This window comes from Alexandromys fortis, unplaced genomic scaffold, assembly GCF_014885135.2.
Source record: "Alexandromys fortis isolate MF-2015 unplaced genomic scaffold, M_Fortis_MF-2015_v1.1 scaffold_142, whole genome shotgun sequence".
NCBI lineage: Eukaryota > Metazoa > Chordata > Mammalia > Rodentia > Cricetidae > Alexandromys > Alexandromys fortis.
In genome coordinates this window covers 3,599,038-3,671,126 of record NW_026068057.1, presented here as the reverse complement: position 1 = coordinate 3,671,126, position 72,089 = coordinate 3,599,038, and the positions used below count along the sequence as shown (strand labels likewise).

At 34.9% G+C, this 72,089-nt stretch overlaps 1 protein-coding gene across 1 annotated transcript; it reads left to right on the top strand.

The window, feature by feature from the left end:
• The first annotated feature begins 18,853 nt into the window (after positions 1–18,853).
• Rgs21 (regulator of G protein signaling 21) lies at positions 18,854–44,112 on the top strand. Its single transcript, XM_050119995.1, has 4 exons — positions 18,854–18,864; positions 23,070–23,146; positions 26,819–26,985; positions 43,909–44,112. The coding sequence occupies exons 1-4, from the start codon at positions 18,854–18,856 to the stop codon at positions 44,110–44,112; spliced, it is 459 nt and encodes a 152-aa protein (XP_049975952.1).
• The last annotated feature ends 27,977 nt before the right edge of the window (positions 44,113–72,089 follow it).

Here is a 72,089-nt window from a genome sequence, read left to right as displayed (position 1 = left end):
GCTGATAAAGGGAAATCTGAAGGCATGTGAGCACATTAGTTGTTTGGAGGTAAAATTGTTTTGACAAAGAAAAGGTCATATTCAGCAGTAAAGTGTAAAAAATACCATAACATGGGTAAAGTGTTGTCAAAAGGAGGGCATTTTCAGTAAAGTGTAAAAAAATACCATAACATGGGTAAAGTGTTGTCAAATGCACAAGGGTGGTTGAAACATATTAAGGAATCACAATGAATTTCTTTACATTATGACATTTAAATTTGTCTAAGACTGACAGATTAATAACAAAACACATTTTGCCAAAAATATATGCAAACCCAATGCTCTGCATTACAACTGTGGCATGGGAAGCTGAGATTCAGAGTACCCCATCTTGAAAAATTTCAGACAACAAAAATTAAATGGAAATGAGTATGTAAGACCCTGAGTTGAATGTCTCCATGATTTTTGCATGAGGCAACACATATGTTCTACAGAGATGCTAAAGATGGGTTCAAGATATTTGGAATATGATCTTTATGATGTAATATATTGTTTGTTGAATTTTCTGTTTTTTATTAGCATTTCCAGAATAAAATGAAAATAACAACACAAGGGGCAAGAAATGAAAATACTCAAGATCTCTTTTTTATTTAACTGACTTTCATTATTTGTATTTTCATCATTTGCAATTTTTGGAGTCTGGAGAGCAAAAAGAACATAAATATTAATTATAACACTTAAGAATATACAAAGATTAAAAAACTGAAAAAAGAATATACAAAGATTTTAAGCTCTATGTCATTTCTAAAGCCTTCAATTAACATATTTTCAAAGAATAGACCGTCATATTAACATGAGTACCTCCAATTCATGCAATAATATCTGTTTTGAAATTGCATTCACATACTAATGAAGGAAGATCCTAATATTTAAATTCTAAAGCAAAAACTTCACATTTTAAATACATATTTTAATACTTAGTAATAAAATCAAGCCTATATTCATACTAAAACTACCTTATTCTGTTACATTCAGAATTCTGTTCAGCCCCATTTTTCCACTAACCACTTCTTTGGAAGATAAAAGAACAATATACCTTGATTTTCCAATAGAAATAAACTCTTTGAAGCTGTCCATCAACTAATAAAACCACCAATTTAATTACTCTTCCATTCTTGAGACTATAAAATGATCTAATTTATAACTGGTATTATGACAAGGACCTAATAAACTTATAATGACTTGACATTATGGCTGAATTTCTATTGGAAATAGAGGGAAGGTTTATGACTTGGGGAATTTCTAATCCCAAGGCACATTGATGAAATAAAACTCATGTAGAATCCTTCTGATCCTTGCTGTTTTCTAATTATAACTTTAGGTACTAAACACAGACACACAAAATAAAAAACCTGAAAACAAATAACTGAGAGAGTTATTAACACTTTATAAGAAGAAACAAGTGTTTATTGATTTTATTTTATGCCTTTTAAATTGCTTTTACATAAATTATTTGCATACCCGTATAATATAAGAACATGATGATAAGTAAAAGACTTATTAGTTTGATGTAGAGCAGAATAAATCAAACTACTTTCTAATGAATCGCATATAAACATGTTTTTGTATAATAACAAGAGCCCTGCTCTGAAGATAATGAGCATTTGGAATGTAGGGTTTTCATTTCTAATACTTAAGCAATTTTTTATTTCACACTATATCAAAGAGAAAGAAGTGACTTTAAAAGTAAAGCCAAAATCATAAATAGACATTCACACATACTTCAGCAAATAAATCTTACCGATATCTCATATTTTAAAGGCATTTAATGCTGTTTTTCTTATACTCATAACTACACAATATGTTCACAGGAAATTAAAAGTCGACCTGCTTATCCAATATCCTGATTGTGCCAGGTCTCCAGGGGACTCTTCCAGGGGAAAAAACAGCCACACAGATTTTTCCCCTCATGGTGCTAAGGAGATGACTTATTCAGTAGGCCCTACTAAAACTCTAAAATATCTACGTAAACATGGGTGCATAGAATTCAGGCTGTTTAGGTTGGTTACAAATTGTGTACAATGAGAAACAAAACCCAATTGCAAGGCCTTAATCAAATCTAATTGCTCCAAAACTCTGAGTACCAAAATCCATTCCCATACTAAAAGGTCATTCAAAGGCCACACAAAGAATCCCTTGGGAAGAAATTTGCAAATGTCTATTTGAGTTCTGACTCTAGTCAATGATATGTGCTTTATTATTTTCCAAATATTTTCAAAGATTAAAATCATAAGTGTATTATTCCTAAATATAATTGAAATGCTTGCAATCCTGTGCTACTCACATTTGGAATCTCAGAAGGCTAGGGCTTAAAGTATTCATAGTTTTCCAGGATTCCCATAAGAACAAACCCTTAAATCCCAGAACCCCATACTCAGCAAACACTCTCACAATTTAACTCCCAACCTTACCCTTGCTCTCTTTGCTCAACCTTCCCAAGGGTTTATCAACCTAAATTTTCAATTGCTTCAGTCAAGTTTTTCCTACTTAAGGAATAAAGTATTTAAACATTCTAAATTGAATATTGAGTACAAAAAAATCAAAAGCAAAGAAAATTAAATAAGAATAAATTTGGAGTAGAGATAACTGCAATATGCTCTGAGTCCTTTTAAGCTTTGATAAAGAAGTTATGATGAAAGAATATTACGGCATGAAAATAAATAAGGGGTCAGTGTACATTCAATACCACCTTTGTGATTTGCATGTACAACTGAAACTACTTCAGCATAATTTTGTTTAAAAACTAAAGTGCTGTGGTTTCTTCAGAGAGAATTCAACTTGTTAACGTAAAGTCTATAGGGGTGGAAATACTAGACATAATAGTGTTGCAAAGACAAAATAGTGTTGGAGAAAAAGAATCTTCTGCTTTACCTCCCAGATGCAGCTGCCTCTCTGTGCCTTTGCATAAAGGTTACCCATGAAGGAAATTGCTTTATTTTGCATGGCATCTGGTCAGGGAGTGACATAAGCTCTGATTTGTTTTTCAGAAAACAGAAACTCATTGTGTGACAAGGTGTGGCCAGCAGCAAGGGAAGAGTGAGTGCTAGATGAGAAGTTATAGATCTATTGTAGATTTGTCAGGCAGAGATTTTACCCGGGCAAAGTGAAAGACAAGGTGAAGTAAGTCATGAAATACAAAAATAAATAGAAAATGTTGAAAGGGAAGAAAGAGAAGAAAGTGACTCACAGACCTTTACTCAGAATATTGAGTAGACAGAAGAAAACAATGATTGAAAAGAGCTATGTAAAAGGAAGTCATAGTCAAAGGACACCCAACACTAAAGACATTGCCATCATGAAAATCAACTCTGTGTGCAATAGATATATGCAAATTTAAAGGGGAGAAGTTACTTAAATAGATGACAAGTTTGCTGAGTAACTAAAAGGATGGAGTGATGGTACAAAGGAAGATGATCAAGAGGAGTGTTTGAGAAACACATGAAGACAGAATAATCAGCACCCACGATTGCAGACAAATGTAGCAAAAATACTTAAGTAAGTACTGAGATAACCCACAATGAAAACATACATTCAAAAAGGAAAATAGATGAAGGTGTGAATCATAAAAGTGTATAACCCAGAGATTATTTACTATGATCTTTATTAGAAATATTATAGCACTATACTAAAGAATTTTTTCAAAAAATATGGTCCTTCAGACAAAATACTAGTCTGTAATAATCAAAAAGAGACCATCTTTTCGGGAGGGAGTGTCTGGTGGACACGGGAGAGATTGGAGGAAGGATGGGAAAATGAGGAAGTGATTATTGTGTTTATATTTTACTTCATTGTTCATCGCCATTAAAATTGTAATTGATAAAGCAAATATACAGGCAAATGCAAACAGAAACATTATACAGGTTAGTTATAAACCTTTCATATGGACATGCGTATAGGGACTGCAGACATGACTCAGTAGGTTGAGGATTAGAGTTCACATCCCCAGCACTCACATAAAATGCCAGGTATGACCGTGGAAACCTGTAGCCAAGCCTTGAAGGGCAGAGATAGATCCCAAGAGCTTGCTGACCAGCCATACTACACAAAAGAGTTCATTCTAGACCTTCCTAGATAGAATAAGGGATAGGGCCATAGAAAAAAGGAGTCAATTTCCTCCTTGACTTCAGTATGTATGTGTGTGGACCCACATGCAGGGCACAGAGATACACATATACCACACACATTCCACACCAAAAGAAAAATATTCAAAGAAAAACATCAACATGGTTTTGCTTGAATATAGATGATCAATGAATCTTGTCATGAACATTATTTGTAGTTCCATTTTTGATAAAATAAAGTTGATCAAGTATTAGAATCATGACAAGTTCTACATGATAAGAACAGAATTTTCTAATTGCATGTGTTTTTATTTGGGTTTAATTATTGCTCTACCTTTGAGCACAATTTCTCCCTTTCTGAGGACTGTCTGTGAAGGAGATTTATTTCCTAAAAGTGTTCAGCATTGCCTGCTGCATTTAACTGAGATTTTCTGTTACAATAGTTACAGAATTGAACTGAGAGTCAACAGCAAGACTCTTGCTCCCTAAAGAATAGTATTTCACCTCGATGTGAATATCTCACAGAGAAATGGAAATAACGACTGCATTTCACTTGGAAATCTACTCATAACAAAACAAATGTTCATGGAACAATATATTATGTTCAAGCATACATGCATATATACACATATTGCCAAAGTTTATACATTTAAAAATCTATATCCGTAAAAATTATACTGGTTTAATGTATTTTAAATACTGCTCAGCTTTTCTAACTTTAATAATTAAAATAGGTTAAACGGTGGCTTGCTAAAGGCAAGTACACACGATCTAGCATATGCCAGTGAACATCTTTGTTGCAGAGTCAGTCGTTCCAAAATTGGATGAGGTGTAAGAGCAGATAGGTCAGGTAAGACTTCTTCAGCTGTAGAAAACAATTCCGTGATGATAAGGGTAAACTCAGCCTCTTTGCATTTTCTTTTTCTTTTGAGGGAGTGTCTTGCTATGTAGGTCTGGCTGAACTAGACCTACCTTGGTAAAGCAGACTGACCTACAATTCACAGGTAGCTACCTGTTTCCTCTGATATTACCTCCTCTCTGCCTTTAATTTGCACTGCTACGAGAATGAACATTTCATAGACTAAGTATCTTACCATTTAAATTTTAAAATAGTCCTTTTTGCTATGACTAAATTAGACAAATGGAAAATTTTGACTCTCTTAAAGTTACCATGTAAAAAGGAGTAATTTCTATATGAGAGATTATTAAAAATTTTTGATATATTACAGAAATAAACAATGAGTATTTCATGACTAACAATTAATACCCCTAACTATGGATTCTGCAATCACTGCACTTGAATACCAAGACGATGGGATGGTTATTGACTTTATTGATTTACATTTCTGGGTACTCTTTGTGTTACTGGAATGTGAAAATGCTAGGCATGGTACTAAAATAATGAGATGTCTTTTAATATCACTTGGAGGAATGAGATTAGTTTTAAATATTTTAATAGTTACGAGGAAGACACGGAGGGGTGTTCTATTTTACTGAATGCAACAGAAAAGGAATGATTTCAAAATAGATTATATGATTGCAATGTTTTTCTTCTAATTTTAACTGCATCGCATCTAGTTTTATAATCTAAGTGACTGAAACATTTTCATACCTAAAAGAAGCTCAGTAAAGACATTTAACTCCAAGTTACTTTATGGCATGGAAGAGATAATGATAAACAATTTTACAAATCAAAAACCAGTGTTTTTATGTGCAAGACGCCCTACCATACTTTCCATTTACAGTATGTTCGGTAGTCCTCCTATGAGTCTGAGCTATGTTTTGATGTCAGGTTCCCGCTAAGCAGTTATGCTGTCCTGCTGTAATCCTGTTGCCTTGCTTCCCAGTGTCAGTATTGCATGCATCCGGGGCCCCTAAGCTTTAGAAGTAGTATAACCCCATCACATAAGTCAACAAGGACAGGGCTTGCACAAGCCATTTGCTCAGAGCAAGTGAATGCTATAAATAAATTAGTACATATATGTATTTCAGATATGATAGTGAAGTCAAAACATCCCATGAAAAAGTTCTGGCCTAGGCACAGAATTTCTTAGTTGCCTATAGTTTTCTGTGTAAGGTTGAGGCCTTGCGGGCTTTCCCCCATATATTTTGGCATGTCTTCTGGTGTCATGCTTGTTCAGATCATGCTTAGGCACTCATGCTGATGAGATTTGGGGAGTTGTGACTTTTGACATGGATAGGAGGTAAACTCTCCCAGCAAACTCCTTGATTTTCCAGTTCTTACTATCTTTCTGCCCCCTCTTCCTTCTCCAGGAAAGCGTACACCAACTGGTTCTCTATCAAATGGTCAGCCCTGGAAACATACAAAGGAGAAACATTATGCAGACTGACCAGGCTATATTTAGAGAGAGTTGTAAAAACATATACATACTTAGCAGCAATATAAACATATACGTATATAAACATATATGTACTTAGCATTATACAGACTGAGCAGGCTATATTTAGAAATAGAGTTGTATAAACATATACGTACTTAGCAGCAATGAAAGAAAAAATAAGTTATTCATTTGAAATAGAGAAAGGAAGAGAGTATAGGGGAGGAGGAATGTAAGAGAAGGGAGAAATGAAAAAATTATAGTACAGTCACAAAAAGAAAAGAAGAAACAATACAGCCTGCTCCAAATTCAGCTTATACTGATTCTGCTTCACGTTATTCCTGGAGATGAGAGTAGAACAAATTTTGTCTTCTGACAATTATCAATAATTTTCTGATATTTTCAAAGCAATAATCAATAATTTCTTCAAAAATAACAAGGGAACCTTATTATGCATAACTATTTCAGTGTCTATAAAACAATGTTATATTTGGTATCTAATACTAATTTTCAACTTGCTTAAGAAGATGTGAAGAGTGGGCTGGACAGTTCGAAGCCTTGATGAGGAGCTAGAGACAGGAGGCAACAATTGACAAAAAGAAAGAGCAAGGTCTAATGATGAAAATCCAGCATGAAATAAGTAGAGTTTGAAAAAATGACACCAGATTATTGTGAAAATCAGCACCAATAGCAAAATAGTCTTTGCATCAATTGGGCTCTGCAATGCCACAGAACATATAAACTCAAGAAAGCATGAAAGTTTAAAGAGAAAAATGCCAAGTCTAAAAACATTGTACGAAATGAAAAAATCACCACATTTTACAGAGGAAACAGAAAGCATTCTTAAGAGGACTTGCCATCTGGTAGGCAAAGGCCTATTAAATAATTAACTGAGCATTTGGTAAATATGGAAAGTCTGCTTCACCCAAGCATAAGCATAAAATGATTAGAGAAAAAAGTTATAATGGCAAAAATCTTAGGGCTCTTCTGCATTCATCATCTGTGGCAATTAATTAAGGGTGCTTAGTATTTTTACCTATTCCCACTTTCCCAATAATGTTGTCTTTAATTCCAGGGGTAAATTCCAACCAATTGGCATTGCAATTATGACCCATGTGAAAAATGTATATAATGTGTTCATTTTTTAAAACAAAAAAGCATACTTAGTGTTACAGTCTCATTGACAGTCATATTAATTTCATTTTCAAGATATGCCAACTCTATTTTTAAAACTGGAGTTGCAAGAATTAAAAGTATAAAAATTGGAGACAGGAGTTGAATACCAATAACTGCTAGTTGACTTTATTATTTGTAATTTACAAGCTTGGTGGTTGCATGATAACTTGTCTTCACAGTTTACTGCATTTTAAGTTAAATATATTTCAATTCCAGATACAAATCTCAACAAAACAGGAAATGTTTATACTATGTGATTTTTGTCAGCTAAGATGTTATAATAAAATCTAATTGCTAGAAAACTTTAGATAAATGCTCCATATAAAAATTCAAATCAGTAATGCATTGTGATCATTTTCATCAGTTTACCAACACATACCAAAGTGTAAATTGCACACAAAATTTTATCTGGCAAACTATTTCTCAATATTTATGTTGGCATAAATATATGTGTTTGGGGAGAATATCTATTACAACATTAATTACAATTTTGAGTTAGGAGAAACAATAAAATTGAATACAGAATTAATAAATTATAAAATTATTTGTGTACATTCTTATCATCATTAAAAATAAGTTTCTAATGTAAAAGTCTGGAAACCAATATTCTCAATATTTTAAACTTTAATATTATAGATATGATTGGAATAAATTAATTTACTTTGAAAAAATTTTATGCTATTGGAAATTATTTCTGACAGAACAACTCTTTTTTATTCATCTTTTTATTTTACATCCCAGCCACAGTCACCCCCATCCTCCTCTCCCAGTCCCAGTTCCCCACCCTGCTTCCTCACCCCAATCCCTTCCTCTTCTGTCCCTATCCAGGAAAGGACAGGTTTCCCATGACTATCAATAAAACATGGCATATCAAGTTGCAAAAAGACTAAGCTCCTCCCCATGTATTAAGGCTGAGCAAAGTGACCCAATATTAGGTGTAGGGTACTAAATGTCAGTAAAAGAGCCGAAGACTCTTACAGTTTCACAGGCCATTCATTTTTTTTTCTTTTTCAAACAAAGGGGAAGTTAACTTCAGTCACAGGGACATGCTCATAACAGGATCTGCTGAATCACAAGATTAAAGTTACCTGTTTAATTGGACTTGAAAACCTTACTACTGTCACATTCAACTAGAAATAAATTGACAGTGCCTTCCTAAATTCAGGGAAAGGAAACACTAGGCTCCTAAAATATACAGGACTCACCTAACTAATGTGAACATAAAATTCAAATACTTCTTCCATTTTCTCCCTTGAAGATATGTTATCTTCATTCTGAGCGTAAGAGAAACATCATTCTCTTCATTTCCCATGGCCATTACTCTGAGACCCATCAGATACCCCTATAACTTGTTGATACTACCCTTTAAATATTTCTGGTTCTCTAGTACCTATTTCTGTAAAGAATAAAGTGTGGATTTTTTTTTTAAATCATCTTATTACTAAAAGAAAAAATGCAAACTTCTGGTCCTATAAGAAAATAAAACTGTGAAAGAACTTATTATTCTGACTTAAAGGAATATCTGTTACATGAATTAAACTGTTAGGGCAATTTCCTGGATCTTATAAAGTAGAAGGATGCGTTTAAAATGAGGTGTATCATACAATTAATGTACCCAAATCGGTCTTCCAACATCAATGCCTGCAGCAAAAATACAAATGGGAGGAAAAGAGGACAGAATAGATAAGAAAGTGAAAAGTATTAAATCAGACCCACAAATTCCTGATCTACATTAAGGGACACACACATCTTTTTTCTTTTTGTACATCATGAACAGGATTAAGTATAAGAATTTATTTACTTACCTTGGACTTTCCACAGGACAGGGAACCATGACTGCTCTTTGGATAGGAGAGAGGGGGGGAGAGGAGNGGGGAGAAGAGAGGGGGGAGGGGGAGAAGAGTGGGGGAGGGGAGGAAAATGGGAGGCTGGGAGGAGGCGGAAACTTTTTTTTCTTATTCTCAATAAAAAAAAAAAGAATTTATTTACTTAAACAATAAAAAATTCTGTCTTGTAACTGTGTCTGAGGCAACAAAAGATCCCCTCTGTCTATTGAGCAAAGTAAAAGTATGAATTTTCATTGTATTCTCTTAAAATATACTTTCATAGTTCATATTATTATTAATATTATATCTCAGTTGATATTATTCTTATGTATTTTGTACTCTGTTAGATGTTGAGGAGAACTGGAGACTGAAAAACTATTTAACCAGTTCAACTGGACTAAGAAATTCAAAAGCAGCAGCTGGGGACACTGCTCCATAATTAAGTAAGGAGCCCGAACTGCTCCTACAGGGACGAGTTTAGTTCCCAACACCCCTATCAAAGGGCTCACAGTCTAGCCTATAACCTAGCCCCAAGGGAACAAAGCTCTCCTGTGGCCTCCTGGGCACCTGAATATGCACACACACACATGCAAACATGCCTATACAATTAATAATTAATTCATTTTAATCTACTTTTTATTTTTATCGATTTTTACTGAGATCTACATTTTTCTCTGCTATACTCGCTACCTCTCCCCTCCTCTTAAACCCTCTCCTAAGCTCCCCATCCTCCCAAATTACTCATGAGATCTTTTTTTTTTTTTTTTTTTTTTTTGTAGAGCAGATCTATGTATGTGTCTCTTAGGGTCCTCATTGTTGTCTATGTTCTCTGGGATTGTGATTTGTGGGCTGCTGTCCTTTGCTTTATGTTTAAAAACCACTTATGAGTGAGTACATGTGATAATTGTCTTTCTGGGTCTGGGTTTCTATTTATTTAATATTTCAACTGCAGTTTCCCCTTCTTACTTTTCTCCAAGGCACTCCTTCCCCCTCCCTCTGCCCCACCACACACATTCACCCCTCCTCCATTTCTATTTAGAAAATGGCAGACCTTCCATAAATGGACAAAACATGGTATAACAAGTTATAGTAAGACTAAGCACTTCAGCCTTGCTTTAATGATGTGCAAAGCAACCCAGTATGGAGAGTAGGTGCCTAAAAGCCAGTAAAAGAGTCAGAGACAGGCCCTGCTCCCACTGTCGGTAGGCCCACAGAAGACCAAACTATACAGCTACCATATACATGCGGAGGGCCTAGGTCAGTCCCATGCAGACTCCCTGGTTATTGGTTCAGCCTCTGTGAGCTCCTAGGAGCCAAGGTTAATTGATTCTGTGGGTTTTCCTATGATATCCTTGACCACTCTGGCCCGGACAATCCTTCCTCCCTTTCTTCAGCAGGATTCTCCACGTTTGGCCTAATGTTTGACTGCGGATCTCTGCATCCGTTTCCACCAGTTTCTGATGACTATTAAGCTAGGCACCATTCTATGAGTATGGCAAAATATTGTTAGGCACAACTACATTGAATGGATAAAGAAAGTGTGGAATACATACGCATTAGAGTACTACTGAGCGGTGAAAAACAATGACATTTTGAATTTTGCATGCAAATGGATGGAAATAGAAAACACTATCTAGAGTGAGGTAACCCAGACCCAAAAAGATGAACATGGGATGTACTCACTCATAAGTGGATTCTAGCCATAAATAAAAGACATTGAACCTATAATTCATGATCCTAGAGAAGCTAAATAAGAAGGTGAACCCAAAGAAAAACATATAGTTATCCTCCTGGATACTGGAAGGAGACAAGATTGCCAGGCAAAAATTGGAAACTTGGGGGTAGGGTGGGGGTAAGGAGAGATGGGGAGAAAAGGGTGAGAAGGGCAGGATGGGGAGAGCTTGGGGAAATGGGATGGTTAGGATGGAGGAAGGGTGGATATGGGAGCAGGGAAGTATACATCTTAATTTAGGGAGCCATTTTAGGGTTGGCAAGAGTCTTTACTCTAGAGGTGTTCCAGGTGTCCTTGGAGATGTCCCCAGCTAGATCCTTGGGCAGCTGAGAAGAGGGAGCCTGAAATGGCCCTATCCTATAGCCATACTCATGAATATTTTGCATATCACTATAGACCCTTCATCTAGCGATGGATGAAGCTAGAGACAGAGACCCACATTGGAGCATTGGACTGAGCTCCCAAGGTCCAAATGAGGAGCAGAAGGAGAGAGAACATGAGCAAGGAAGTCAGGACCAGGGAGAATAAAAGGTAGAGGTTTAAACAGCAATCATTGGAAATATGAAAATCAAACTCCCAGATGTGAACACAGAACAATCTACTAAAAAGATGTGAACAATAAATGAAAAATAAGCATAATAAGGAAATACATAAAAGTATTCCATAATAGCAACAGTAAAAATGTATAAAAAGAGGGTTTTGGGATCAGTCATCAACAACACTAGGCAGAATTACCAATAGCAGAGTTATCTAAACAAAACAGTCAGAGAACCGCAAAAACACAGACCCTACCCACACTGCAGAGGTCATAGAAAGTGATGGTCTTTCTGGAAGAAATGCTCAGTTTCTTTAATATGCAAGTGCATAAATTCAATAAATGTCAGATCAAATGTTTTAAATATATGCACATATATCACATTCATCTCCATACACAGGATTACAGCCGCATCTTTATTTTTAACAGATTAAAACTTTAAACAACCAGTGTTCTTTGAAATGGGAATATTAGGATAGTAATATAACCGTGCTAATAGAACAACGCTTTGCAAAAAGGAAAAAGAGCATTCATACAGAAAACAGTATGACTTATCTTCAAGATCGTACCAGTCCTACATTCTCATATACTCATTACCAAAAATTCTTGACATGACAAAAATAAATATGGAGAAAAATTAATAACTTGAAGTGATATAGATGTGTGTTTATAAGAGCATCACTTGAGGGAAATTTGGGGGTAATGTCTTGGTTGCTATGATGGTTAAATAAATACACATGCTAAATTTTTTTAAAAAATTAAAATACAATACACATATTAGTGTTAATTCTTGTTTTACTACTGTACATGCTTACACATAATGTGAACCACTGAGAAAGGCTTTTGGGCATGGGAGGACTTTGGATTCTATGCTTACATCTTCCCATGAATCTGTTCTCTGATAATAAACTGTTCTAAAAAGACTAGGTATTTAGCTGCTCAGTGATAAGGTGCTTGCCTAGCTTCTGTCCAGCCCAGGGTTTGACCCTTGCACCACAAAATATAAATGAACAGTTGTAAATTAAAAACAGAAATTAAAATTTTCTGTTAGGAAATAACAGAAAAATCAATGTGTATGAGAGGAACAAACAAAAAAATCTATATTTTTACAGAAATAATTTACAAAACATTTCACTAAGAATTTGGGGCACAGTAAGTAAGCGATAGGAAACTAGTGAGTTCATTGCTTCATGATTGTTCAGGAAACCATATCATTATAATAGCATCTAGGGTAACAAAGTGTACACTGTCCTTTCCTGAGGAGCATATTTCCTAAAAACCAATTGATTGAAAATTAATGCATGTATGACATTTCTGAATTTCCTGTAGCCAGTCTATAAGTCAGGCATAAGCACCACTAATCAGAAGATTAAAAGGCCCAATAGTCAGAGGATGATAGATTCAGTGGGAGACTTGCTGCTGTCTCATTCCCGGCAGTGCACTTATTTGATGACTTCCTGCCTTCTTCATAATGCTGAAAAGGGAGTTCCTTCGGCAATAATCTACAAATTAAGAGAAACCCATTTAGCCTGTCAAAAAAGTTACATGATTGAGTATCCCTAAGCAGCATGCCAGGTATTTAATCAGAACTTTACAACAGACTGAATAGTTCTTATTGCCTCTCCTACTCTAGAAAATTTAATTTTATAATTTTAAAATATAAAAATTTGAAATAAAATTATCGTATAAAGGGAAATAACTGGTTGTGAACAAAATATGTGAAAATAATCAAATGTGTTGCAGAAAAATGGTTATGGCCTGAAAAAGAATTTTTTTTGGAACATTCATTTATTACTAGGGTTAATACTAATAAAGAGGATAGGGTAAATTACCTATCTGGAATATATTTTTGAAATAAAGAAAATAAAATAAACTGTAATTTATGTCATGGCATATATATGTTGTTCTAGTATTATATAATGAAAGAATTATAGTCATTATCTTATGTAGTAGTGAAAAAGACCATATTCACTGTTTTAAGTATATTGGATATAATCTGTTTTGTGTGTGTGTGTGTGGTATGTTTCTATTTGTGTGCGTTTCAATCTGTGTCTATTCCTTTAATGTTAGGGACAGAAACCTTCAAATATAAAGAGAATCTAATCAGCTTCTTTAGCTATTATATATCATTACATATGTTATTAAGAGTTAACAGAGAGCTGCTCTTTTAAGTTTATCAAAATTTCACTGCAAAAAGTTGAACCACAAAAAAGTTAGCAAACTCATTTTGGCCAAGGATGTACACAATATAACTTCAAACTTATTTTAATATTATATTATTTAGCTCTGTGAATATTCCCCAAGACTATTACCCTGCTTTGCATATTTTTGCATTGAATAATAAGTTCCTTGCCAGAGAGCTTTAAAAAAAAAGGGGAAAGCTACCTCAAGAGAAGAGTTAAACAGATGCTGCATGTATAAAATGGCAATATAGATATTTGAAACGTAGATGAGAGGGAGTCAATTAAATGACTGTGTGTGTGTATGTGTGCACACACCCACGCTCACGCATGAGAGAGTACTCAGCAAAGGTACAAAAATTTTCAAATTTGAGTTCAATTAATAGCAGATCTTATGAGACTGTGAGATTATACTACTACTCTAAAACTAACTGGTGTTAGTTTCAGCACCACTGTGCTATTAATGTGTATGGTTAACCTTGCTTCCCTCATACTATTGTTTATACAAAACCTTTAGTTGTTACCCTTTTATACTCTTGGTTTGCTAATATATAAAGCGAACATTGAAAAGTTGCCTGGTTCATAGAATAATGATCAAGCAGAATACATCTAGGCAGTTTCTGATACACATATGCACAAAATACATTGGCTCTTAATTAGTTTAAAACTTCAACTATTTTAGCTATTTCCCGCCCCAAATCACTTATGGCATTTTCACCTGAATGCCATTCAACTAGTCTAGAAATAGTTTTAAAAATAGAAACATTTTTTTTCTATCAGATGCATCAGGTTTAAAGGGTAATTTCCCAGTCAAACAACACTACTATACAAGCCAGATTGATATTCTATTAGCTTTTTTCTCCTGAAAACAATAAGGAAAAATAGAGTGTTGTATACGTTTAATAGGAAGTTTCTTGTAGATTTAAAAATCATTTTGTTGCCTCCAAGTAGCCTGTGGAAGTGTTATATCATCTGGTAGGAAAATTAATCAAATGTTCATAAGCATTCTATACATCTCTAAAATTCCTTCCATGTATTTACTTTCCTAAGCATGTTTTTGCTTTCAACAAAGTTGTGAGTGAGAAGCCCATTTTCTCAGGCTACAGGGAGTAAAATTCCTTCCTCGGACTCACTATGTTTCCCTTCCCTTGCTGCAGACCTACCCACCCTGGCCTTTTACACTTCAGTCTTTGCACTAGACTTTTTTTTTTACTTCCATGTTTTTGTCCGAATTTCAAGAAGAAAGAACTATGCTGCTTATTTAATCAGGAAGTTAAATGGAGCTCAGTTCCACAAACCATGCAACTCTGAAGCATAAACACGGGAGGAATGAGTGTGATTAGCCCTATTATTCACTCTAATTCTGTTGATTCCTTCTGACTTCCTTAATTACTATAATCGGTAGATAAAACTCTCTACCACCAGATGATGTTCACCTCCACTTGCCTTTATTCTCTCGTTCTTCCCATTAATTCCACATATATCTTAACCATGTTAACCTCCAAAATTATCTACTTCAAACTCATCATATTAAATCTCGTACTCCAAGACTTAGAGTACTCAATGCTCTAAGAATTTGTAAAATACATTTTCTTTCTCCACACATAAGCATCAAGTAATTGCAATGTGGAAAACTATTTCCAAAATCTCCTTGGTTCCATCACCTTAACAATGGTTGCATGGAAGTTAAATTTGGGGAAAAGAAGTAAAACAATCACACATGCATAGTAAGACCCAAACACATTATCTTAGCATGACTCTTATTGCTCTCATACCAGAATCTGGTGAGATAAGTATCATTTGATTTCACCAAAAGGAAGTTCAAAGAGGTCATAATTAAAAAGGCACATTTATCTCTGAAGTCGCTGGTCTACCCTCTAAATTTATACCTACATTTATACTTATTTTATTACATGTCAATCTTCTTTTAAGGACTTTAAGGGGTGGAGTTCTCAGGACATAATAGCTGCCTGATTCTGCTATGAGGACTGGCCGCACACTGCATGGCTTAAAACAACATAAATTTGTTAGTGTCAAGACCAGGGAATCATAGTCCAAAGTTAGACCCATTGGGTTAAATCAAAGAATTAGTAGGATAGACTCCTGGATCTCTGTTCCTAATCCTTTGTTCAAGTACGGATGTCATTTGAATTTCTTCACTCTTGACTGCTTTTCATACTACTTGGTTTCATATTCCATTCACACCCACCCTCCTACTCACTCAACCATCCTATCATTCCTCTGAAATGACCCCAGATAATTACACTGGGTCCCTTTGCCATGTGAGATAACATACTCGTACTAACTAAGTAGTAGGATGCTGAGACCTTGAGGAAGTATTCAACCTTCCATACTGAGAAAAAGCTCTTATGCTGAAATGGAAACCATTGAATTAAAAAATAATGATGGCAAAGAATGGATACAGAAAATGTGATACATTTACACAATTGAGTACTAATAAGCAGTAAAGAACAACGACATCTTGAAATTTTCAGATGGATGGATAGAACTAGAAAAAAAAAAAACATCCAGAGTGAGGTAACCCAGACCTAGAAAGACAAACACAGCATGTACTCACTCAAAAGTAGATATTAGACATAAAGCAAAAGATAACCAGACTACAATCCACAACTCCAGAAAAGCTAGGTAAAAAGGAGGACCCTAACAGTGACAGACATGGAGAGCCCTAGGAAAGAGATATATCTCCTAGGAAAAAGATCTCCTAGGTAAACTGGGAAGGGGAGTAGAGAGGAATAGATCAGGGATGAATAGCCAAGTTGGGGAGGGACAGAGTGAGGGAGCAATGAAAGAGATATCTTGATAGAGGCAGCCATTATGGCTTAGGGAGAAACCAAGAAACCAGGTGCTAGGGAAATGCCCAGGAATAAACAAGGATGACCCCAGCTAACACTTCTTGCAATCGAAGAGAAGGTACATGAACTGGCCTTTTGCTATAATCAGATTAATGACTACCTGAATACTGTATCTGCTTCTATCAGTTACTGGATATTGGTTCTGTGATGAGAAGTCAAGCACTGGACTGAGCTCCTGGAGCTTGGTTGAAGAGAGCGGGCAGGAATCATATGAACAAGGGGGATTGAGAACATGACTGGGAAAACCACGGAGACAGTTGACCTAATGTGGTCAACTGTCTAGCTCACAGACTCTGGACTGATAGCTGGGGATCCTGCATGGGACCAAACAAAGCCCTCTGTATGTCAATGACAATTGTGTGGCTTGATCTATTGGTGGGAGAGGTATCTGACAGTGGGACCAGAACTTATCCTAGGTGCAAGAACAAGCTTTTTGGAGCCCATTCCTTATGGTGGGATACCTTGCTCAGCCTTGATATGGTGGAGATGGGCTTGGTCCTAGCTCAAGTTGATATCCCAGACTTCATTGACTCTCCAAGGGAGGCTTCACCTCCTCTGAGGAGTGTATGAAAGGAGGGATGGGGGAGGTAGGGGACAATGAAGAAGGAGGGTAAACTGGGGCTACTCTGCAAAATTAAAAAACAAATTGAAAAAGAAATTAGTGATGGTTAGCTGCCCAGTGTCTTCACTGGGCGATTGCTTGCCAGAATGCACTGGACACTACACAAAATCATTTATCCCTGAAAGAAAGCCTGTTGGCCCTCCTGCTCATTTCAGTATGGATCCCCATTTTGTAAATAAATCTTGCTTTAAATTATTTCCTGAATAATAGATAGAGCATTTTGAAGGGAATGGGAAGTCATAATGAAGTAAACTGTGATTGTTATTTCTAGAAGAATTTATGAGAAAATAATTTCATTGACTCAAAGCATAAATTTTAATTTTGTTTTGGATTTTCAATGAAAAGTAATTTCATTTTTGCTTCCTGTTTCTTAAATAGTTTGGCTGACTTTACCAAGAAAACTTAAATTTTAAATTTTCTTCTAATGTAGTATTTATTAAAAATAACTTCAAACACACATCATAAACTCAGTGTTGTATTATCCCCATCAGCAAAACCAAACGTCAAAATATGTTTAATGATTCAGTTTTTGCATATCATAAGATTATTACTTAATGGTGCTTGAACTAACAAAATGAAGTGAGTTAATTGATGATGTCGCTGCTTAATGATTCACTGGTTGTTTAGGTCATTGCTTCTCCTTCCATTAGTCTCAGTACTCCAGAGTGGTTCGTGGACTAGGAATTTCTGTAGAACAACCAAATAGGGATGTTCCAACTCAAAGTTAAAAGGAAGCATACATATACGGTTATCAAACATCATTTACTAAAACACCAGCATATGGATTTTATTTTGATAAATATGTTCGCATTATTATTTTAGGCATCAGTGTTGGATTAAGATATATGGGCATAAATTATGTAAGATTCATAGATTAAAATATTAGAAAAAATCGTGTCACTAAGCCATGAGCAGCTAAACAAATTGCAGGTAACTGTAATGCATTTGCTGGAATATTTTTGTATATATCAGTAAAAATTTTTAAATGGTTATTTACATGTGCTGAAAGGTAGAGCCTGCCACACAAAATCAACGATTAAAGGAAAATGAATGATCATTCAGCATAATAAAGGCATAAAGGTGATTATTAAGTGCATGTTATAATATTATAATATTAAACATCTTGAGAATAGTAGTTGTCATAGTCATGAATGCATATGAAATTTAGCATGTAAGGTAGCAGAATTATTATTCTAACGGAATAGTTATCTTTTATGCCTGATTCAGAGAAATGTCACATTTATTCAAAGGATTATTTGTTCCTTGGAAGTTAAAATGTTTTGACGAGAGAAAACTTAACAAAATGATAAAAAGCCGAGACTAGGATGACTTTAAAAATGCCAGCTTGTAACCCGGGGACAGGTATTTGCATACTAATTGTAACGTTCCTGCTGTCATGTACCTTCAGCTTGAAGATCAGTCAGAAAGAGAAACTGCATCATCTGTGACAGGCAGACAGTGGGACGCAAAATGCCAGTGAAGTGAGTTGCTGTTTAAAGCTCTTTTTATCCCAGAAGATGTATAAATGCAAGACCTGAGTCTTCAGGAGTCTGTATGACTTGCTACTTTCATTTATGATAGAAATGTTACTTGTTGCCTTTCATCCTAATTTTTTTTTGCCTTTCTTTATTGATTCTCGCTTATTCTTTCTTTCTAAAATATGCCAACAATGTCTGACTTATTTTGACTCTAAATTCTTTTATTTTTCTAGATAAAGAATATTAAAGTAGTTAGACCTCTCTTTTTTCAGGTTTTTCGAAATAGTGAGGTAGAAATACAACATACATGGTCTTTGTAAAAATTATTCATTATCTCAGTACTTATTAGGAAACTTTCGCATGGATATTAAGTGCTTGGTAAGGAAGCAGCTGTCACTTCCTCAGGCACATGAACTCCTTGCTTGAATTTTCCATTCTCCAGCACACTGCTAATTGAGTGTGAACAGCTAAGTTGTTGGATACCACATTTTATAATGCAATACAACTGGTTCTAGCTGGCACAATTAGCAAGATAACTGGTAGCTTTCACGCAGTTCCCATCTGGTCTGGCTCTTCTCTGGACATATAATATGGGTACTGCCGGCCTTGATGGCACTTGCTTAATGAAGAAAACAGACAGGAAATCAGCCAAAACCCCATGAAATGCTAAGTGCAATTTTGGCTCCAGATACACAGTGAATTTTCTGGCAAATCATATACACATGTAAAGTTACTCTTCTTGTGCACCAAATTCTATAAAGTTCTCTCTCTCTCTCTCTCTCTCTCTCTCTCTCTCTCTCTCTCTCTCTCTCTCTCTCTCTCTCTCTCTGTCACACACACACATACACACACACAAACACACAAATATATACACATACACAGAAAAGAGTAACATATAACCTTCATTTTTGTTTTAATCAAAACACACACAAACTGAAAAGCGGAAAAATAGCAATGAGAGACTAGCACATTGTCCATTTATTTCAGATAACATACAAGCAAAAATGAAATCAATGAAGCCTGTACAGTTTTAAATTAGTTGCCATTTACTTATTCTCTAATTTTTATTTAATGGATTTTACCAATATTTCTATGACTTCCTATTATAAAACATACAATTGTATTTCTCATGTACATCTAACTTAAGAAATTTTCTATATTTATTTTATAATTTACAAGTTTTAAGACTGCATTGCATAGACTTTCTAATGAGAAATAAATTATGACAATTTGGATATTTTTTAAGATCTTGGAGAAGTGTGTGACCTTCTACTGCAGGAAAACCATTTTCTTACTGCATGTGTTCCAAAATGAGCACATAAGTGTTAACTTAAGCATGTGGGGAAGAAGTTTTAGAAAGGCTAGGGTCCTCAACAAACCTCTGTGTAAATACTAATTCTGCCCACTATTTGTGTGTTACTGCTCAGGTCAGTAGCATTTATAACACCTTTTAGTCATTGGTAGGGAGAATTCAGCACACTGTTATTGTCAAGGTTATGATGGGAGGTATGTGCCTTGTTTCATACAATGCAGAGTAACGTATAAGTATTCAAAGCACACTTGCACATTCTAGTGTTCTCATACACACCAGCATTCAGTTTGTTTGTCAGTACCAAAACTTGTCCTCCCAAAGAATACAAATACAAAAGAAACCCAAATTTAAATTTTTTTAATGGTAGGAAAGATTATTCCTTAAAATCGATACATCGTAAATAATTTCTGAAAATAAAGCCCCCTACCACTTCCAGCCCTTTCAGAAAAATAAATATTCAAACCTGAATCTTCTAGGTGAGAACAGGTCAGTAACGAGAGCATCTGCAGCAACTTCGCAAGGCATACGGTACCCCTTCTGAGAACAGAAAAGCAACTCACCCCTTATGAGAAAAAAAATCAACATTTCTTGATCTGAATTTATAGTAGAACACTCTATCAACTCTAACTGTAGGGTGTCAAATATTTTATGTGTATATCTACAGAATACAGAGTACTTAAGTATATCTCTGTAATTCCAAACATCATTCTTCCACTTGTCCTTGTTCTACACTAATTCCAGATTCTTTTTCCTTTCTGTTTTTTCTATTTTTGAACACTAATGCAAATAATAGGAAAGACTCCTGCTTATCTGAACATCTCCATGTTCAGACTCATTTGCTTGCAAAAGGGTCTTTAAGGAACGTTACTTTTGCCTTTAGCTTAATCATATTCCGACTTAACCTAAAGTCTGTGTTCCCTTTGCTCTCATTTCCCTCAGGGGTGACAGTGAGGTCCTGCCAGTCTCTCCAGGCATACTGTCACACTCTGACTCTGCTTCCTATGCCCATGGCACTGTAGGATGTTCAGACTGAACAATTCGTCTACACTTTTTAACGAGTGCCTTCATTGTGTTCTCTCAGCATCCTGAAAGCCACATCTCCTTTTTATCAGGGGTCGTATGCCAGTCATTACCTGGATTTGATCATTAATTTCTAGGCCTAGCCACACTCCTCAGGGTGCTAGAAATAACAACTTTTACCTGATATTAAAGAACTTGCATATGAACAGAGAAGTAGACTTCTGTAATGGAAGGGATTCCCATTTCTCTGTGTTTTACCTGATGGTCACTTCTCATTCAGAAAAAATGCTTTTTAAGGCCCAGCTCCTCTCTGCCCTATGTAGTAACATGTACTTCACAGCTACTGAATTTTGGATCATTTAAATATTGCCTCAACCATCACATTTCAGTCTACAAATGACTGTTTATGTGCAAGTGCATTTTAAATGACCTTTATGATAATTTTAGAATTCCAACAAAACTTAGTATGAGAGTCATGTGATACAACATAATCTTAGTGAAAACAGGTTGTAAATGCTCAAAAGCACTTCAGTGTGAAATTAAATCTAGGATTAAGACTAATACTTAATTTATGAAAAATGAAAATTAAACAATGCAAATCTTTTTAAATGTCCTTTCAATTAGACACCACTATTGCAAAAGTCTCCTAGACAAACTGTGCCCTTGTCAGCAAGTTAAGGAAAACATTGAGGATTGGGGCACATAACTTCAAATGGAAATTTGGGATAGAAAATATCAGTAACAGAAGAAAGTATAACGAATACCCAGTAGCCTCTTTTTCTCACTCCTCTTATTATTATATGAAAATACAGCTAATATAAAGACAGTGGGGAAACAGTCAGTCCTTGAAAAGGCACATAAAGCTGCAGTTGATTATAAAGGACCAGAGAAGAAAAAGCACTTCAGAAACTCATGGTTACTATTATCATCCTGATATGCAGTAAATACATCATTTTATTATTTATAAGAATGGTTAGATGTGAGACCATCTCTATTTTATTGTCAATTGCTTTAATTTAAGATTTAAATTAGCTCATCCTTGCCCATTTGTACATCACAAGTGTATCATCAAACTCTTTAGCCAGAGTGCCTTCCTGTGGATAGGGGCTGGTATCATCAGGATATTTATCTGTTAAAGAGAAATATACATGATATATTTGCATCTCACAAAATTATATCCTAAAGTTGATTTATTATTTTATGTAATATCCCCCCAAAGCATATCTTCTTCAGAAAACTTCAGTCCATAAATATTTTACTGCTTTGAAAATAAACAAATAGCACTGTCATGACAGATTTATATAAATTTGTATACATTTATATAAATCAGTGGGTAACTATTCTACCAGCCTAAGAAGAGTATAATCCGGTTCAGAATAGGAGAAATACAGAAAAATACTAAAATCAAACATCTTCCATATCATCACAATAGAAATCTTTAAAGCCTTTCTTCACTTTCTAAATATTCAGAACCATTAAACATGTACATTTGTATGATATGAAAGCATCAAATTTTCATTCACTTATTTTGATTATAATAAGAAGAATTTTTCAGGACAAAATAGCACATAATTAAGAATAATCAGAAAAATGTATAATTGCTTCACTGAACCAATATGTCTCTGGTGCCATTAACTTTACTGTTTACAAATATTAACACTGTTGACTAGACTAATAAATAATTTCCTGATGTCAATTTATGTTCCACATTACGTTGCTATGACTTTACACACTGGAAAAATATGATACTATTTCTGTTGACATTTTCCTGTCTCATCACTGGCTCATTTTAATGATGTAAATCATAAATTATCTTCAGTTTAATTTTTCTATAAGTTATCAAAGAAAAAGATCACAATGCTATTGTCAAGGGTAGATGTTGTTTCTACAGGTCTCCAACTACGGAAACAATGGCATGGTCTGAAAACATGGACTCACTCTTAGCTAACCAAGGTAAGATTCAAGCAATAGTACATTTTAAAGATGATAACTAAACATAATCCATGAAACCTTGAAAATGACAAAGATTTCATGAAGTATAATGTTGATCAGTGTTTGTAGCCTAAAAATTTAAGTGCCCAGAATCTAAACAGATTTAGTTTAAACATGAAGTAATTTTGTCAAAAGTTCAGTTATAAGAACAAGGAAAATTTAATTATAAATGCTAATCAAGCAAAAAGCTTGCATTTTTCTTAGCCTATCATTTAATGTCTTTGATCACTGTTTACCATTGGTACAAAGTGAAAGAAAGATGAGAAATATCTACAACAGGAAATGTAAATTAATCACTTCTTTTCAAGTTCGTGAGCTAAAGTAGAAAGTCGTTAGTGGAGTTCAACTAAATGGTCTTCATTTTTAGTAACTAAAAAAACTTTTCATTTTTTACTAATGAAAATTTGTTTATATCTAAGAGCAGGGTTCAGTATGGCAATTGTGACCAAGCGTATAAAATATTTCAATATTGACATGAAATTTTGTACACAAAATAGCCACAAGGTTTTCCACAATTTCTGTTTGTTTTGTAAACAATCTGCTCACAGAACGTCTAGGCAATCCAGAGAGGAAAAGGTGGGACCATAAAAACAAAGATACAACATATTTATAGTATCCATTTTATTCACCAAATGACATTTCTGTTTGAAACTATTAAGGTATTGAAAAGGCTTCAAATAATAAAGCCAGTACATTCTGCAATGTTCATTCATACTTAAAGTCAAATTAAACTAAATACATTAAGATATTATGAATATATTATCTTTATTGACTAAATCCTACAGTTCAAGGACAACTAAAGACATCCATTAACAAGATTTTGTTGGAGGCCTCAGCCTCTCTGCCTCTCTTAGGAGTACATGTTGAGTTGGGTGGAGAGAAGGTGGGGGGAGTGGGAGGAAGGGAAGGAGAGGGAACTGGATTGGTATATAAAATAACATTGTTTTAATAATAAAAAAAGAGAAAAAAGGGGAAAATATGCTGTGGATATAAAACAGCTTTTTTCTAGATTAGAATGGGCAGATTCATGTGTTCTTCAGTGTTTCACCAAAGGAACTAGCCAAGTTGTCTAAGTGTCTCTTAGAGTCTCTCTGCTGGTTGTCATGTGGGGACAGCAGTGGAAATAAATTGTAAACACCTGTGGTACAAAACAGAGCTGAGAAGGGTCCTAGATGGAGACAGCTGCTCTCATAAGGACACTTTCTAGGCATTTATTTAATACTCACATAAAGATCAAAGCCATAGATTCATCTAAATAGCAATTTGATGTGACTTTTATCAAACAAGATAGTGGTATACCTTATCTGTAACCCTCAAACACCTAATAGACTAGCAAACTACTTAAACATTTTTTTGTCACCTTCACTTCTATGCAGACTTAACTTTCCTGGGAGCTTTCTATTCCTACTGTCTTCCTACTGCATTTTACATTCTCTGTGACTTCTAAATCAATGAAGTTATTTCATCCTGCACACTGTCCTCATGAGTAGATTTTATTGCATGCAGTGTGTTAGTCCAAACTCATCTGGAATGTTTTCATATTAAAATGTGTCTAAAACAGAATAGCAAGTCAGTGAAATACTGAATACAAGACAGAGTTTACTGACCCAAAAATAAATAGTTCATTTTGCACCTTGGATGCAAACTAAGGTGTGGAAGGAATGCATGGTTCACAGGAGGCCTTCGTACAAACTGAAGAGCAGCAGAAAACAAGATTATTTCTTGATTTCTAACATAAAACTCTCTAAGTTGCCCTCACATATTCCTCAAGGAGAAAAGCTTCATATGCCCTAATGACACGCATAAAATATGATCAAAAAAGTCAAAGTATTCTTTCTTTGTTAAAGAATACATTATCTAATATGTTTGGATTTCAAAAATGCATCACAGTTCGGTTTTTCAGTGAAAATTTTACTTTTTACTACGAATTTTAACTCTAAACTTATAACAGAGAAGCTTAGTACACAATTAATTTAATTTTCATTCATTAGTGACAACCCTACTCTCTGACATTTATTCAAGAAATTTTAATTAGTATCTTGTAATTTTTACAATGAGTTTCCACTTTTATATTACTTCATATAAGGAAAACATCATGCCACTTTAATTCAGTGTTTTGGAGACTTGAGATTTGGTTGTAGGAAACTGCTTTATTTTATTCTTGAATTTCACTTTTGCTTCCCACCTGCAGCAACCTATAAAACTTTGACAGTCCCATTCCTTTCATAATTTCTTTTATTTTCCAGTCAACCTTTCAATCCCCTGTATTTCCATAAGCTTACTTCTTACGGATGATGAGACATAAGGGGTAACTCTCTCAGCCTGCTGCAAGGAAACAAGAGCTCTGAGTGTCTGCAGAGAGACCCTTGTGGCAGATGGAGGAGAAAACCACCACTGTTTTGGAAGGCAAATTCTTGAGTGACTAAAGCCCTTAGGTTCCTTGTGAGACATAAAGCCTCACAAGCATATCTGCCGAGATGCAAACTGCAAAACTGAATATCATGACCTTAAGAAACAAGAACAGTCTAGTCAAAGGAGAAGACCTGAACATAACCTTTCTAACACAGCACATAGCTGGAGGCATCCTCTCAAGCATACTTAGCTCAAAACATTGAGCAAGAACCACCTTTTCCATCAACTGTGAATATTTCACACACACACACACACACACACACACACACACACAAAAAAAATTCTACAAGGCACATTTTTATAGGGACTACAGAAAAGCAGAAGTCTAAGTAGCAATTTAGGAACTTAAATATCTATCAAAGCAATGAATTATGGCATATATTTAAATGGATGTATAATAATAGGGGGATAAGACATTGAAAGATGTTACTGGGGTTATTGATTTTTTTCTATAAATATATATCCTTAGTCGAGTCAAAGGAAAGGAGCCAATAAATAAGTGGACCCCTACGCAGCACCTGCAGCAAAACTTCCAGAGAGACTCATGCACACTAGAAAATCTGACTGTGAGGTCGAATATGAGACAGTTCACATTAAGCACACTGCTTAAAGCAGCATTGGGCAGATCCCCTTTATTTGACTTTCAGAACTAAAATTGCATATCAAAAAAATAAGGTGAACATAAACATTCGCCCCTAAATACTTTGCCAGTTACTTTCTTGGCTTAAAGGTTATATTTGCCCAATATAGTCAGCACAAACTACTTAAGGTCAGCATTGCCTATTCTCCTCGGAGCCCGAACAAACAGTTTTGTTTTCTCCCTAGCTTCTTGTGTCTCAAAAACTTATAGAAAAGAAATATGCTCCTACCATGGTTATTATAGCATAATTAACTTGGCCTAAGCAGTTCAGTAGTCTGTGGTGTTTCCTGTCCAGTACTCATAAAGAGATTCTTTGAAACATAAGTCAGATCTAGAAATATAAAATATAGATTTTCTTGTTAATTAAGTTAACTTTTAAAGTATAAATGAAAATATTTCAGACCTATGATTACTTCCCAAAACTAAGTTTTCTTGTTTGGAATAGACATTATGTAAATATTACTTGATGACTAAATATTTGCCACTTAACATTCAATAAATGCTCATTTGATACAATGAAACTTATATGGGGGATTTTAGTATCTTACAGATAATGCAAAGCTTTCTTAAATATTTTGTAGCTGGTTTGGATGCTTTCAGAACATTTCTAAAATCGGAATTTAGTGAAGAGAATGTTGAGTTCTGGCTTGCTTGTGAAGACTTCAAGAAAACAGAATGTAGAGAAAAGATTGCTTCCAAAGCCAAGATGATTTATTCTGAATTCATTGTAGCTGATGCACCAAAAGAGGTGAGTAAAGTGTTTGAGAAGAGCGAAGTTGCAGCCCAGGCAGGCTGTTCACAGAAATGGACCTCTCTCTAAAGAGGAAGCTGAATTTCACTTCCCAGAGAGAAAATGTCAGTAGGCCCCAATATAAAAATATATTAAACCCTAGCATATTTTTGAAATTAATATATGTAGAAGAAAAGCATCTAACTAGTGGATTTAAGCAGTTTTCATTTATGATGTCTTTGAGTCCGCCCTATAGAATGCGGTAATATCCTTTGTTCAAAATGGGGCGGGGTTTGCCTTCCTGTGAAAATGAGCCAGGTCCCACCTGTGCAACTTAAAGATCAAGAAAATACAAAGGGTCTTGAGGCGAAATCAAGAAGTGTTTTTCCTTTTTATTCTGTTCACACATGTGTTTGTGCTCACTTGCATGCTCACAGTTGTATGTGTAGAGTCACTCAGCTGTCTGTGGAAAGGCCTGGCATTGGCTTCCGGGTATGTTGCTATCTAATCATTCACCTTAAGTTTTAATTTATATTTTGTTTTTGAGATTACAGTATAATTACTTTCCCCCTTCCCTTTTGTCGTGGGATATATGATCACACTGTGAACCCTGAGTTTGCTTTTGCATTAGTTAAATAAAATCAGCCTTTAGTCAGGAGGCAGAGCCAGCAACCAGTTGACAGACAGAAATCAGAGAGAGTCAGAGGGAGTTTCGAAAATGGATAGCAAGACTCACAGAAAGCAGGAGTGGTGCGGGAGTGGGGAGGGTTTGCTTTGAATGTGGTAGTCCTTTTTGGTTTGGTAGAGCAGAAGGATGCTCTCCTTTTGAGACGCTGGTGTAGTGGGAAGGTCAGCTGGTTGCACTTCAGCCTCTCTAAGCTAGCAGGTTTTGACCCCAGCCTCTGACTCTCGATTCTTTGATAAATAGAACGATAAGGACTTAGTTAAAAACTACATTTGGTGGCAGTAGCAGGAGGCAGATGGGACAGAAAAGTCTTTTGGGCACTGTCTGAGAAGGCGCGGGTAACTGCAGAGTCACAGTTACTGACTGTTTCAGGTTCAGCCTATATGCCAACAGAAGAGCGCCGTTCTTTCCTCAAAACCCTCCCATATACCCCTCTGTGCTCTCCCTCAAATTCGTGGCTTCTTTTATCATACATTCCAAAGTGATTGTGAAGAGTCCAAGAGGCCTCAATGTTGTGTAAAGAAACATAGACAACCAAGGAAGGTGAAAAAGAGAGAGTTTTCCCTAGGGAAGAGATACCAAGTGACTATCCACCTTATTTTTTGAGGCAGGATCTCTCACTGAAACTGAAGCTCACTGTTTTAGCTAGACTGGCTGGCTAACTAACCCAGAGGATCCATGTGGCTCCACCCCTTCAGTTTTAGGATTATAGACATGCCCAGCTTTTAATTGGGGCCTGGAAACCCAAAGTCAGATCCTCCTCCTAAAACCAGAATAAGCCCTTTGATGGTATTTCTAGTATAGAAAGTTTCATTTGTGTCTGGCTTAACTTCCAGTGCATCAATACAAAGAAAGACTTGGCACTACATAGTCTGGTATTAACTGTAACTAATATTTAAACACTTACATTTTAAAAATCAATAAAGTTGCCTTAAAATATGTAACATGAAGCAAAAAAAAAATCAATGCATAAGTTGTGGGCAAAACAGGAAGTTGCAAAAAGTAGTAATAGCACAAATTAGCTCATAGGATCAGTGATCTTCCCTACAGAGGTAAGATATTGATATCTGTATCACTAATAGTTACTGTAGCTTCTGGTCCATCATTAGGATTTGTGCTGAGAAAAAAGTGGTGGTCATTATAGGTAGAGAATAAGTTACATGGAATGCAACTATGTGGATAAAATAGAGGGCTCAAACTTATAGGAAGTTCCACTTTTAGATGGACATTAATTACTGCAGTTGTTACTAGGTTGGTATAATGCTAACAGACACAAGAATCACTGAAGTGTGGTTTGGAATTCACAGGGGGTAGAGAAGAGCTTTAACTCCTGTGGAGATATTTCAAAATTCATTTCTAAGTCACCACCTAAAAATCAATAAATAATCCTGGAAAATTGGAAATGTAGTATATGTGATTTTTCAAGTTGATTAATATGTCATTTCCTAAGAGGTTTTGAAGCAACCTTAAAAATATATATTTTACTACAATCCTCATTTGAAAGCCAGTGTTTTTCCTCCCTTACAAATCTAATTAGCAGTGACTACTTTAAGACAGCATTAGTAAACACTATTCATTAAAAAGAGCAAAGAAAAGATAGTCTTAAAGCTGTAGCTAAGGGACTGAAGAGATGGTTCAGTGGCTAAGAGCACTCAGTGCTCTTGCTGAGGACCCGGGTTCAAATTCCAGCACTCACAAGTTAGATCACAAATATAACTTCTGTTCCAGGAAATCAGATGACCTCTTCTAGAAAACAAGGGCTCAAGGTACACATGTGGTACATAATCATATGTATGGGGAAAACATTCATGCATATAAAACAAAATAAAAATTGAAAGTACTGGGTTCAGTACGGATGGACTCAGTTATAACTAACAATTTAAACAAAATGCTACATTTATTTTCCTAATTTTTCCTTCCAAACAACCATCACCAATAATAATTACACTAAATAATTCAATTACTGTTTTATTATATAAAAGTTTTAAAGCTATTAACATTTTACACATCCGATTAATTTAAATAAAATTATAGTTTCCTTCCAAGTAATGCTTAGATTGTTTCCAAATGGCTCCAAAATATGTATTTAAACATGACAAAACTTTTTTGAAATCTAAGTGTGTGTGTATGTGTGTGTGTCTATACATATATAGCCACTCTCTTTCCTATTATTTATTGTTCACTGTTTCTAGTGCAAATGTCTCAAGGCATTTGAATGATTTGCCAATAAGTTGCTAAGTACAAGTACTTATTGCCTTTCAATTACATACAAAAGGTAATACATATGCTAGTAAGTTTATTTATTAAACTGAATTTTTGAGATTTTATGTACATAATAAAATTAATAAGATAGGAGAAGATATTGACAAAACTCTACAAATATAAAGGAGATCATATGATAATAAACACACTTAGAGTTAACTACTGTCATTGTGGAGAGAGAGACTATGACCACATGGAAAGGTACATGATAGATTTGTAGAGTGAATCACCGACTAAAGAGATAGGTCAAGAAAAATCAGTCATATTTTATGAAAAGATAGAGCAAAGGTAGAATATTTAATATTGAAAACATGCTGGGTTAACATTGTGATATAAAACATAAAGGTGTATTCAAAATTGCAAATATTTTGACATTGTTAATATAAGAAGGGAATGGAGAATAGGTTTGAGATCTTTATCTTCATCGTTGGAGATGAAAATGTAATAAGAAAGAATCTAGATTTATCTGGTAGGCAAACTTGGCAAAACTATGTGACCATTTTTATAAGTAGATTAGAAGATGCAGTAATTTTCATAAGCAGAAAGTTAATTTCAGAGGAGTTCATAGGAGACTATTCTCCTTTATTCTGTATTCAGCTGAAGCCGGTAACTGACTCTAATAAAGAATGAAATTATAGCCAATTTCCTTGGTAGGAAGTCCTACACTGAAAAATGGTGTCAGAGTCACGTTGTCTAGACTCTGTCTCTCACTTAGCCCTCTTTGCTTTCAAACACGGGTCATTATTTCTTCAGCTGTAGAATTGCTACAGACTTTATTAATTTTAGTTAATTGCATCTAGATTATAATAAGCTTATTTACTGACCCTTGTCTGCAAACTGAGATCACATGGCTGTCAGAATACCCCCCTTACAAGCAGACTACTCACAAAAACTGGACTTTCAGGTTTCTGTGAGAGATGCAATAATTCCAGCTGCACTTCACGCCCTCTCTGCTGTAGTGTCACCTTCCCTCTGGTTCTTCCCTTAAACATGAGAAGTTATGGCACAAAATCTATAGTTTGCACAAATCTCAAGTTGTACTCAAGTCCTGTGCCTCTGTTTTACTGTGGATTCCTGTTGCACATCTAAAACAGGAAAATAGCATATGTACATGAAGCATGTGAAAATGGAGATAAAATAGATAGTATGATTACAACTCATATCATGTAGAAAAGTTTTACAACATTTTAATCATACTTTTCTAGAAATATGCCCCAAGGAGGACTAATAAATCTTAAAGTATTAAAAGCAATCATGCCGGGTGGTGATGGCGCACGCCTTTAATCCCAGCACTTGGGAGGCAGAGGCAGGCAGATCTCTGTGAGTTCGAGACCAGCCTGGTCTAGAAGAGCTAGTTCCAGGACAGGCTCCAAAATCACAGAGAAACCCTGTCTCGAAAAAAAACAAAAAACAAAAAACAAAAACAAAAAAAAAGCAATCACTTGTATCTATCTGTGAAGAAATGAAGCCAGGCTTTTAAAGGTTTAATAAAGTAAATATGATCATACATTGCACAAAATATGTTAACAAAACATCAGCTTCCACTTAAAGGAAAACTCACTGAAGGGCCATAATGGACAAAGGGGAAAACATTTCATAAAGAAAATTGTAGGCATGTCCCAGCTATTTCTAGTAAAGGGCTAGACTTTTAGAATCTATTAGACAACGTGTTTTCCAAGTTTAAGTACTTGAGAGTAGCAAAGATAACATAATTCTCAGTACTGCACTTATTCAAATTTTATTTTATGCCATTAATTTCATACATTTAGAGATTTTAAAATCAAATATAAATTAGTTTTTAGAAAACTATTTATACTAGAATAAAATAAAATACTATCTTTACTTCTAACCAACAGTTTTCACATATTTGAAATATTTATAAGTTTTATTTTTATAAATGTAATTTATAAGAACATAAAAAAGTTACTGAGAGACTGGGGAGATGATTCAGCTATAAGAGTCCTTGCTGCTCTTGCAGAGGACCTGAGTTTTGTTCCCAGCACCTACAACATTAGGATCACATCACCCTCTTTTACTCCAGTTGCAGGGAATTCCACCTCTTCTTATTGCTACACAGTTGATATGGTTCACATACACATATGCAGATAAAACACTCATATACATAAAATAGAGCAAATAAACCTTCAAAACTAAGAGCAATGTCAAGTCTGGAACAGTTCATTCACATTCTGTGAGATTAGAAAGGTGAGCAGGAAAGCCAGAGCATAGTGTTTATGAATTATATAAATTCAGGGGCGAGGGGGGAAGAAGCCTGCTGTCATAATGAACACAAACAAGGCCCTAAGTTCAATTGTTAGCAACTGCACTAATTGAACTAATTAAAACAAATATATCCAAGTTTACTTACGTTTTATCACCAAAAAAGAGGAATAGGTTCTTTCCCTTATTTTTATATTTTCTTATATATTTTTAATTTAGGAAGGCCATTTCAAATATGACTACTGTCTTTATATGATTTCTACCTCCTTCTTTTCTTCTCTTCAACTCCTTCCACACACTCCCACTCCCTCTGAAATCCATAAGCTGTTCTTTAAACATTACTTCTACCTGTCTACACTGCCTACTGAGCACATTTAGTATTGCTCATGTGCACGTGTATTTAAGGCTGACCACTTGGGTTTGGATGATCTCATGAGGCTCATTGCTGAAGAAAAGCGATGGATTCTCAACAGCCCTTGATTACCTGTAGTTCTTCATCTGCATGTGGGGCCCTATGAAATTTTCCCATCTGTGTTTGAATGTGAACAAGTGTTGTCATTAGGTGCAACTTTTATGTTGTGTAGAGAAGACACCGTCTTACAGCAGGCATCCTGTACTTGGCTCTTCCTCTTTGCTCCCTTGTCCCAGTGTTCCCTGAGCCATGGGTGCAGGTGTTGCATTGTAGATGCATGAGGTAGGAATGAGCATACCACAGTTACTTATTCTCTGCATTTTTACTACTCATGCATCTCATATATTACAAAAAGTCTCTCAATGAAAATTATGAGCTACATTTACCTGTGGGTATAAGGAAAAGTAAACAGAATAAGGTATTTAATTTTTTCCCAGTTTTATTAAAAATGTAACTTATATAATTAGAAAACTAGCTTAAAGACCAAAAGTAAACATAAAATCTATGAAATTGCATTTCATGTGGTCAGGACAAACATATTCGGACATGGGGCATTCATTTAATTTTTTTAAATTAAAAATTTAAAAAAAAAAGTTGGTTTGAAACTGGAATGAGGAAATACGTATGTGGCTTATTGATAGAGAGCTTCCTATGAGAATAGGTGTGCAGTGGTATTTCTCTCTGTTATTGTAACAACACTTTGTATCCTCCATCCTATATTAATTTTCATATTTCATTATAGAGTCAATTCTCCAGTGTGTTGAAGTTACTTTGAGAATATTTTTATTTACCAGTAACTGATAACTAACAGTTCACTCCCAACTATAGTTATCTAAAATATATTGATTTTGTTCATTGCCTTCCATTTTATTTATTTACTAACAATTGTGTGTATATTGTATGTTACACACGATGTTGTTTCATCAAAGAAAAGAAACAGTATTGGTTCCTCAGTAGATGAGCTACCCTCCTTACTGGGAAGGCTCAAGATTTAAAGAAGTACAGTAGGTTTCAGAAGCATTGTGATAGCAACCTGTAAAGTAAAATGAACTATGTAATGGGAAACTCTGAGTCTAGGAAACCAGGAAGAGTATATCAGAAATAAAAAAAAAATAAGTAGTAAACCTTGACCCTGATTTGAGAAGAAACAGAAATGAGTAAAACAAGAGGGGAAGAAGAAAGGACAGATGAATGAGAAAGACAACAGTCAGAGGAAGGACCATCCAAACCAAAGCAATTTACCCAAGCTGCTTGAGGCTGCGTGGCAGAGTGTAAAAGAGGCCACCCCACCTTCCAGGTCACCTTTAATTCTGCACTATCACTTAATCTATATTCAATAAAAAAATCTCTTTAAAGAATAAGAAAAGTGAAAGAGGTGATAGTTAATGACAGATAGATGATAGAAACAGAATAGAGAATATTGACTAAAGAAACTGAAATAGTTGCCAAGTGCTTCTACGTGGACGGTCTTGTTCCAAAAGTACATTCATTCACTGCCTTAAAGATATGTCACTAGCATCCATAGTGCAGGAGAAAAATCACTCAAACTTTTAAGGTATTTGAAAAAATTATGACAATGAGTCTCTGAGCTACCAGGATCAGTGAGGAAAGATATCTTTAGCCTATGCTTCTAAGTTTCCAATTCTTTCTCTAAATCTGTTACTCAGTGTTCAGTATTTATGACATAGACTGGGAACCTTGATGCTTATCCTAAAGGCAGAAGAAAGTATATTCACACAAAATCTATTTTCTCTCTTTTGAAATAGTTCATTTATTCACATATTTTCTCTAATTTGTATGACATATTATACTATGAAGTTCAGGTTTAAATATGGAATTAGAATGCAAGGGGTGACATTGCTGTTTCTTCTAATTGTAAATTTTTTGAAAGGTTTAATTTCAGATTATCTTTTTAAATTTTTATTTATTTACTTGACATCCTGATTGCAGCTTCCCCTCTGTCCTCTCCTCCCATCACCTCCCCGCACCTCTCCTCCACCCCCACGCCCACCCTCAATTCCCTCCTCCTCTGTTTCTGTTCAGAAAGAGGCAGGCCTCCCATGGGCATCAGCAAAGCATGGCATATCAAGTTGTCCTAAGACCGAGCACCGCCCCCTGTGTTTAAATTGGGGAAGGCGATCTCCTAAGAAGAATAGACTCCCAACAGTCAGTCAAAGCACCAAGGACAGCCCCTGCTCCCATTGTTAGGAGTTTCACAAATAGACCAAGCTACACAATTGTCACATATAAGTGGAAGGCTTAGATGGGTCCCATGCAAGCTCCCTGGTTGTTGGTTCAGACTCTGTGAGTTCCTATGAGTCAAGTTCGTTGTTTCTGTGGGTTTTCTTGTAATGTCCTTGACCCCTTTGGCTTGTACGGCCATTCCTTCTTCTCTTCAGCAGGATTCCCCAAGGTTGTTTGGTTGTGGGTCCCTCTATCAGTGTCCATCAGTTACCGGATGAAGACTCTCTAATGACAATTACGGTAGCCACCAATGTGATCACGAGAGTGGCCAGTTCAGGTTATGTATCCGCTATTGATAATAGTCTTAGCTGTGATTATTCTTATAGATTCGTGGTAGTTTCTCTTGCATCCCATATTTACCTGACCCGGAAAAGTCCCCACCCCACCTTTCTAGTCAGTGCTTTCAGTACTCTCCTCCTCCTCCCACCCTCCAACCTTATCTCTGGAGCTCCCAAGCCCCCCCCCCCTCAGCCCACCTCCAATCCACCCAGGAGATCTCTTCTATTTCCCCTTATCAGGGAGATCCATAAGCACGCATTTAAAATTGAAAACACAAATCCCATGTGTTCTTTATGTTTCCCTGTATTCTTGTGTCTTTTAACCCGGGTCAACCAAGTTGATGTTGGTGATAAAGCTATAACTCCAACTCTCTCCCAGCTGCACCAACAACAGCAGAACAGTCCCAGGACCTATATTTAGAAACCCGTGTGCATCATGATCTTATGTGTCAGTTCCTATTCTCACAGACGTTGAAGAGGCATCTGGTTCTTATTTAATCCCATCTTTGCTTTGACTACTTGTCTAATTAATCAAGGTGCTTTTTTATTCTACTCCCTTCCTTTCTCTTGCCCGATTCAAGGTGTTAGCATTGCCTCCCGACTTGTGTCATCTATTTCTGTCACCAAAGTCACTGATAACACACAGATACAGTCCTAAGCAGGCACAGATTGCACGCGCAGATCCTGCAAACGGCTATGTTTCCTTTAATCACAGCCCTTGAGAATGGATTTCAGGGTACTCATTTGCCTTTAATGATGCCAAAAATGAAGTAATACAAGAAGTGTTGGTGGTGATTAAATAGAATTAAGAAACCAAAAACATGAATACAGACGGCTTTGATTTAAATAGTAATTTTTAAGCGCTGCCATGAATGAGGCCTAAGACAGTACCTGCTCTGGCTTTGTAAGGCGTTTTACTTATGCATGCATACATGCTTTGCTTAATGACGGTCTCTTGCTGCACTCTACATCCTAAATGAGGAACAGCCAAATCATTTGAATGTGGGAGCAGAACTGGAAACTTTTCTTTCAAATTATGTAAAAAATATATAAAGCACAGTTTAGGGCCGAGAAAGAGAGCCAACAGGTACACGTTAAAATACATTCTTTCTGAAAAAAATAATTTGTTGAAACCTGAAAGAATTTAAAACTGCTGGTATAGAAAACAAAAAAAAAATAATTTGTCTTGTATAACTTTCAGCTAACTAATGCTCATGGACATTAAATTTTTATGGATCTTATTATAAAAATGTTTAAAACAACTATAACAAACATCACCCTGAAGGCCATCATCTCAATGCAATGAATAGCACCAAGATCTTTTCAAAAACCAGAGGAATATCAAAACCTCAAAATGACTGTGATAATTCTCAACTGTTCTTTCATAAGTATTACACTCTTGTGTCCTGTTTTCTGAGATTGGTAGTATAGTAATCTGAGTTATAGAAGATAAAATTTTGAAACATAAGCAAATAAAATAGTATTTCTCAAAACAACTGAGACCAAAGAGTTTCAGGCAAAAACAAAATACTCACTTATATTGTCATATAATTATTTTGGTATAAACAATATTTATATAGCTAATACATATAATAATTTAATATATGCATTTGAAAATTGAGTGCTATTTCTCATTCAAAGCTTTCATCTAATGGATGTCTTTTAAATCAGTTACAGGAAACTCTGGTTTGTGACTGTTTTGACTAGATCATTGCAAACAACTCCTCATTCTTCTTCATTCTTCATTCTTCCTCTCACAGTTCATATCTAAACAACATTCCTATCATTCTTTAGAATATGTCCCAAACCAGCCATTCTTAAGATGTGTTTTCATTTATAACAATTGGGTAATACATTATTTTTGCCCTAACGCTAAATGTGTTTGTGTTACTCCCTAATCCACACCGACTGCCCACCTGTCCAGTGAAGTTTCTAGATCATCATCCTCATACTCAGACCTTGCTATTGAGGCCACTCAGAGTCCATGACTATTTTGACATGTGTTCACTGTGCTTAAATTCTCCTCATTGTTCTACTATAAATAAAAGAGTGGTAGAGTGTTGTGGGGTCTACCATCTGCTTAACTCACCCTGTTCTTGCCTTTCTCCCTTTGTAGCCCAACAGGTTTCTTTCAGTGAGTCCTCCCACAGGCATGCCCCAGATTTCATATTTCCTACTCATATAGATACTCCAAAAATCATGTTCGAGTCTCAATTTTTTTTGGAGAGAACTGCTTCTAGAAAGTATATTTTTTCTTTTGCACTGTTTTCTCAAAATTTGTCCTCAAAATTGACTTTTTGTCATGATTTTCTTCATATCCTCAGATTCTACCACAGATCTATACAAATGTTTAATAAATACCCTAAATGAGTTAAACTCAGGAACTGGTATATAAAAAATGGCTAGTTTTAAAATATATGATACATTTTCCCAAACAATGAGGAACATAAATGCAATCATTTTACAGTCGTATTGGGTTAATATAAAAAATCCACATGAACAATTAGGACATCAGTAGTAACATTTCCCTTGCAATGGTTTTCATGTTTAAAATCATCTTTATATATTCCTTTTATTTATTTATTTATTTTTTATATTAAAAATTTCTGCCTCCTCCCCGCCTCCCTTTTCCCTCCCCCTCCCGCCACACTCCTCTCCTCCCCCGACACCCCTCCCCGTTCCTCTCCAGTCCGAAGAGCAGTCAGGGTTCCCTGCCCTGTATATATTCTTTCAAGTTATTTTTGAATTGAATCCATTTTTCAAAATTTCTGTCATTGTAAAAAACAGAGTATCTAAGGAAAACTATGTAGAAAGAAGGACAGAATACAGGAAATGAGTATCCATTCCGTTGTTATTTTTGAGAGATGTAGAAAATGGACAATTTAGAAAATAAAATAGAAGAGATAGAAAAAATAGACAGATTCATCTCACCCTCTGAACTGCTGAGTGCCTTTGTTGTAAAAAAAAATTCCATTCTCAGATAACTAAAGTAAACTCTTAACAATAACCAAAGCTTTAATTGCCAAATCTGTTTAAGCATAAACCTAATTTCTTAAAACTTTTACAACCAAAATTGCACATAATAACAAGAAAATAACAGAAACATCTCCTCTGTGACACTGTGGCACAGAAGACACAGCTGGTTGTTTTACATACACATCACAGAAAAATAATGGCATTCCACAATATTCATGTAAGAAACAGTATTTGGGTAAAAATTGATAAGGTAATACATTACACAGGGTTGAGAGGAAAAGATTTTATACAAAATATCAAAGAGAAAGAACAGATTATTTATTAAAACCGAATCTGTAGGCATAAGAACGAAAATGCAAAAATTACTGTGAAGCTTCAGGATCAAAGGCATAATTTACACAGACACAGAAACAAGCACACACACACACTCACACACACACTCACACACACTAATGATTGAAGAAGAAAGGTGTCAGACAAGACTCCTGTGTGTCAAGATTGAACATGTTGAAGAAAAATAATGACATATATATAAATATGTGAGTGTGATGCTTTTGTCACTAACATTAAGCTGAATTTCCAAGACACAGCTTCATAAAGCTACTGGTTATCTCCCAGGAACAAAGATATGCTCATCGCTGAGTTATCAATAGCTGAGGTTGGCAGTTTTTTGGCAGGAAAGCAAGCAAGTCAGAAATGAATACATTTTGGTAATAATAGTAATTAGCATTAATGAATTTAAATGGAATTCTTTTAAAATTTTAGAATGATTTTGAATAAATATACAACTGTTTTTTTTTTCACTTGTAATGTTGTATTCATTGGGTTTTTAGCCTTGTGCAGAATGCAGAACACGTAAATATCTAACAGATTCTCTGTGATAGAAAACCTTCTGCTAGCTCATATTTTTTTTTAATTTGCTCTTAATCCCACAAGAAAAATGTTGTAATGTGAGAGGTATTGAGATAGTTACAAATAGTCTTTATTACGAGGATACAAAGAAAATGGAATTCAAAGGAATAAACACAGACTCACTGTATCCTGCTGTTCTGCCCAGGGGAGGTATGAACAAGGTGATTTCTGAGCCATTCTCCCCACAGAGCGAGCATGCTTCTCTCCTCTTATCTGTGCACATGTAGTACTTCAGACCATGTCCCAGAGATTGGTTCCCCAAAAGCTATTGGCTGAATGAATTCCCACAAAACCTTCCCCGTTTGTCTAAACCTAATTAGGTTCTAAAACTAATACAAAATTATATACACTAAGCACAAATATCAAGTATTGTTCAAGAGAAAGAAAAGGTAAAAACATACATAAAAATAGATCTACAAACAATGTGTACAGCATCAAGCAAGAAACACATACTAAATGTTAAATCTATAAGTAATTAGTAAAAACAGAGATTATTTCAATAGTTGTCCTATTCTGAGAAGTCTTAGTCTTATACCTAAAATGTCTTAGCTAAATCATGAGAAAAAAGTATCTATGACTATCAACTCTTCAACCCTATTAAGAACCTTAGAAGAAAAATAAAATTACCTAAGTAAGCAGGAAGTACAAGCAAGTGACTTCCAAAAGGTGCAAGAAATGACAGAAACAGCTGGCCACCTGAATAGTCTCCCAAAATCTTATTTGCAATGTTGGGGTAACCAACCTTGGCTAACGCCTAGAGTGTATGACAGATCATTTTGAGAAGCAAGAAAATTTGAAAAAGTGTCCTGCCATGTCTTGACAAAGTTCACCAGTCACTTTTGCTTGTATCCTGCTTGTCCAGTTTGGACAGCATGCATATTGTCAGTTGTCAAGGCAAGGGCAGTTCTTTGCCCAAAAAGCCAATTTTGCCAAGAAGAAAACAAGCTACATGTGGAATGATTTTGGTGTTCTACATTCTCTTGGGAGCAGAATGGTTCTACCAGAGAAATCGTGTCTCTTGTCAACAGAATTCTTAATTATTCAAATGTCACATTCTACAGGTTTTTGAAGTGTCTGAGGATTACCTACCTATGCAGAGTATGTCTCTGTGCATTAGAGAACCTGACTAACATAACCAAAAGTATGACAAACATGGGTGACTATTACCTTTCAATTCTGAAACAACCTATGTTGTCTTTACTAAGCTTAATCTATGAATGTAAACAATCTTTAAGCAGATTGCAGCATGAGGACAATAACCTTAAAAATATAAAAATATCTTGATCACAGGTAGAAATGTAAAGGGCAGTATAGAAACATACATACATACAATATGGCAAAGTAACTTTATATTTGTGCACAACATATTGTAAACAGAAATAAAAGCATACACAATAGAATAAATATAATTTGAGTGTGTATTAATATATAAGTTCTCCTAGACAGGAATACAAAAATAATTTTGTTGATGTATCAATATATAAAAATCTATACTAACACAAATTGTCTATAAATAATAGTTCACAAGCAGATGCACTAATCTACCTATTGTCCCATCCCATCCATTTCCCCTTTTTTCTTTTTTAAAATAGATTCCTGATTTTAAACTTTGTTATTCTACCCCCAACCCTATACAACTTATAACCAACACCTAACAGATGAGAATTATCCATAATCCTGAGAAAATAAAATATATTGAGAGAGGGGGCATTGTTTTCTAGAATTACTTTTAGCTGTCATGGGGGTAACGGTATTTTTATGGATCTGGTCAAAACTAAAACGATGGTTAAGTCTCAAAAATATTGTCTGCAACAATTGTAGACACTCTCTGAGTAGTTGGTAGGGATTTGCTTTTTCTTTCCTTTTTGTTTGAAGTTTTTATTTGAAATTTTGACCAGAAAGTAGTAAGAAGGTGTAAAGGTGTGCCATCTCAGCTAGCCAAGTTGGAATTATCTTGAGCAGTTTGTAGCTCAAAACCAATTTTTGAATGGTACTTAATTAAGAGCTCAACAGTATCATATGAATTAGCCAAAATTGTTGTGGTGGTGACCCATAGTCTTTCTGGAGACATCAAAGAGTACTTTAAGAAAATTTATTGTTTACTGTTGAAAATTAAACATTATCCATATCAAAAAAAGAAGTTTGAATTTTAAGATAGACCTTTATCCAAAGGTACCAAATAGTCAAAAATAAATGTGAGGAGAAATCGAATTTTTGGAAGATAACAAAGTTTTGACAACAATTTTCCTTAGATTTTTTGTTTTCTTTTGTCCTATACCAGATGGCTCTTCTGACATGAGACAGAGAGAAACTGTGAATTTTTCTTTTAACAATATGCTTGGATTTAGAGAAGAAGAGAGCCAAACTCAAACTCCAAAGCCAGCTTTGATATTTTAGTTGAATCAGGACTGCAACTTTTATAAGAAGTAAAGAGATTTGGATGTTTAAGTAGTGATATTTTAGCCTGCAGAGGCTATTGGTACCATTGTTCAGATTTTTTTCCTTTTGTAATTTTTTTTTTTTTTGGTATAGCTTTCCTTTTTTTTTCACTTAAATTTGTCTGGAAGACAAAAAGTCTTGTGGAAGACGTATATGAGAAGAGTGATTTTGTTAAGCAGGATAATATGGAAAACATGTTCAGAAGTTCCAAAACACTAAGAATATGCTGAGAATTTTCTAGTTCTGTTGGTATACTAAGTGTACATAAAACAGGAAGCATATCTCAGTACTAGAACTGTTGCCTACAGAGTGACGCAGAACAAAAGAAATGGGTAATTCAGGCTGCACCACAAAGGTCATGAATGCATAAATCAGACATGACTAAGATCATCCAGAAGGTAATGAAGGTAATGGAGTATACATGACTATATAGCAGGCACCAGTTAAGGCTATTGTCAGTCAGACCTTTTCTGGAGAATATCTAATATCATAGACATATGATATCATAGACATTTGTTCCACATATCATCAGGAGATTGTAAATCACTAACGATGCTATCAAAGAATTTCTGCACATCTGTATGAAGAAACAAATTGAAACATCTCTATAATGCAAGATTTTTTAAGAAACACTTTAGCAATGGGTGCTTGCAAAACGAGACAAGTTCCTGATAGTAGTCACTGTTCATTCATTCTACTACAAAGGCTAAATTCCTTATCTCAGTGCATGAGACCTACTAGACCTGACCTGGGCCGTCTTCAAATCTCACTGTACTCAGAACTCAGGTTTCTTCTCTTGCATATTACACCCCAGTCAACAAGGCAGGTAGCTCTTTATAACTTAAATTCTTTCCTGCATCAAGACTTTGCATTGTTTGTCAGAAATCTTTCTCCAAATTCTTAAATATAATTTTTTAGTTTTTAGTTTTAACTATGATGAGTTTTATTTCATCAGATGTCTTTCTCCAAAATAGAGACAGCATTTGGCACATAATAGAGACCCCATGTCATTGGGAAAATCAGTCAATAGATCTCCCTCTTCTTACAATGTTGGACTATCAATGGACTAGGCATTATTGTTAGAGGACAGGTTTGAAAATGATCATATGCTCTTGTAATGAAGAAGGGGCAACTGATTCCATGTTTGGAGGTGTTTAATGAAGTTTTAACATTTTACCTGGATCTTTGAGGGAGGATCAAAGAAACAGATCAAAAGAACAAAATTATAGATGGATTAACTTCAGTGATTATCTGAAATCCTAATTAAAGGATTAGGTCTAATCATGCTTCTTTGATGACTCTTTTCCTATTGCTTGTTTTTATTGTTTTTCTCTAAAATAATAATACTCATTAAAATATTTTATAATATTTATTCATTAATAAATAAAGCTCCTTAAGGTAAGAGCCCTTACTATTCTCTATTCTCCTTTTTGCCTGGAAAGTTTAAAGTACAGATTTGATTTTCTTATTTACAAGGCAAGTAAGAAGCTGAATTGGATTTAATTGCAGCTCTACCTATCACTTAGCCTCACTTCAATGTTGCATAAGTGAAATTGATGAGTTTTCCTTTCCCAAATCTCCAAATTGTACCACTTTATCAGCGCTCACATTTTCTCCTGAGATGGTCTCATTCTGCCCCATAAATATCTATTGATTTCTTATTATGTCGTGGGTATTCAGCTAAGTACTAGGAATGATGATAAATGAGATACAGCACCTGCCTTTGGCGAGCTTATATTATTAAGATTCAAATAGATTGTATACGTCATGAATATTTTTAGTTTAATTCAGATGCCTGAGATAAAATGCTTGCTGCCCAAATGTCCTGCAATATGGATAGAGAAGCTGGTTTCACTTCAGCAGGTTTTCTGGTGAATGGTGTATTCCAACATAATAGAACTCTATTACGTCTTTCTGGAGACTCAACATTTGTTTTGGTTTCATGGTGTGTTGTTGTTTGTTTTTGATTGTGAGTGTGTATTTATGTATATAATTGAGTGTTTTGGTCTGCAGGAGGTAAAATGGCAATGAAGGAAGTTATAAATTGTTTTATTTTGTCAAATAGAAAGAAACAAACTAGAAAAGCAATGCTATGAGAACCCAGAAGGTTTGCTAAGCATATGGAGAATGGTAAAAAGCAATATAGGATATGATAGCTATTCCTAGGTAATGTACACATTTGGAATTCAAATTTTAGAAATGTTAGAAAAATAAACTGGTACAAAATAAAAGGTATTTCAAACTGCAATGTTTCTTGTTTACATTTTTGTTTTGCCTTTTTTAAAAGTCAGCTTTAGCTGTTTCTTGTCACTGCCATCCATCTCCAGGTACGTTAAAATTTAAAACAAAGACTGTGTTTGTTGTGTCAAAAATAAATGCAAGAACATGCTTCTATTTTCAATTAAATTAACCTTGTATTTGGAAAAAATCAACAATACATGTACCTAGTATCCTAATAAGCCGTGCACATTTTTAATAATCTCATGTAATGCCATGCAACCTTGTTTCTACAGATTAATATTGACTTCAGTACCAGAGACCTCATCTCAAGGAATATTGCTGAACCAACTCCAAAATGCTTTGATGAGGCTCAGAAATTAATTTATAGTCTCATGGCCAAGGATTCATTTCCTCGTTTTCTAAAGTCAGAAATTTATAAGAAGCTGGTAAATAGCCAACAGGTTGGAAATCATAAAAGATGGCTGCCTTTCCTGTGAAGGAGGTAAATGAAATAGTATACTGAAAGGTTAAATATTTAAAATATACAAACAATATAAAACATCTTAGGTTTTAGAAAATCTTCTTACTTCATCAGAATTCATATCAAAGTCGTGCATTACAAATTTAGTCATTTTATCAGGTACTTAGAAATCTACTGGAAAAATACAGAGTGAGTTCATGAAGATAAATATACTTTTCATCCCTAAGTGAATAATTTTATACATTATATTTTCACGAAAAAATATACATATCTTCATGTCACAGAGTTGAGGACTGCTTAACATCGTATATAACATTTTAAATAGCATTTGCATTATTCAAAAACCTCACTTCTGTATAAAGAAAAATTCTGAACCTAAACATAATTTAACACTTGCTGGATTCAACCATTCCTTGTGAACTATAATTGATAACGTGATGATTATCTGAACTACTGTGACTTTCAAGTTAAAAAGAAAACTTAATGGGTGTGTACACACTTACACCGAAGCCTGGATAGTTCCAGACAAAAAATTTTTCCAAAATCTATTTCTTGCCTCAACAACAGCCAGACATATATGTGTATACAAGAAGGGCCTTGTGAGTGGTCAATTTTATATTCTCCTACTATGAGTAACAGAGAGGAAGAGGCACCATCAACTGCAAATGATGATAACAATAGCAGTGACAGCCCCATGAAGTAAGAAGCTATTGCAGTATCACTTTGTGGGTTAAGAATCTATTTGCTCATTCAGTCCTGGAATCTGCCTATAATACCCAAATAAAATTTAAAATTTTTATTCTCCCAAATGATTTGTTTGTGTAAATGTGACAAAATGAATTGTTTCTGTATGCGCTATGTTGTAATGATTCAACAGATCTTTTGTGTTTCCCTTTTATTTTCACAGATTTATTAATGTTCCTTGCCATTATCCATTTGAGATTGAAACTTTTAAAATGGAGGGAAAACACTGGAGACTTATTTTGTTTCCATGAACTATTCATTTGGTAGACAAAAATCCTGCCTCCTTCTCATCCTGAAAAATCAACACTTAAATACATGCAAATGGACTATTCCCGGTGTGCTTGCAAATTCTTCCAAGCCCTGCATAATACAAATGATCTGACATGTTTGCAGATGCTGTCCACTAGTGCAGCGTGTCTATACTATAACAGCAACTATTCCACAAGTTCTAACCTCAGCATCTTTTTTTTAATGGGATATTTTATTTATTCCAGGAAATGTAAGGCATCCAGAAATCAAAAAATCATACTCTTACATCCAAAAAGAGGGGAAAAATAAACACCCTGAAAGCTCATTTGTTTTCTGAGATCACACATCAGTGAGTGACAGCTGTAAGAGCAGTGGATCACCTTGTCACACTGATGCTTGATCCAAGAAAGCAGTTGCGTAGCACCAAAGTGTAGACTCAGAATTCCTACAAATCCTCCCACACTCTGGCAGGGTACCACAAATGTTTGGATTGTCTCTACAGTTTGCAACTTATCAAATAGCAAAACTTTTATCACTGTTTTTAACAAAGTAAAGGAGCTTCCAATCCCATGTTCACTAAATTGAATCTTTAGGAACTCGATATATTGCAAAGCAAAATACTAAGATGAGCACAGTTTGTTTAAAACTGGATGGTAAATGTCTCTTACAGAATACTAATCTAAGATTTGCCACAGCAGAACCTTCCTTCTACTGTCTCTACTTACTTTTCACCGTGAGTTTTAATTCTAAGGCTTTCAGTCAGAAAACCAGTCAACGACAGGATTTTGATGTTGACAGGTGTTTCTGTGCCACCTGGTCCCACAGTTGTTCAATCCCAAAGAAATACACAGAGGTCTATATTAATCATAAACTGATTGGCCTATTAGCTCAGGCTTCTTATTAACTCTTATAACTTATATTAGCCCATAATACTTTTCTGTGTTATCCACGTGGCTTGGTAGCTTTTTCAGAGAGGCAGTCACATCTTGCTTGCTCTGTTTCCGGCTTCCTCTCTGTCTGGGTGACAACTGCAAACTGAGCTTTCCTTTTCCCAGAATCCTCCTTCTCATGCTTCTACTTCCTGCCTGGTCTCTGTAGCCCCATCTATACTTCCTGCCAATCAGCATTTTCTTAAAATACAATTGAGAGGGTCCCACAACATTTTGAAATATTCAGTAATAAGGATTTTAGGAAAATATCATGAGTACCTCCTACATACATAATTCTGTTCACATACATGTTATCTTAGTCCATAACTATCATGAGTGATTCAATAAATGTAAATGAAAAAAGAAATGATTCATAAAAAATAATGTAAACATCTTGATTAATAAACTAAATATCCAATAGTGTTGTAATGTCATTTAAAAATATTTCCATTGACTTAAAGAAATAAAGCTATCAAATTTTAAAACTAAGCAATAACAGGCTAATAAAATTATAAAATAATTGAGCAGAAATGATTTTCATATTATAAGAGGATTCTTTGTATTGTTTAGCTTTTAAGTTTGTTCTTTCTCTTTTGAGATAAGGTCTCTGTCCACAAAGCTGGCCTGAAACTCACAATTTTCCTGTATTAACCTCTGACTACTGGGATTATACTCAGGAGCCGTCTTGCCCATATGTTTGCCTTTTCTATTTTCTACCACTTCTTACAGAGATTGAGCAGGACAGATTACCCATCACTCAGTCATACAGAAGAAAGTTAGATGATCTATTTTCTAAAAGAATCTTAGACTAGCAATGTTACGTGTTGCGATAATTATAAATTTATTTTGCCTCTTTGAAGTATCTGCATACTAAATATTAATAATTTTACCAACACAGAATTTTCTACTTTTGTAAATGTAGTTTCTTTTGTTTAAGTAGAAAAATATTTATTTCAGTTTCAAGATATGATCAGAAGATATTTTTTTTCCTGATACTACCAAATAGCAAAATCTCCCAGGCATACAAATATGATCTAATCTCCAGAATTACCTTCTCAAATTTATTTTTACTTTCTACGTACCACAAAGAGAAGAAACTCCATCACTTTCATTGTTGCTTTTTCTCTGCAGTAGTCTTAGTATTTGCGGTCGAGGAACTTTGTGTTCCCAGGTGCTCTTGATAAGTGTAGATGTTGTTTAATAAAAGCAAAGGAATGTTCATTCTGTTTCCTTTTAAACTCCCTTTTAATAAAGCACCATTTTGGCTTTTTAAACATTTTTTTATCTTTCAGAGCTGTAACACTGAGAATATCCATGGTTTTTTTTTTTCATAGAGGTTTAGGAGGAGTTCATGTCTGTTATCCTAGACTGAAAATTTAGAATGAATTTCCTCTTTATTCTGTATTGGTGAATTCTGTGTATCCCAACCAACGACTTTTGGTAGTGAGTCTCTCTTACTTCCTCACCATACATCAGAAGAGTTAATTCTATGTCTTCTAATTTAACAATAAAAAATTACAACATTTTTGAGTGCTTATCAGATGATACTCCCAATCAAGAAAGTTATGTTCAATAACATAACTGTAACATAAGCAGTCTGAAAGGATCGCTACAGAAAAATCAAACATTTGTGTGGAGGGAGTGTGGAAAACAACAGAAAAAAAATGTCTTTGAGATCTAAACAGAATGTTTAGTATCAACATCAGTAGTCTCCTCACATTGGCTTCCCATGCAAAAGAATTTCTGTCTTTAGCCTTCACCCTCACCAGCAATTTGAATATAATTATGTCTAATATTGGTCTGCTTTACTTTCCAGCCACATAGTAAAGCAATTTATTTCAGTGTTGTCAATTAATTTCGAATGAACTCTTTTTACAACTATGTAAAAAGGTGGGGTGTTGTCAGAGCAGTAATCAATTATTATGTGTACAAAGAACCACACAGACCGTGTGCTGCTGTTTGCCAGATTTTCCATTGCATTTTAATGGGGAAGTATCAGAAATGAATGTTAAGTGGTAACTACTTACAGAATGCCATTGAAGGAAAAAGAAATGTTTTTTATAATTACTATTTATAGATTGTATTAGAATACAGAATCCATGCATAATTACTTCTAATTTTAAATGAGTAGACACTGGAATATTTGCAAGAGAAACAAAGGTTGTTTTTCTTCCTTGTTATTAGTGCATATTAACTGAACAAAGCAATGTGCTATCCTGTGACATTTTTGTACATATGTATAACATACCTTGGTGACTTCACCCTCCACTAACCTCTCTGGTCCTTCTCCCACTAATCCCCTTCCTCCTTCCAAAAAAAAAAAAAATCCCTTGTGTTTTCACAAAATATCTTAATTTTAAGAAACCATATCCTTTTCCTTCTTATAAATAAGATTTGTTGTGAACCATGTATATTGGCACATGCTACTAATTCTACCACTGCGACAGGAAGAGCTCAAGTTTGAGAATCACCTGCATTAGAATGTGTGTGCTTGTGTGTGTGGGGGGGGGGTACATATATATTCCCAGATGTATAGTAACAGAAAAAAATCCCAATGACATTTAATCAGTGTATTATTCTGCCACAAAATAGCTATGGTTAGTATCAAATCAATGTTTTGGTTTTGAATATTCCTAAAATATAAAAATTATCATTGTGCATATGTGTGCACGGGTACATGTAAATGCACATGCGGGTGTTTGTTTATGTATATGGAGAGCAGAAGCAATGTCCTTGATGACTTTTCGTTTTAATGTTTGAGAATGAGAAGGCAATCTGTAACTTCAAACAGCACTCTTGAGAGCCAGGCTGGCTGGAGCTGCTCGCACTTGTCAGTGGCATGGAGTAACTTCTAGGCAGGCACATGTATAAACGTTCCTGTCCCCACAGCCCTGAAAATGATGTTACTCGATTCCATGTTTTCTTCCATAACATGAAGCATTCATTTCTATTTTCAAAAGTAAGAATTTTTTGAAATATTTAGATCTTCACAATGGTATGGGTTCTTGGTTAAAATAATTTTGCTTCTTTATGTATTTAGAAAAAAGTTTGTAATACTTGAGATATTAATGTTGTAAATGGTGATGACTTAGATAAAGATTAAATAAATGGCTGGTTCATTTAAAAAAAACTAATGAGAAAAATATGACATTTTTCATAATTTAGATGTTTGGAATGCTTATATTTAGCTCCTGTAGTTTTCAATAATAGTGTTATTCTTATTGTTTCACTATAGGCTTTTAAATATAAATATTTTGTGTATAAACCTTTGAATTATTGTTTTCATTCTACTTTCTAAATATGTCATTTTTACTTTATAAACATCACCATAAATTCAGAGTCATATGTTTTACATAAAACTATAGAAAAATCACTATTGTTAGGAAGGAAGAAATACTGCTTTAATATTAGTAATTCAAATAATTATTTTTTATGTTTTTATTTTATTTTTTTATTAAAAATTTCTGCCTCCTCCTTGCCTCCCTTTTCCCTCCACCTCCCTCCACTCCTCAGTCCCCTCCCCCTCCCTCTCCAGTCTGAAGAGCAGTCAGGGTTCCCTGCCCTGTGGGCAGTCCAAGGTCCTCCCCCCTCCATCCAGGTCTAGGAAGGTGAGCATTCAAACTGGCTAGGCTCCCACAAAGCCAGTACATGCAGTAGGATCAAAACCCATTGCCCCTGTCCTTGGCTTCTCAGCAGCCCTCACATATAGTTATCCTCCTGGATATTGGAAGGAGACAAGATTGCTGGACAAAAATTGGGAACTGGTGGGTGGGGTGGGATGGGGGAAAGGGGAGATGGGGAGAGACAAGTGAGAAGGGGAGGATGGGGAGAGCTTGGGGGAATGGGATGGTTGGGATAATGGAAGGATGGATATGGGAGCAGGGAAGTATACATCTTAATTAAGGGAGCCATTTTAGGGTTGGCAAGAGCCTTGACTATAGAGGAGTTCCCAGGGGTCCAGAGAGATGTCAAATAATTAATTTGAGTGTAAATTTTCCATGAAAATATGCCAAAATCCTTGTTTTAAAAATGAGAGCATATTAGGGAAGATTTACATTGTTAAATTTATGATTGATCTACTGAAACTTTAACTTTAAAACATTGCTTCTCACAAAAGAAATCCATTGATTGATTTGCAGGTTTTTCTTCTAGAAGCAATCTCTTTAAAAATTAAATAAATCCTAACAGTTAAAAGCTACAGAGTGAACTCCAACAATGTTTTAGGCAGATAAAATTTATTTCTCCAAATATATATTTTATATTAAGTGGAAAGTTGATGTCATAACAAAATGGCTTTGAAAAATTTGAAATCCTGTGGAAACCTAAAACATATGTATACATGAATTACATACATATTCTCCTAAGGAACTTTTTCTGCTCAAGTTTACATTAGGAGGAAATTATTAATGACTTCAATTTTTATAAATTATAATAATTAAAATAAGAATAAAGCCTCAGAAAATTATAAAAAGAATCAATATTAACCAAGTCAGAAGATCTATTTTCCTGATCAATACCTTTCTCAAAAGAAGTTAAATAGGATACAATGTATTCATGTCATCATTCTATGAATAATTTAAAAATAATCTTGAATTGTAAAACATATGATCACTTTTTATAAATGTTAAGAATTTTTACAATATACTCAAAGTGTTTAATAACTACTGTCTTGCTAATCATCAGAATTTCTTACTAAAACACTTCTGAAGTAAGATATAGACATAACAAAAGATCTTTGAAAAATTATAAAATTATACCACAAACCAAAAAAGTCCAGGGTTATAGTTCAAAATATCTGCTTAATGAACAATACCACTAAAATAACTAAAACCAAAATAATTTCATAATATGCATGCATATAAATTTTTATATTTGTGGTGCCAACTTTTAGACTATAACAGTTAAGAACTGAACTCATTTAAATGAAATGAGTTGATAAAGGAAAGTATGAATCAACGTATGGTAAAAACAATGGCTACCGTAAAGAGAAAAAAACTCAAGAGCAAAACATGAGAAGGTAAAGAGAAGAGTGTGTAGAACCTAGGCAACAAAATGTAAATCACAGGAAACAGGATATATTGCACGGGAGAACATGAGAAGATGGTAGACTGAGAAAGGAATAATGGGAATGAACAAAACAGATCCCTTAATAAGCAAAACAAGTCAAGCAAATGTTGGTTCTTAGATTTTGTCTCTGAAAGAATGGAATAATAAAGCTGGATTATAGCAGAATCTCTTGGGAGAGAATCAGGTAGACAGAAGCAGGTGATGATGTCACCTGCGAGGAAGAGTGCTGAACTTGGTATGTGGAGCTGAGTTGTTCACTCTATCCCACGAAGCTTTGTGTTGCAGCTTATATAACCAGCTTCTATCAGAAATTAGAAATATACTGTTGATTCACTTTCTAGTGGAGATGAGCTCTCTTCTCTCATAAGCATGGTCACTGTTCTATAGTCAGCCTAGATTACCTTTTTCATGGCAAGCGTCATGGAAGCTTTATGCCTACACAGTATCATCTTGTTCATTGTAAATAACTTAGTACATATAAGACTGTTTTCACTGACTCTCATGTATTTCATTGAAAATGCTATGTCTTTGGGGAATAAAACTGTTATACCTAAGAATTGCAAGGAGAAAAGACCATGCCCATGACTGTTCAATTAAAAAAAGCTATATTTGGGGGGGGGGGGGCAGGGGTACACCTGAAACAGATTAGCTGTCTGCCTCACCTTAAGTCAGAGAGAAGGCCCTGCTGGTCTCTTATAGTCCTTTTTATAGGTACTCTCAACTTCAATCTAAAAGCACACCCAACTGCTATCAAGAGTAGAGAGTGGGTAGAAAGAAATCAGAACCAAAAGGGACAGCCACCCATCATAGATCTTAGACACTTGTATTTGATGTTAACTTTTGAAATCCTTAAAAAAAATATCATCATGTGAAAATAATTTTTGAAAAACTGTCCTCATAAACACACAGTTGAGGGCTGAAATTTATTTAACCAGATGATCATCAATGCATAGCTATTATTCAAGACCTTTGATTTTACATAACTAGAAGTGATTTACTATCTTGCTTCCAGTCTGGAACAAACATGATATTCTCGAGCATTCCTTCTGTTATCAGCTGCCTAACCCCCGGGTCTTAGGCTTAACATTGGCGGTCACTTTTCTTGGTTCTTCAACATTATTCATAACTAATGACAGGTACCACTGAGTCTCTGCCTTCCTCCCACCAACAGTGCCACCACAAACCATGACTCACATTTTCTTTGCTTTTCTAGAGACGTTCCTAACTGGCCCCTTCTCTGACACTCTTAGGATGTTTATTTACTTTTGTTCTTTGCCTAAGAGTGTTTCCGAGCTGAAAATATTATCGGATCTTCTTTCTTGAACTCTTAAGTGGACACTCTATCATCAAGATAATTTCTCAGCTTTTAAATCTGAAATGTGCAATAACCCATCAGATAATAAAAATTCTGCTTATTTCAACTTCATCTATTGACCTTTACTTCCACCACAGTATCAGCCAATATTCCAGGAATATTAAAATATGACCTGTATCGTTGATTAAGTCATTCAAAAGTATCCGTGTCTACTGCTTCTTTAGTATCATCGTGCTGAACTACCCTGGATTAAGTTGTTATGACCATTCAGAATTTCAAAACAATTTTTTTTCTGTGACCACAATCTGCTGACCATGCATAAAGTCTTGGCAAATGATCTCCTTCTGCATTCTCATAAGTGGCCATAACTATAACTAAATTTTACATTTATATTAAAAGTCCACTAACTGGTTGATAACTCTTCAGTTATTAAAGTGAACTGTGATGGTTCAAAGTTTTCTTTCCTTTTATATAAGATCATTTGTATCTTGTTAACTGTTGCATGAGAGATGGTGATAACGAGCTTGTCTTATTAAGAAGATGCCAGGTAACTGTCATGAAAACAAAGGTTAAAAGAAGGTCACAAACTATCCATTCTAATGCCTTTCTTTTTCTTAATGATTATGTTTCTTATCAGCCTGAGACACCTTTTTAAATCTGTTCAGCTCCAGTTCGATTAGGAAGTGATAGCAACTAGTAAATCATATATGTTACTTAAAACATGATTCTTACAAGGTGAATCTTCACTTCCAGGTTCAGCATCACAGTGTTTATCTCTTGATTTCATGTCAATAATTTAAGAAATGTTCCAGTCTATAGTTACATCTTATTTTAAAAGAATGAAAACTTAAAGAAATGATCTGAATGTAGAAATTACAGGTCTTGTCTTCCAAATGTGACAGCCCAATCTAGTATAGTATCAGCACTTAGACAACTCATTGCACTTGCTTCTATTCTAAACTTCAGAAAGGACAACACCAGGCATTCAGACAAAAGGCACAAACCTTTCCCCAGATTGTCAATCCTCATATTTCACATGGGTTCTCAGGCTAGCATCATGCTAAAAAAGTGTCTTTAGGGGATGAAACTTAATTTCAGTGAACCCCAGTTAGTCCTGGTTCCTTTTTCATAGAGAAAAAAAATATAACTCTCATGTTGTCATACTACAGAAAAACAAATAAGGCCTCTAGTTGCTACTCATCCATAAAAAGTGAGCATTATCATATTTAACAAAGGGGATTTAAATACAATGCAGGTGTTTTCTAAAATACAGTCTTTCAAACAGAAGTTTGTTCCCAGCCCAACATATCAATCTCCTTCAAAGGCTTCATTCAGTTTTAATTGCACAGTAATTGTTAAGTAATTCACCTTTGCTGTGTTTTTCTCTGGTACTTAGTTTAGTCTTTATTGAATTAAAATCCTGTCTCCACTAATTTTATCTGCCAGTACATTATTTAATTAAAGCATGCAGTAACAATAAAAATTAAAACTTGAGAGGCAGTAAACTGTGCCTATCTGTTGACAAACATACAAGTCTACTGGCGTAAGTAGATGGGCACTGACTGTAAAGACTCACTACTTCCTACGTGAACAGCATTGCCTTAAACAAAAGAACAACAAAGTGAGCCCAATATAATCTCTGCACTTCCAGTGTTTTACATCACATTAATGTACACTCATCCACTGCATCAAATGCATTTCATCAATGAGGATGAGGGTTGCTGACCTTAGGAAAGGTTCTGGATGTATGGGATCAGGGTACGCATGGGAAATCTTTATAACTTTTTGTTAATTTTGCTATGAAACTAAATTACTTTGAAAAATGTAGTCTTTAAAATTATTGAAGTTTATCTGACATGTTTATCTAGTTGGTAAAATAGTTTGTAACTTATCTGTCTATGTGCTACTATATACCCTTAGTCTAAAATCTGGTCAAGAATGCAGAGCAAATGTTAGTTCATTCCTGTCCATTAAAGATTGGTGAATGTCTACACAGTCAGATGGCAAATATTTCAGTATCTAGAGGTCACATGAAAACTCTATCACTCATCTTTATATCTTTTTTTTTTCTTTTTAAAACTTATATCAAACTGTATAAACCCATCTTTACCTTGTGAACTAAGCAAATAGGTCTTTGTTGGTTTTCATCTGCTGGTCATAATTAGTGAAATACAACCCTAGACAATACTGTTATCCTTGAATGCAGTGCACCATGCCGGTCTGCACTATGCACTACCATACAGTTCATGAACCAGGCAAGGGGCTGGAAATTGAAACACGCAAAGTCACACAGACGGAGAAACAGAGACACGGGTCATCCTTGATACAGGAATGCCCCAAGAATGCCCCCTTTATTGTGTTCAGGGACTGCTTATATAGTACTCTGGCCACGACCCCGCTCTTAGGATCTTTCAGCTGCAGGCCCATCAGACTGTCATCAGGGTCTCAGGCTCAGAGCAGCTGCAGGCTATCTCAGAGCAGAGGAAAACAATTTGTTTATAAGAAATTCAGGATCTGAAGGTTCACTGCTCCCAACACTTGAAGATGCAGTTACATAGTATTCTTTCTAGTACGGGTGATGGCAACATTTTCATACTCTTCACTCTTCTTTTTTTCAAGTATTGAAAAAATTTGCAAACTACAAATAGGTAAGTGGAGACACAGAGAGTTAGTTCAAAACCCAAAGCAAGAAATGAGCTTAACCTTATTACCTTTAAACCCACATTTTGTTTTAAATTATGTATACATACGTGACTATAAGTAGTTTTAATGAGATAACAATTATGTAAGTTTCTTAGTTGTCCATTTCATATTGTAGTAAACAATATGCTTTATGAGTAACTCAACCAATATACTCTATATTGCATGCTGGACAATAAATCAGGACTATTCTTACAATGGTTATGATGTCTGAAGATTTAAAAGGTTAGAGAAGAGGATAGATAGAATTAAGAGAAAAAGAAAGTAAAGTTAAAAAAAACAGGAGAAAGAAAGTAAACATGAAGAACAACTTGGGAAGAACCAAGAACCAGAAGGAACTGAAACAGCCAAGCACAACACAACCGTAATACATAGAGATTCGTAACACTAACTTCTGTTTCTATACACTGAAAGTCGACATTGTCCAATAAATAAAATGCAGCTATAAAAGGTGGCACAGTAGTAAATATAAAAAAAAACTATAAAATACATCTACCTTATTCAACTCAGACATTTTTCTTACTCCTAAATAATGTAATTATCATAAGAAATATTGTAAAAAATTAATATTAAAATATACTAGATTTTTAGAATGGAAATCATTTTTACTCTCTATTTAAATTTCTCAAATAATTTAAAATCTTAAGTATGATGTGAAAATTATTGTCATAAATTTACTTTTCTAAATGTAGATTATAATAGGAAACAGTATTTGAGCCCTCATGTATGTGATAAATGAATTTTACTTCAGAAAATATGTGCATTTTAAAAAATACTAAAATTGTTTAAAATTTTTGCTTGCTCAAATTGGACTTTTTAATGATTACAAGTGTGATACCCAAATTAACAATCATAAATTATATTGTTTTATAAATTTGAAGTAATAATTAATAGTAAGTCATTTAGATATTGGATTATTTTTAATATATAATCATATATGAACTGAGAAAGCACAATTTTGTATTAAACATGACTATTTACATACATTCTTGGGAAAATATAATTTCTTAGAGACATGTAATATAAGAATATAATTTAATAATAGAAACTATATGAAAAGTTTTAATTGCAAATCCCAAGGTTATTTTTTTCAGAATATAAATATTAAGCTTAGAAAAATGACAACCTTTTAACGAAAAGAAGCAGTGTGTTGACTTTGAAGTGCTACACAGTACATATGCAGATGGAATTTCACCCTTACTGTGACAACGAACAAATGCACCTGCCGTATAATAAAGAATCACTCCTCAATGATAGCCTAAAGTAACCGTACAACACCTTACCATCAGCAGAGGACGGCAACATATGCTACATGAAGTACGTGTCAAAATGAAAGCACTCATTAATTAATTCCACATCACAGCGCTTAAAATGAAGCATGAGCTTTCAGCTCTCGCCCTGATGTGTATGAGAGGCTGCACAGTTTTCATTCTAACAAGTTAATCTACTGTGCTTTCGGAGATACCGGAGATGCAGGCTATTCACCCTAAGACAAAAAGTGCTGCTCTGAGGAACAGGTGCTATCGCGAAAGAGCAGTCAGAGAGTCGGTGTTTTTGAACCATAATTATCAGAGTGATGGAGGCCAAGGTGACTGGTGTTTTGTGTTTTAAAAAGAAAGTCTGAGCATAGGGAATGTATGTATGTCTGTTACAGTGAGGTAAACACTGTTATCATGGAATTAGATAAAACAAAAGTAGTCAAGGCTCCGTTTGCGACACAGGCAGAAATGTGATAGGCCTGTCAGGAGCCATCCATGTACCCAAAGAGTAGGAAGCAATCTCATCTGAAACACCTTAAGAGGGAGACTGAAAATTGTCTTGTGGTTTGTGAATTTTGTTTTGCCAAAACCTTTCTCTAAGGCAGAGGTAACAGTCAAAAAAAATTAAAAAAAAAAAAAAAGAGCCATTGTCTTTTTGGAAAACAACTTCTCCACATTAATATGACATTATTTTGTAAGATGGAATCTGCTCTTTTGTAGGCTCTTCAACAAGCTATGTACAAGTGTATAAGAGAAATCTCCTGGAAGAGGCAGGCAGTCATATTTTAGCTTAAACAGACTGCATTTAAAATGTGTCACAAGAGTGATTATTCAACTGAAATATCACTGTTCCCACATCAACCGTTTTCTGTCTTCTCGCAAAAAAATCATCGTTTTAAATCCTAAATTCATCCTGTGTAAACACATCCGTGCCAAGCCACATGCAGTTCCTTAGAGTAGTTACATGACGCTGCACTTGGCCAGGGCTGCCCATTTATAGGAGACATAGCAGTGAGACATCAAAGGTTGATTCTAGACCAAGTTATATCAGTTTATGTAAATAGAGTGAGATTGAAAATTCAAATATAAAAATGTTCAGAATAACCATATTTTCCACTACAGGTAGAACAAGGCAACTCCTTCTCAATTCACTCATTCATAAGCACACAGGCTCAGTTCATATGTAGATTAAGTGCATGAATGGCAATAGCAAGGAGTTTTAAGAAAAGTGATTAGTAGAAATATATATATATATATATATATATATATATATTAGAATTTTCGTCTTAGTAATTGCTCTCACTTACACAATTTAAGCAATCTGTATATCACCTTTAATAATAATCTCCACAAAATGAACAGAATCAGTAATTTGACATATTGTATAACATAAATATCTAGGAATGAACACTTAAGTTTGGAATACATTATTATTTCTTTTATTTTAATTATTTTAGTGCTATTTTCTTCCTGCAGAGTTTCCAAACTTCCCTACCTAATCATTTAATTTAACAAAACAAAATAACCAAGTTATTAAGATCATAGAATGAGGCAGTCACTGTTCCAGCTCATAGATCTAGCTATGCACCCAACATCTACCTAAGCATTTTTAAAAAGGAGGTCAAAGGTAGGGGAAGCAGAGATGAGTTTAATTGGGAAAGAGAAACGTGTACCTTTACTTTTCTCTTTTTCTCCTCCCTGCTCCGTGTGTGTGTGTGTGTGTGTGTGTGTGTGTGTGTGTGTGTGTGTGTGATGAAATGGAACACATCATCAGAGTTTAAGAGATCTCAATATCTGGTCACCAACATGTTCAAGTGAGTGGTTCAGATGTATTCTGTCTCCAGAGGCTTTCGCTGGTCCATTATTACAGCTGACTCTGAAGGCATGTGGTGTCTTTGTGAATTCTACTGCTCCCCTTCCCAAGCAGCACATGAGCAGCCCAGATTATAGATATCCACACAAAAGACAGCCAAAACTTCTCCTGTCGGTTTTGCTTTGTTGCCTGCTGATGTGCCACCAGTTACAGATATTAATATTCACATACTCTAGAAGCCCTTATTGAACACTTGTTATGAGACATACAATGAGCGAATTTCTAAGGGATTCAGAAATGAATAGCATGGATAGGATACCTTTTCTTTGTAAAGTACAGTTTAGCAACAGAGAGAAAATTAAACAAGCCCAAGAGATATATTCTTCTAAAAGAAGAGGGCAGAGTTCAAGGAAGAATATATCAGGCTCCAAGGCAGAGATGGAGAGCTCAGAAAAAGCTCTGTAAAATAGCATCAAAGATTTCATGTCTGGGGTAAGAAGCAAGGTATTGAAGGGTTTAAGCACTAGAGTAACAATGCCAAAATTTTGTGCTAGAAAGGTAAATGTCTATAACATTGAAATGCATTAGAAATCAACCAAATTTCTACTTCTAGGTGTTACCTAAAATGTTTATTTACAAACACAAATGCAGGAATAATCACCAAAATTTTGGATTTCTTTTACCTCACTTCTTTGGCATATGAACCATGAACTCCTCCAGAGCAAATGGTTTACAAAGAGCTGTATGACAAGGCCACAGAAACGCTAAAGAAAACTAAGTTGAAGTGTCTTTTGCAATCTGGAACCACAAACAAGTCATCTACAACCCCCAAAATGATCACATTTATGGTTAGTATAATTAAAAGCACCTTAAGTTTATAATCTACTAAGGTATGAGTGTAGTTTGAGTTTCTGCCAAAGGCCTGCTGTGAGTGAAGGATTTGTCTGAGGAGTGGGATTACTGAGAGAGGGTAAAACACTTGAGACATATGACAAGGTCTTTAGATTACTGGGAAATGCCATAAGAGGTGTGTGTGCAACACCAGTCTCTCTTTTGCTTCCTGTTTATCAATATAAACTCTTACACACACACTCATACCTGCATAATATCATTTTCCATTCCTATCAGAGACTAAACCAACAGTACACTCTGGCACTAGCACCAAATAATAAATTTTAAAACTTCAAAATAGTTACCTAAATTTTTATGTACAATCCATGTCAATATTTCACCACACTGATGTAAAACTATCTAATTCACTTTTTTCCAATGTCATTGTTTTTTTTTCAATTAAATATCATGTCAAAGTTTGACTAATGCTCTATAACTACTTCATTACAAATGTCACTTATACTCTCTCTCTTGGCAGTTCTCTTGTTCCTGAGATAGTGAGGTCATGGGTGGATAAAAATAATACATTCATACATATACATATACACATACACACACACACATATTCACATACATATACTCCTCCAGGTATCTTTCTAGCTAATCTCCAGAGTAGGATCCCAGTGAGACCACCATGTGTGTTTTAGAATGAATTCACCCAAACATGATGTAGAAGACAGAAGACCTTCCTACCTGACTGTTATGAATCACAATTCTTACTACTGAAAGGAAAATTCACCCCTAAACTTTCGTCCAGTTCAAAGTCTAAATATGGGAAGAAGGGAAAGAGGACCCTCGTGGAAAAATCAACTGCATATTGCTAATTAGGTGTCTTCACTCTGCTCCCAGGAAACCCAGCTAGCCAATTAAGCCTAATTGCTGAACAGGAGGGCCTTTGGGGTCCACCCCTTCAGAGCTCAGAGCAGTAGCTGCAGGGCCATCTTTACCCAGAGCAGGGCATTAGCCACACACTTCTCAAGCTAATTCCAGTGACATTTTATTCTACTACACACAAGAGAAGGGAGGGCATATTCTACTTTTAACATGAGGCAATGTTATTTAGGGTTGATTTCAAATTAATTTTGTTCTCTGAATTTCAATATATTCCCAAGCTTTTGCTTCTAGGGTTGGTTTATGAAAATCAAGAGGAATGCTTGAAAAATACACCTGAGGGAAAAGGTGAGTGTAAAATTGTCACTGCAAAATGTACAATGTACAATTTAATGCAAATCAAAACTCAGTATATAATTTTTAGATTGCAAAATAAAAAAATTACTTTGTGTCTAATTGAGAAATTTTTTTAAATGTCAAATGTAAGAATCCTTTTCCTTGTTTAGTACTTTTCAGCATCTTTTTAACTCAGGTTTATCAGTTTGTGTTTTTATCTAGCCCTGATTGAAGTCAAACTGCAAAACTTTTCTTTTCTAATTTATTTTAGTAGGTTAGTAAGATGCTGTGCCTCCCATTCACCACGACAGCTTTCTGCTGTGCCCAGAAACACTCCCCTCATGACAAGCTTGCCCTACTTAGTTTCCAATATTTGCATTTAAAATGAACAAATGCTATGTCTCATTCTTATTCAAGGCCTTCTGCAAAAGGGTTTGCATCCAGGTTGCTGCTTGGGGGTGAAAATTTTCCATACTGCATTTATGAGTCATAGAAACAAGCAAATAGAACTTACTGGAAATAACTGAGTCGAGGAGCTATTAGTTTTCCTTTCTTCCAGCATTCTTCAATTCTCAACTTCTTTCCACATTCCTTTAGTCCTAGGGGAACAGACAATAGGCAAGACATTTGCTAAATGTAATTAAATAATTACTATCTTTCAAGGAAAATAATAAATAAAGTTGGAAAGGAAACAGTGTATGTATGTGGCAAATGCAAAGAAAATGTAAAGGAGGGAAAAAGCAGAGAGAGATGGGAAGAGAAACACATCAACAACTAGACAAAAATGATTACAAGAAGAAACTTCAAAAGAGAAAGATACCTTATGTAGGGACTGAACCAGTTACATGGAAAGAATAGAATATAGCATATTTTGTGTCTTTTGGTAAATTTTGCTACTATGAACTAGTTTAGTATCATATTCATACATCCTATAATTTGATAGTCTTCTCTATGATGATCGTGTTGATCTTATGGTTTTGATTCTTTTAAATTACATTTCAGAAGAAATTTGGTGAGAAGGAGGTGAAATAAGGAGCATTTTCAATCCGGTATTGTCTAGTTATGGGTAAATAAACTCATCAGCAAACTCAGAAAACAACCACGAAGACATCATGTAGATTTAGAAAGTACTTTTACAAAAAAAAAAAAAAAAAAAAGCAGTGTCTCTACATGGGCTTGCAAATTAACAGAAGTAGGATCCTTGCCTTTGTTTTATATCTTTCTCTTTTACTTTGAGTCAGATCTTCGCTAAACTCTGCACATGGTCGTTTTAATCATTCAAGGAGAGCTTGTCTAAAACTTATGAGACCTAACCTATCGCATCCCCCTTCGAGGCTGAAGGCACAAAGATAAGAGTATCTGGCTTATTGAACTGTCAGCTTTTAAAATGTCCTGTTCAAGACCCCATAAAAGCACCTAGCAGTTTCTCCACATTGTTCTAAACCTCAGTCCCCTTGAAGTCTAAGAACAGTAGAGCCTGGGAAGACCATTCATTGATAAAGTGATCTATAGGCAGAAGCATTCATCTTGAGGGAACTAGATGGTTCTCTCTGGTAATTAGGACTTCACTAGAGGTATCTTGCAGAACCATGTCTCAGATGATTACCATCCCCAGTTTGACCAAGACTGATAAATAAGGATGTGCTTAACCTGTCCCAGTTCTTCATAGCTAAAGCATTTGGCAGTACTCTGAATACAGACAGAAATATTTAATCTCCATCTTCTCTAAATGGCCATCATGATTAAAATTCTTTCCTCTCTTTTTCCATTATTTCTGATTGCTGTCTGTGAGGCCAGTGACCAAAACTGGTATGTTAGGGCTTTCAGAGTCCTGTCTCTGGCCTAAAACTCCAGTGACTTTGGTTTGAAAGTAAGTAAATATAGAGCTGGAGAGATGGCCCAGTTTTTAAAAGCCCTTGATTCTCTTCAAGAGGAGTCAGCTTTGGTATCTCAGAGGCAGGAGAGATACCAGACACGTAAATGATACACAGACATACATACAGGCAAACATTTATATACATGAATAAAAATTAGTAAATTTTAAAAAATAGAACAAAATAATAAAAACAAATATAAATAATTATTTTTTTGACCAAAGCTATTAATTGCTTTAGGAAGCTTTAAGAATATTGAGAAAATTTAAAGAATAAGGCTATATATTCTCATACTTTCAAGTAAGTATTGTATTAGGTTACCATGGTAAAAAGCACCACAGTTTAAATGGCAGTATAAATTTATTATTTCATGGTTCTCTCAAATAGATATCTAAAACCAAGATGTTTGTAGGGTCTGTTTTTCCTCGGGAAATCGGAAGCACGACCCTCCTCCAGGTTATTCTATCTGACTAGCAAATATTCCTTTGTATGATATGTTGTATTCTGTTTAAATAAATATGTGCCTCATTTGAAATCTGAACTTTTATATAGTCACAGGATAGACTGAATTCAACACCCTCCATTCCATTATGATCTCAACTGATCACATCTTCAACAGTGCTATATCCACATAAGGTCACATTCTAAGAGAGTGTGGGCCAACACTTCATTTTGTGGAAATAAATAAATCAATGCTTAATACTTATAAGTCACTAATAAAGGCAAAAATATGTGAACAGATAACTGATATTGATTGAACAACTTTATTTTTATCTTGTTTGAGTGGAAAAATATCAAATTCCTAGAATCTTTCATTAAAACTAGCCAATATTAAAAACAAATAAGAAAATTTAAATTAATAACACCATGAGTTTATTATCATAGAAAATAAAATTATGACAAAGCCAAAATATTATTTAGAATTGAAGCAAGTCTTTGAAGGCTAACATACTATTCCTTTTGGTTTGGGCATATGCCATGGATAATGAGTCTACTGTTATCCCACGTTTCCCTGTTTGAAGTTAAGTTGAACAATTGTTTGGAAAGCTCATAGTCTAAATATGGCCCCAATAAATAAAAAAGACGACAATGCCAAAAGTAGTTTAAAGTATTGTAGCCAGACTGAAAGTTTTTCTGAGAAAAAAAGCATTAATGTGTGAAAACAGAAGGCTCAAATGAATGAAGTATTTATTCCCCTAGGAAAAGAAAGAATTGTTCAATATTTTAAAAAGGATTAGAGTCACAAGACAATAATTAGCAGATAGAAGGAGTCAGCATGACTCTACAGCTGAGGTAGAACACTCAAGGAGGAAGGATGAAAGCTAGAACCTGTAGCTATGTCTCATACTTTGCTTTTGTTAAAAAAAAACACTTAGGTGACCCACTAGTAGACCTTGGCATTCTTTGGGTTGACTACTCAATGGGAGAAATCTCACTAGAACTGTTGGATGCAAAATGATCCAAGCAAGATCATGTTCCTCTGGGTGTCACCATACCTATGTGTATATGCAAAGCACAAGTTGGATTCAATAAGTTAATTTTTAAAGGTGTATGAACTTAAGAGTAAATGGAGGTTGGATAGGAGTTCGGGGAGGAGTAAAAGGTGAATATGACCAAAATACATTATAAGTAATGCATATGTTAAATTCTTAAAGAATTAATCAAAATTCTATATCGGGTCACAGGAGAGGGTAGAAGAAGAGTAGGGAAAAGGGAAAGAAAAGGAGGAAAGCAGAGAAAAATGTATAGCTCAATAAAAATTTGGCAATGAATATCTAAAAAACAACCCTTAGAATGGATAAAAGAGACTTACTTGAAAAAGAATTGAATCATCTTCATGATTCTACAAGAGAACACAAATAGACAATCAAATTAACCCATAAAAGTTACACAATGACAAAACGAGACTCACAAGAGATAGAACTATTAAAGACACAGGATCAAGTAGATTCACTAAAGAACCTCCAAAATCTTTTAAAAGAGTAATATAATAATAAAATTTAAAGTGTCCCAGATACAATCAGCAACATCCTTCAATAACCAGAAGAAAATAATCTATAAGCTCAAAGACAGATAATATTATGAACCAGAAAGATAAAAAGGGAAATAATAAAGAAAAATGAAGAGTCCTAAAGAATTTCTAGAACACCACGAAGTTGACTAAAATGAACATTGTGAGATACCTAAATATAGAAAAAGAGAGGGTAAAAATGGAATAGAGAGCTTATTGGAAAAGACAATGACCCAAATTTCCCAACTCCGAAAAAGAAAATAGACCATCAAACTTAAGCTCAAAGCATCCCAACTAGAAGTAACAGAAGGAAGTTCCTGTATGCACAGACATTAACAAACTCCTGAAATTCAAAATCAGAAACAAACTGAAAGTATCAAGAGAGAGGCAATTTAACCATTACCCAGGAACATGAATATAAGCAGGAAGGGCTCTTCATACATCAGATGAAATATAATTTGATTCTACACTGTCACATAAAGCAGGATAATATATAATGATGAGGTGTCAGATCACTAGGAAAGAACACTATGTCAACTCTAGCAGGAAACCAAATGTAGTATTCAAAAGCTGCTAGAAATAAGGGGATAAATAAACTTGACATAGTAATATAGGAAGATTGCAGTATCCCTCATTCAATAACCAATAAATAAACTGGATAGAAGATCAGTAAATAATGAAGAAATGAAGGGTGTTATAGAACAACCAGCCCCAAGTACCTACAGATGTTTTCTAAAATACCACAGACCGCAAGACAAGTATGAAGAAATTTATGAAGAGATAAACACTATGAAGCATCCTTTCAGTCCCTAATTAAATAAGCTGGAAATCAATAGCAAAAGAAAATCACCAAAACTGATAATTATGTGTATGCTAAAAATGGATAGAATAGTAAGTCGTATATTTTACAAATGTCTGGAGATAAATAAAATTGAGGAAATCTGAGCTTACTTTAGACAGCAGAAATACACAGGAACGTTTACAGCAGGGATTGTCTCTACCTAAATTAAATGTCCAATCACTTGACCTTAACCTTAAGGAAATGGGAAAAAGAAACAAGGTTAAAAGAACACACGAGATGGTACATATTAGGACAGAAATAAATAAAATAAAGAACAGCAACGAAAATCAAACTGCAGGATTGTGTGTTAAAAATAGAATAAATTGGTAAGTGCTTAGTAAGATAGACTAATGAGAAAAAACGAGTCAACAAAATAAGTAATGAAAAAGAGAATGGTGTAGGAAACCCTGCAGCCAGCAGCCTTTAAGTTACCCGCCTTCTTGGTCATGGCCACTTATACTATAAATGCCAATGTAAAGCACACGTTCCCTCTCGCTTCCAGCTGCTGGATTCGGTTCCTGTTCCCTGTTCGTGCAGAGGACTGTGATCTGTGAGCCTTCCCCTAAATAAATAACCCTTTATTATACTCAATTCTGAGCTAGTGTGGGATTTCTTTTTAGCGTCCATCTTCATCTGGCGCCTTACGTGGGTCCGAACTCCACACCTACCAGGTGGACTGGTCTAAAAGGCCCAAACGGTCCACGGACCAGAAGGGCTCCCACCCCCACCCACTTCACTAGCTTTCACCTACTACGCGGTTTTTTTGTAGAAACCTCCTGCCACAGTAGAACTAAGTGCATGTGGCAACTTGGAAATTTCCCACACTCACACATATTTAGCCACTACCACTGCTGCATTTCCTGCCACACAGCAACTTGTACAGCTTCCGGTTTGTGCTCCATACTCCTGAGTTCTGGACTCTTTGCTCCATGTACGGAATTTATTGAATTGCTTTTAATTTGTCAAACACAATCTATTCGTCAGTATTTAACCAGCACCAAGGCAGAAAACCAAAGCAGCCAGGACTGTTCCTGGCACTGCCAGTCGCACCACCGCTGATTGTGACTCTGCAGCGACACCTGCTAGCCAATAAAGGTTATTTTACCTAAAACAGTTTATCAAATCTCATAACACATGTAAATATTTTATTAATTAATATATCAATAAACTTGAAAGTTATATAATTTCAGACAACATTGCCATGGAAAATTTTAGTAACCTTTTTGCTGATACTATGAATTGTATTCTGCGAGGCTTGTATGGTTATTGTGATTCATCCATTTATTGGATATTGGAACTCAGTTTGTTTCTTCATATTATATCCTTAAGGAAATGGTTTAATAACAGAGTCAATAATGTGGCTCTTTTAAAAAAGATACAGTCTTCTCAGACTAATAATGAACAACTAGCTGACAGGATTAATACCATCAAAAATCAAAAGTTACCTGAAGAAATTAATACTACTGAAAAGGATAACATTAATTTTACAGACAAAATTCAATCCATATCAAAGGGTAATGTGAAATTATCTGAAATAATTCATACTCTTGAATTTAGCCATCAAAATCTGTTAAAAAGTTATGATAGGTTAGCAGATAGTGTATCTCTCCAGGAAGACAATCTGCATGCTATCCAAATAATGTCCAAGGATGAGATGTTATCTTTAAAGGAAAAACTTCAGACCTTGGAATGTGCAGAATGAGGAGCAGAGGCTAGGTGTCTCAATGAAATCACTAGAAATATATACAGGTCAAAAGATTCAGGCTTTAAAAGACAGTAGTAAAAAGATTTGAAACAATTGAGAAAATTATTGGAGCTGATGAGTAGGGAAAGAAGGTACAGGGACAGGATTTAACAACACCAATAGCTATCAGAGATGACTTACCCAGGGTTTTAGTTTTCTACTTTGTAATCAGCTGAGTGAGAAGCCAAGGACAATGGCACTGGGTTTTGATTCTACTACATATACTGGCTTTTTGGGAGCCTAGTCTGTTTGAATACACACCTGCCTAGACCTGGATGGAGGAGGGAGGGTCTTGGACTTTCCACAGGGCAGGGCACCCTGACTTCTCTTAGGACTGGAGAGAGAGGGTGAGGGGAGAGGGAAATGGGAGGAGGGAAGGAGGTGGAAATTTTTAATAAATATATAAATTTTTAAAAATCTATAATTTACCATTACATGAATGACATTTTGCTATCTGATTCAAACATAGATACTTTAGAAAACATGTTTGAAGAAGTAAAGAAAGTTTTGTCAAATGGGGATTACAAACTGCTCCTGAAAAAAAATACAGACAGGAGATTCTGTCAGTTACCTGGGTTATAAAATAGGCTTACAGAGAATTAGAACACAAAAGGTACTAATTAGGAGAGGTCGATTATAGACTCTTAATGACTTTCAAAGATTATTAGGAGACATTTCTAGTCTACAATCAGCTGTTGGGATAACACCTGATTTAATAATTCGTTTAAACAAGACCTTAGATGGTGAGAAAGACTTAAATAATTCCAGAGAATTAACAGCTGAAGCAGAAAAGGAATTGAATGTTGTTGATGAAAAATTACAGGAGGCACATATGGATAGAGTGAATCCAAATCTTAATTGCATTTTAGTCATATTGCCTTCCAGAATTTCTCCTACAAGAATTTTAATGCAAAGAGAAGCTATTATCTTAGAATGAATCTTTTTATCACATAAACCAAGTAAAAAAATAAAAACTTATGTGGAAAAAGTCTGTAAATTAATTATAAAAGGAAAATTGAGACTTTGTCAACCAGCAGAAATTATAGTGCATTTTACTACTGATGACATTAAAAAAAATCTATGAAAAGGCAATGAACCTTGGCAAATATATTGTGCTTTTTTTTTAGAAAAGATTAATAGCAATTATCCCAAAAGTGATAGAAGTAACCTTATAAAAAGAACTACTTGGATCCTTTCCCACATTGTACAGGACACACCAATAACTGGAGTCCCGTACATTCTAAACTGATGCAGATAAATCAAGAAAGGCAGGTTACAAATCAAAAGATTAATGTAAGGTGAAACAAAGCCCTTATAATTCTCTCCAAAAGCCGGAATTATATGCTATTCTCATGATGCTAAGGGATTTTAAAGACCCTCTTAATATAGTTACTGATTCACAATATGCAGAAAGAGGTGTCTTGCATATTGAAACCTCTGAATTTATATGAGATGATACAGAATTTACTATTCATACAGGTTTAAGATATAATCAGGAATAGGGTTTGTTCCATATACGTAACACACATTTGATCCCATATAAGCCTGCCAGGTCTTCTAGCACAAGGTAATGAAGAAATTGATTGATTATTAATTGGAAGTGTGTTGAAGTCCTTAGAATTTTATAAAAAAAATCATCATGTCAATAGCAAAAGTTTAAAGAAAGGGTTTTCCATTACATGGCAACAAGCTAAGGAGATTATGAAGAAATTTCCCTACTTGCTCTTTCTATAACCAAACACCACTACCTTTAGGGAGTAACCCAAAGGAATAAAATCTGGCAAATGGATGTGTTCAACTTTGCAGATTTTGGAAAATTAAAATATGTACACCACGCCATTGACCCATATTCAGGTTTTCAGTCAATCCTTGCCAAGACAGGGTAAGACAGTTTTAAATAATTTCCTGCCTCTGAAAATGGTCTGACAGTTACTCTAGGCCTTAGCCAAAGTTGGTTGCTGCAACATTGCAAATGAAACTTTGGGTGATTGCCCAGGTAGCCATTTGTCTCTGTCATTTATTGCACATTTTGGAAATTGCTTGATTGCACTTCCTACTTACTCAAGTAATATTATTTCCCTTCTTGGGTCTTCGATGGGGTTGAAGACTAGATAGTTGTACTCACTTTTCTTTTATGACTTGTCCAAGTTATTTATAATACAAGACTTAAACTCATTAGGATAGAAAAGTTATTGAAACATTTATCACATGTTTCTTGCTTGATACTGTTTCTGCTGGTTGTAATTCTAATTTTATACTTGATATTTGTTCTTATTATATATAATTTTGTATTAGGCTTAGAATTCTCTTATTTAAACAAAAGGGGGAGGTTCTGTAAGAAATCCTACAGCCAGTAGCCTTTAAGTTACCAACCTACTTGAGTCTGGTCTCTTATACTATAAATGCCAATGTAAAGCGCTTGTTCCCTCTCTCTTCCAGCTGCTGGATTCAGTTCCTGTTCCCCATTCATACAGAGGACTATGAGTCTACGCCTAAATAAATAACCCTTTATTATACTCAATTCTGAGCTAGTGTGAGATTTCTTTTTAGTGTCCATCTTCAAGAGAATTCTACCTGATGTTCTACATATAAATAGGACCTTGAACTATAATTCTATGAAAATAAAATTAGTAACTTAAAAATGGACACATTTCTAGAAGAATATAAGAAATTTTACATATGTTAAATTTTAAAATAGGTAAATTATAAAATATGTAAAAGACAAACTGCCAAAAATAAATGTAAGTAAACAGGTAACCAAAACTTCTCAAGAAAGACCAGAACTAGACTAGATCGCTTCACTGGAGAATTTACTCCTGATTCATTTAATACAGCCAACACTATCTTAACACCAAAACAAAAGGACGAGACTACTACAAGAACCAACTCTTTGCTCAGTTGATTATTTCTCCTGTTCCATTTGTTTCTATTTCATTCATTACAGACCGGAGTTTGATTATTTCTCATCACCTTGTTTCACTTTTTTGGGGGTGCTTCCTTTTTTGTTTTTCATCTAAAGTTTTCAGGTATGATAAGTTGCTAATATTAGATCTCTACCAATATTTTAATGTAGGCACTCATTATTTCCTACTATGAACATCCCTCCTACAACTGCCTGACATTGTGTTTCAAAAGTTTGAGTATACTGTGTTTTTATTTTCATTGACTTCTTACAAACAGTTTAATTTCTTTATTAATTTCTGTCCTGCAGATTTTGAAATCAGTAGTGAGTTGTTCAGTTTCCATGAGTTTGTAAGCTTCCTATTGATTCTNTGTTGTTTCAATTTTTTATATCTGTTGCTTCTTTAAGAAAACAAAAAATATTGACAAACTTTAGTCACTTTAACTAAAAGATAGAGAAAAAGATCCAAATTAATAAAATAAAAGATTAAAAGGTGTACATATTGAGAGACACAGAGGAGATCTCCAAAGTCCATAAGGACATACTTTCAAAATCTGTTCTCGACCAAATTTGAAAATCTAAAAGTAATGGATAATTTTCATAATATATACTATCTACAAAAGTTTCAATAAAGATCAGATAAACAATTTTATACCCTAGTGAAATAAAAGCAGGAATTAAAAGACTAACAACAACAAAAAAAATCCAGATAATTTAGCTCAAAACTCTATGAGAGTTTTGAAGAGTTAATGCCAATGTTCCTCAAATTATTGCACAAAATAGAAAGAGAAGGAACGTTGTCCAATTGTCCAATTCTTTTTATGAGGCCACAATTTTTTGATACCTAAACCACACAAATATACATTAAAGAAAAGGAATTGCAGATGAATTTCCCTCATGATGGATAAATGGACAAAAGTTCTCACTAAAATATTTGCAAACAGAATCCAAGAAGACATCAAAAAGATATCATTCACCATGATCACGTAGGCTTCATCATGGAGATGTGGGAATGGTTCAAAAATTCCTAATGATACTCTGGATACACAGATCAGTGCTATCCCAGGCACCATCAGAGAGGTTTCATCTGGCAACTGATGGGACCAGATGCAGAGATCCACAGCTAAACATTAGGTGGTGCTCAGAGAGCCCCACAGAAGAAGGAAGGAAAGACTGTAGCAGCCAGAAGGGTCAAGCATACCACACACATGGGCCACAAAATCAACTAAGCTGTAAAGTACAGAAGGAAATTACTTTAACATATTTTATGCCATATTTCAGAAATCTACATTTAAGTCATTTTTAGAAGTGATAAACTTACAGTTTTTCTTAAAGTATACTACTGCATTGATGATCACCACCACAGTTGAAACAAGCCAAACTCACAAAAACTAGTTTTCTTGTTTGTCTCATATGTGGAAACCAAATACGTAAGGTAGGAAAGTAGAAGAAGAAATAGAGAAAGGTGGGATAGGAAAGGGGAGAGAGGATAAAGTAATGAATATGGCTGAAGTCCATGACATACTGGAATAAAACTATCATGAAATGACTGAACTAGCAGCTAATTCTTCAGTGAGAGAGTTTTAAGCAGAAAGATGAAAAGATATAAAAGATACAGTTCTGGGTTCAGGGAGTTTTTCACAAGCTATTTCTGGTGCCAAGCAAGCTTAGTAAGAACTACAGTATCTTGTATACAATTATGAGAGGGAAAAAAATAATGGGACAGGGTCAGTAGAAAACTATAATACAAAGGAGCAAAGTCAGTAGGAAGCTAATCAAGCAATGTTGTATAAAAGAAACACAGAATATCTCAAGTGCAGCAGACTGAGGACATAGTAGTCCTGAGACTGATAAACATAGATCTTGCTGTCAGGAAGAGCTGAGTTCTCAGGATGAAGTTCCAACCTCCTGCAAGGTCCTTGACTCCAGGCTATTACTGGACTTGCTGAGCATATCCCTGGTTGTAGATAAGGAACAATGTCCTTTCTTTAGACATCAGGGTTTCAGAAAAAGCCTTGGATCATCTTGGCTCACAACAATGAAACCCATCACTTTGTTCAATTTATATTCTCTAATTAAAACCAAACATTTAGAAAACATAACAGTGGAGGGACATATGTAATAACGACTTCCATTCAACAGAATAGAAATCTCATTCAGATCAATTAGGTAATAAAAATAAGTAAAAGACATCTAAATTAGAAAGGAAGTAGATTTTCTTATGTCCACAAATGTCATGTTCTCACTTCACATATAGAAAATATTAAGGGTCTTACACACGCGTGCACGTGCGTGCACGTGCACACACACACACACACACATACACACACACACACACACACACACAAAACTAGAGGAATAGCCAAAGAGTTCAGTAAAATTTCCAAACAAAATCATCTCTGTTTTTTCTTGTAAGAAAGGAACCGAGAAAGGAAATTGAGAAGTCAATCTCTTTTATATACCATCAAAATGAATAATTGATTTAAT

Coding starts and splice junctions, on each gene's coding strand:
- Rgs21 (XM_050119995.1), top strand. Junction 23,147..26,818: donor CTCACTCTTAGCTAACCAAG/GTAAGATTCAAG, acceptor AATATTTTGTAG/CTGGTTTGGATGCTTTCAGA. Junction 26,986..43,908: donor TAGCTGATGCACCAAAAGAG/GTGAGTAAAGTG, acceptor TTGTTTCTACAG/ATTAATATTGACTTCAGTAC.